Source organism: Arachis ipaensis, chromosome B1 (assembly GCF_059453495.1).
Source record: "Arachis ipaensis isolate K30076 ecotype BB chromosome B1, ASM5945349v1, whole genome shotgun sequence".
Classification (NCBI taxonomy): domain Eukaryota; kingdom Viridiplantae; phylum Streptophyta; class Magnoliopsida; order Fabales; family Fabaceae; genus Arachis; species Arachis ipaensis.
Window position 1 is genome coordinate 52,486,854 of NC_142436.1, and position 72,089 is coordinate 52,558,942.

The 72,089-nt window shown below is 34.6% G+C and overlaps 2 long non-coding RNA genes and 3 other non-coding genes across 5 annotated transcripts; 1 reads left to right on the top strand and 4 right to left on the bottom strand.

The window, feature by feature from the left end:
• Positions 1-10,179: 10,179 nt before the first annotated feature.
• LOC148576569 (small nucleolar RNA R71) lies at positions 10,180-10,287 on the bottom strand. Its single transcript, XR_015903963.1, has one exon. It is a non-coding gene; the product is annotated as a small nucleolar RNA R71 (small nucleolar RNA).
• A 4,330-nt stretch (positions 10,288-14,617) lies between these two features.
• LOC148576570 (small nucleolar RNA R71) lies at positions 14,618-14,725 on the bottom strand. Its single transcript, XR_015904114.1, has one exon. It is a non-coding gene; the product is annotated as a small nucleolar RNA R71 (small nucleolar RNA).
• A 13,123-nt stretch (positions 14,726-27,848) lies between these two features.
• On the bottom strand, positions 27,849-45,406 carry LOC110271076 (uncharacterized). The gene is made up of 3 exons (XR_002361152.2): positions 45,313-45,406; positions 45,160-45,219; positions 27,849-28,245 (listed from the first exon to the last, which is right to left on the bottom strand). It is a non-coding gene; the product is annotated as an uncharacterized LOC110271076 (long non-coding RNA).
• On the bottom strand, positions 37,091-37,198 carry LOC148576571 (small nucleolar RNA R71). The gene has a single exon (XR_015903344.1). It is a non-coding gene; the product is annotated as a small nucleolar RNA R71 (small nucleolar RNA).
• A 10,427-nt stretch (positions 45,407-55,833) lies between the features above and the next one.
• Positions 55,834-57,477, top strand: LOC148576572 (uncharacterized). The gene is made up of 2 exons (XR_015902723.1): positions 55,834-56,650; positions 56,984-57,477. It is a non-coding gene; the product is annotated as an uncharacterized LOC148576572 (long non-coding RNA).
• The last annotated feature ends 14,612 nt before the right edge of the window (positions 57,478-72,089 follow it).

Sequence of the window (72,089 nt, forward strand, 5' to 3'; positions counted from 1 at the left end):
GCTCACTTAACCAAATATGCATCCTACCTTGACCCTAACCCCATTACAACCTATGAAAAGACCTCATGATATATGTATGCATGCATGAAATATTTGTTGATTGTTAGAAGAAAAACAAATCTTATAAAGCATGATTAGGAGAGAATTGAGAGAATCAACCCTAAACACTTGAGTGAATAGAGTGCAAACACTACCGGTGAGGGTTTGATACTCAATTACATGTTTTCACCTATGATCATAATTTTCATGCAAGTTTATAAAAATATTTAATAACTCAATTCAATTGTGGATTAGACTTGCTAGTCCTTAGCCCTTGTGCATATATGTTTCTTGGGAATTGATTTATTTTGACCAAGCACTTGCATTCATTTAGATAGTTGCATATAGGTAGATTGCATTTAGTTAGTTTCCATTGAATAAATGCCATACCCTTACTTCATTCTTGGTTTAAGCATGAGGACATGCTTGGTTTAAGTGTGGGGAGGTTGACAAATCCCAATTTGACGGTTTGTTTTGTATTGATTTTTGGGGATTTTATCACCTTTTACCCATATTTATTCAAGAAATAGCATGGTTTTGTATATTCTCCTTTAATTGTGCTTGAATGTGAAAACATGCTTTTTAGGACTCAAAATAGCTAAATTTAATTCACCTTGATTCTATTAGATGCCTTGATATGTTTGTTAAGTGATTTAAGGTTTAGGAGGCAAAGATTGGATCAAGGGAATGAAGAAAGAAAGCATGAAAAGTTGGAGAACTCATGAAGAAATGGAAGAACCGGAAAGCTATCAAGCCGACCTCTTCGCACTTAATTGGCCATAACTTGAGCTACAGAGGTCCAAATGATGCGGTTCCAGTTGGGTTGGAAAGCTAACATCCGGGGCTTCGAAACGATATAAGATTTGCCATAGTTGCTATACGTATGGTGGCGCGCATGCGCAAAGTACGCGCACGTGCCGTTGCTGCCACCTAGTTCACTTAAAGCAAAACGTGGCCAACGAATTCTAAAGCCTTGTGGGCCCAATCCAACTCATTTCTGATGCTATTTAACCCAAGGAGTGAAGAGGGAAATATGTGTTAGTTACCAATTAGTTTAGTTTAGCTTTGTAATTAGTTTCTAGAGAGAGAAGCTCTCACTTCTCTCTAGAATTAGGATTAGGTTTAGTTCTTAGATCTAGATTTTAATTCATCTTCTTCTTCTCAATTCCTTGTTGTTACATTCATTCTTCTTCCATCCTTTTGTTGTAATTTCCTTTATGTTGTTCTTGCATTTTGTTGTAGATCTACTTTTGTTCCTCCCTTTCTCTTTCAATTCAATTCAAGGTAAATCATAATAATTGTGTTCATTTGATTTGTTGTTGTTTAATTCCTTGCAAATTGAGTAGTGTAGATTTACTTTTCTTGCAATCTTACTATGCTTTCCTTTTATGCCTTCCAAGTGTTTGATGAAATGATTGGTTGGATTTTAGAGTAGAGTTTTATATTCTTGGCTTGGAAAGGTAACTTAGGAACTCTTGAGTTACTAATGTCCAAGTAATTGATGATTGGGATTCATTGACTCTAGTTCTCACTAATTGAATTAGTGGAGAGTTAGGACTTATGGACTAGGATTGATATAGCTCATTTGACTTTCCTTTACTACTAGTTAGAGGATGATTTAATGAGATTAATCCTTGCCAATTCTCATATTGTGGTTAGTGATTAGGATAGAGATCTTTGACCACCAACCCTTGCCAAGACCTTTTTAGCCATTAGTTTACTTTCTTACCATTTATCTTTCATGCTTCATATCAAAACCCCAAATATAACTCACAACCGATAAAAAGACACTCCATTACAATTCCTAGGGAGAACGACCCGAGGTTTGAATACTTCGGTTTATAAATTTTAGGGGTTTGTACTAGTGACAAACAACTTTTTGTATGAAGGGATTAGTGATTGGTTTAGAAACTATACTTGCAACGAGAATTCATTTGTGAAATTCTAAACCGTCAAAAATCCATTCATCAGATAGCTAGGATTGTTTATAATTGTATAGGTAGTCATAAGTTAGGTGGGAAGTTTAAGTTAATCAAAGATTCAAATGTCAAACTCACTTGACCATATGCATCCTACCTTGACCCTAGCCCCATTACAACCTATGGGAAAGCCCTCATGATATTTGTATGCATGCATAAAGTAATTGTTGATTGTTAGATGAAAAACAAATCTTAGAAAGCATAATTTGGGGAGAGTTGAGTGAATTAACCCCCATACACTTGAGTGACTAGAGTGGATACACATCTTGAGAGGGTTCGATCGCTCAATTACATGTTCCCACCCATGATCATCTTTTCTTTAAAGTTTATAAAATCTTTCAATGATTCAATCCAATTGTGGTTTGCTTGATTGCCATTGCCTTTGCCCTTGTGCTTCCATATGTATTCTTGGAGATTGATTTATTTTGACTAAGCCATTGCGTTCATGTAAATAGGTTGCATATAGATAGATTGCATTTGGTTAGCTTGCATTGAATAAATGTTGATACCCCTTTGCTTCTTTCTTGATTTTAGCATGAGGACATGCTTAGTTTAAGTGTGGGGAGATTTGATAAACCCCAATTTCGTGGTTTATCTTGTGCTTATTTTAGAGGACTTTATCACCTTTTCCCACATTTATTTAATAAAATAGCATAGTTTTGTAATTCTCCCTTGAATTGTGCTTAAGTGTAAAAACATGCTTTTTAGGCCCTTAAATTGGTGATTTTAATTCACTTTAATTCCATTCGATGCCTTGATGTGTTTGTTGAGTGATTTTAGGTTTATAAGGCAAGTATTGGATGGAAGAAATGAGGAGAAAAGCATACAAAGTAGAGAATGCATGAGAAAACAAGAATTGGGAATACATCGATGGGCGCACACGCGTACAATGCGCGCACGTGCAGAAGTGGTTTCGCATAGAGACGCGCACGCGTACATGACGTGTACGCGCGGATGAAGAAACATCCAATCGACGCGCACGCACACATGGCGCGTACGTGCCGATACTCTCACGTGACCCACTTGATGGCAAAATACTGGGGCGATTTCTGAGCTGACCAGGCCCAAATCCAACTTGTTTCTGAGTATATTTCATGCAGAATTGAAGTCCAAGCAAAGAGGGAGCAATTATTTAGTCAACATGAGCCTTTAGTTAGTTTTCTAGAGAGAGAAGCTCCCTCTTCTCTCTAGAATTAGGTTAGGATTAGGTTAAATTGTCTTGAATCTTGAATCAATTACTTGATTTCATCTTGTTTCTTTTACAATTTCTCAATTCTACATCTTGATTTCCTTAGTTATAATGTTAATTTCTCATTTTGCTCTCTTGTATGCTGATGAACATTGTTAGATCTAATTTCCTTTTTATGCGATTTCATGTTTCTATGTTTCTTTTATGTTGATCTTGCTTGCTATTATTGATTTCTAGCTTATGATAGTTATGGGTCTCCTTAATTTTAGCATTTTGTGATATTTACTTTTATTGCACATTAGGTGTTTGATATAATGCTTCCTATAGTTTTTGAGTAGTTCTCTTGACCCTTGACCTAGGCTAAGGGGATTGAGTGATTTTGAGTCCTTGGGCTTCATTGAATTGTTAATTCTAGAACCCTTGGGGATCAATTTGATAACCATTGACTCTAGCCTACTACTAAGTTAATTGGTAGCCAGGTTGGGACTTATGGATTGATGTTGATCAAGCCATTTGACGTACTCCAAGCCTAGGAGTAGACATTACGTACTTAAGGCTTTAGTGAGTAGACTTAATGAGCTCGGTTCCTCATAATTATCAATATTTGAATTGTTGACAAGGATAGTGATCTCAATTACCTAAGTCTTAGCCAAGAGTCCTTTATCGTGCTTCCTTAAATTACTTGCTTGATTTACGCGTCTTGTCATTTAAATTCTTTCTCATTTAATTTCTTGCCCTCTTATCAATCAAACCCCCTTGCATTCTCATAGCCAATAATTGACCACTTCATTACAATCCTCGTGAGACGACCCGGAGTCTAAATACTTCGGCTAATTCTTATTTGGGGTTTGTTCTTTGTGACAACCAAAATTTTTGCATGTGAGGATTCTTTGTTGGTGTAGAACTATACTTGCAACGAGAATTCATTCAATTGAGGAAATTCTATACCAACAAAAGTTCACACATCATCGATCCCACGAGGATTGTGGTTTAAAGCAAGCTATGGTTATCTTACAGGTCTTAGTCAGGTAGATCAAAAGGTTGTTAGAAGAGTTGTCAAATTTGTATTAAAGGAGTATTGGAATAGAAATCAGTAAAATGGTTATAATTAAGGATAGAGTTGAGGATTGGAGTTGCTTTGCCTTTCTGAATGAACTCTAGTATTAGTGTCTTCTTTGCTTGTGAGTGATTTCTTCAATGGTAGGCTTTAAGTGATTGGCGCCTTTATTGAGAGGTCGTCAATACTCCTCCAGATCTGAACCACAGGGTTAGTGTGGATCCATCTTTGTTTGAGGGTGAAGCGCGTACAGTCCATTCTCCTTAATGATCCTACTCAAAATGCCACAGACAAGGTCGGATCTTCCGGATCAGAGAATGCTGCGTCATAGGGTTCTAGCCTCTACCACAGAGACCTTAATCTCCCCGAAATCGGCTGAACTGGTGTCTCGAGAAGTTCCTAACAAAGTCGTGGATTAGCCGTCTGAGAGATGTATGATTCAAGCTGGTGGTGCATGCTTTCCACTGAAGTATTCACAAGAACCCAAGTAGACGCGGGTGTTTGTCAGGCACGTTCATCTTAATGTGATGAACAGAGCTGATTGTTCAATCATCCTATCCACCACGATGAAGTACGAATATACATCTTAGATGTAATCAAACACAGATCAAAGAAGAAACAGTAATACTTTTTATTGATTCATAGGACTCAGCAGGGCTCCTCCCCTTAACCTAGGAGGTTTAGAAACTCATACTTGATGACATGTCACCATGTCATGTTTTTCTATGCTTTTTCATACAAGAAATTTATGATTTGTGCTTAAATATTGAATGCTTTTGTACTTAATTGGCATATTTCTTTGATCTTTTAATTTTATAAATCTTGTAGGAAATAAAGAGAAAAAGAAGCAAAGAAGCACAAAATAAGCTAAAAAGGAGAAAAAAAGAGTTTTAGGGCACACTTTGAAGTTAGAGCACACTTTGGAGGCTTAGGCCACACTTTTAAAAGCATGGCCCATGACCAAATTTAAGGAGATTTGCAATCAGCACTCAAAGCTCAGCTCTTGCCAAGAGCCTAGCTTTGCCGTACAAGAAAAATGCTTGGAGGCAAGAAATTTCACTAAGTTAAAATCTGGGCGTTCACAGCATGACCATGCCTCCTTCAAATGGCTATAACTTGAGCTACAGATGTCCGATTGATGTGCTTTCAGTTGCACTGAAAAGCTGACATTCAGATCTTTCCAACGACACATGGTAATCCAGATTTGGCACAAAATTGAGGCACAAGTGAAAGGCATCTTTAAGGACCAAAAACAAACAAAAATCAGCCAAAGTGAAATCACCAAGGCTCGAAGAGGGAACCTCACTCTAAAGCAAAGGAGCGCTACAAGCAAGGAGGAAGCAAGGCAAACTTCAAAGCTCACCTCTTGCCAAGAGCTTTGCCAAGAGCTTTATCGGACATGCTTCAAAGAAAATCAAGGAAGAAAAGCTTGCCAATGCACTCACCAAGGTTTGAACTCAAGACCAAAGGGGGAGGGGGCAGCGCTACCTCACAAGAAAAACAAGCCAAAATTGGCTTGTTTTCACTCCATGGGGTTCGAACTAAGTACCTCAAGGAAGCAAAGCTTTAGGCGCTACTCTTGTGTCATGAAAAATGGCCAGCAAGTGTTCCACACAAGGATCGAACCATGGACCTCAAGGGACAAGAAAATCTCATGCCAAGAGCTTAGAGCTCTTGCAAAGAGCTTTGTTTCCTTGTCACAATGAGGAAATGCGCAACACATTGGCAAGGCTGATGAGCGGATAATTTATACGCTTTTTGGCATTGTTTTTAGTATGTTTTTAGTAGGATCTAGTTACTTTTAGGGATGTTTTCATTAGTTTTTATGTTAAATTCATATTTCTGGACTTTACTATGAGTTTGTGTGTTTTTCTATGATTTTAGGTATTTTCTAACTGAAATTGAGGGACTTGAGCAGAAATCAGATTCAGAGGTTGAAGAAGGACTGCTGATACTGTTGGATTCTGACCTCCCTGCACTCAAAGTGGATTTTCTGGAGCTACAGAACTCGAAATGGCGCGCTTCCAATTGTGTTGGAAAGTAGACATCCAGGGCTTTCCAGAAATATATAATAGTCCATACTTTGGCCAAGAATAGACGACGCAAACTGGCATTCAACACCAGCTTTCTGCCCAAATCTGGCGTCCAGCGCCAGAAACGGAGCCAAAACCAGAGTTGAACGCCCAAACTGGCACAAAAGCTGGCGTTCAACTCCAAGAAGGACCTCTACACGTGCAACACTCAAGCTCAGCTCAAGCACACACCAAGTGGGCCCCGAAAGTGGATTTATGCATCAATTACTTACTCATGTAAACCCTAGTAGCTAGTTTATTATAAATAGGACATTTTACTAGTCTTTTTGACATCTTTGATCAGTTGTATGCTATCTTAGATCACGTTTGAGGGCTGGCCTCTCGGCCATGCCTGGACCTTTCACTTATGTATTTTCACGGTAGAGTTTCTACACTCCATAGATTAAGGTGTGGAGCTCTGCTGTTCCTCAAAGATTAATGCAAGTACTACTGTTTTCTATTCAATTCATCTTATTTCGCTTCTAAGATATTCATTCGCACCTCAACCTGAATGTGATGAACGTGACAATCATCATCATTCCCTATGAACGCGTGCCTAACAACCACCTCCGTTCTACATTAGATTGAATGAGTATCTCTTAGATCTCTTAATCAGAATCTTCGTGGCATAAGCTAGAATGATGGCGGCATTCAAGAGAATCCGGAAAGTCTAAACCTTGTCTGTGGTATTCCGAGTAGGATTCAATGATTGAATGACTGTGACGAGCTTCAAACTCGCGAGTGCTGGGCGTTAGTGACAAACGCAAAAGGAGGGTGAATCCTATTCCAGCATGATCGAGAACCGACAGATGATTAGCCGTGCTGTGACAGAGCATGTGAGCATATTTTTCACTGAGAGGAGGGGATGTAGCCACTGACAATGGTGATGCCCTTGCATAAAGCCAGCCATGGAAAGGAGTAAGACTGATTGGATGAAGATAGCAGGAAAGCAGAGGTTCAGAGGAACGAAAAGCATCTCCATTCGCTTATCTGAAATTCCTACCAATGATTTACATAAGTATTCCTATCTTTACTTTTATTAATTAATTTTGAAAACTCCATACTATTTTATATCTGCCTAACTGAGATTTGCAAGGTGACCATAGCTTGCTTCATACCAACAATCTCCATGGGATTCGACCCTTACTCACGTAAGGTATTACTTGGACGACCCAATGCACTTGCTGGTCTGTTACACGGAGTTGTGAACCGTGGTTTTGGCATCATGTTTTTGGCGCCATTACCAGGGAAAGAAAGAGCGATGAATTTTACATAATTAAAGTGTAATCACGATTCCGCGTACCAAGTTTTTGGCGCCGTTGCCGGGGATTGTTCGAGTTTTTGGCAAGCTTATGGTCCGGTAACATCAGTGCCAAGTTTGATCCGGCAACAGTACCAAGTTTTTGGCGCCATTGCCGGGGATTGTTCGAGTTTGGACAACTGACGGTTCATCTTGTTGCTCAGATTAGGTAACTTTATTTTCGTTTTCTTTTCAAAAAGTTTTCAAAAAAATCTTTCAAAAATTTTTCTTTTGTTTTCGAAAAAAAAAATTTACTAAAAATAATGTTTTCAAAAATAAATTATTCTATGGCTTCAAAATTTTTAAGAATGAATTCTAGTGTTTCATGAAGCATGTTGAAGCCTATCTGGCTGTAAAGCCATACCCAAACTGCTTTGGGATTGGCTAATCACCTCAGTGGAGTCATGCCCAATCCTTCTGGATAGGGTATGTCAGGCTTGTCATGTCTGAATTACACTCATATTTTTATTAAAGCTTGGCTGGCTATTAAGCCATGCCTGACCCTTTGATTGGAGCTTTAAGACTAACATGACAAGATTCCTGGAATTCATATTAAAGATTTTGAAATCCTTATCTTTGTTTTTCAAATAATTTTCGAAAAAAAAACCAAAAAAAAAAATTTAGAAAATCATAAAAATCAAAAATATTTTTGTGTTTCTTGTTTGAGTCTTGAGTCATATCATAAGTTTGGTGTCACTTGCATATTCATCTTGCATTTTTCGAAGATTCATGCATTCATAGTGTTCTTCATGATCTTCAAGTTGTTCTTGGTCAGTCTTCTTGTTTGATCTTGATGTTTTCTTGTTTTGTGTCTTTTCTTGTTTTACATGTGCATCTTTCATTTATTAGAGTCTAAACATGAAAGATTTCTAAGTTTGGTGTCTTGCATGTTTTCTTTGCATATAAAATTTTTCAAAAATATGTTCTTGATGTTCATCATGATATTCACGGTGTTCTTGGTGTTCATCTTGACATTCATAGCATTCTTGCATACATTCATTGTTTTGATTTAAAAATTTCATGCATTGCATTATTTTACTTGTTTTTCTCTCTCATCATAAAAATTCAAAAATAAAAAAAATATCTTTTCCTATTTCTCTCATCAAATTCGAAAATTTGGATTGACTTTTTCAAAATTTTTAAAATCAAGTTGTTTCTTATGAGTCAAATCAAATTTTCAATTTGAAAATCTTATCTTTTTCAAAATCTTTTTCAAAAATCAAATCTTTTTCAAAATTCTTAGTTATTTTCGAAAATTCCAAAAATATTTTTCAAAATTTTTTTTCTTATTTTTATATCAAATTTTCGAAAATAACATAATCAATTAATGTTTTGATTCAAAAATTTGAAGTTTGTTACTTGCTTGTTAAGAAAGATTCAAACTTTAAGTTCTAGAATCATATCTTGAGATTTCTTGTGAATCAAGTCATTAATTGTGATTTTAAAAATCAAATCTTTTTCAAAACTAATTTCAATCATATCTTTTCAAAAATATCTTCTTATCTTTTTCAAAAATTTGATTTCAAAATATCTTCTCTAACTTCCTAACTTCTTATCTTTTCAAAATTGATTTTCAAATTTGTTTCAACTAACTAACTAACTTTTTGTTTGTTTCTTAACTTTTTCAAAAACTACCCAACTAACTCTCTCTCTCTCATTTTCGAAAATGTCTTCCCCCTTTTCAAAATTTTTTTTAATTTATTAATTATTTTAATTTTTAAATCTTAATTTTCGAAGATTACTAACATTTTTCAAAAACTATTTTCAAAAATCACTAACTCTTTTTCAAAAAGTATTTTCGAAAATTATTTCTCTCTCATCTTATTCTATTTATTTATTCATCTACTAACATCTCATCTCACATCTCAACCCTCTTCACAGTTGTGTTTCTTCCGTTATATTACATTCTTTGTCTCCCCCTCTTCTTCTACTCACACAGGGATCCCTATACTGTGGTATAAAGGATCTCTATTATTATTATTATTTTTCTGTGCCTTCTTCTTTGTCATATGAGTAGGAGCAAGGATAAGAACATTCTTGTGGAAGCAGATCCAGAACCTGAAAGGACTCTGAAGAGAAAATTAAGAGAAGCTAAATTACAACAATCCAGAGATAACCTTTCAGAAATTTTCGAACAGGAAGAGGAGATGGCAGCCAAAAATAATAATAATGTAAGGAAGATGCTTGGTGACTTTACTGCACCTAATTCCAATTTACATGGAAGAAGCATTTCCATTCCTGCCATTGGAGCAAACAACTTTGAGCTGAAACCTCAATTAGTTTCTCTAATGCAACAGAACTGCAAGTTTCATGGACTTCCATCTGAAGATCCTTTTCAGTTCTTAACTGAATTCTTGCAGATATGTGATACTGTTAAGACTAATGGAGTAGATCCTGAAGTCTACAGGCTCATGCTTTTCCCTTTTGCTGTAAGAGACAGAGCCAGATTATGGTTGGATTCTCAACCCAAAGACAGCCTGAACTCTTGGGATAAGCTAGTCACAGCTTCCTTAGCCAAGTACTTTCCTCCTCAAAAGCTGAGCAAGCTTAGAGCTGATGTTCAAACCTTCAGACAGAAAGATGGTGAATCCCTCTATGAAGCTTGGGAAAGATACAAACAGCTGACCAAAAAGTGTCCCTCTGACATGCTTTCAGAATGGACCATCCTGGATATATTCTATGATGGTTTATCTGAGCTATCAAAGATGTCACTGGACACTTCTGTAGGTGGATCCATTCACCTAAAGAAAACGCCTGCAGAAGCTCAAGAACTCATTGACATGGTTGCTAATAACCAGTTCATGTACACTTCTGAGAGGAATCCTGTGAATAATGGGACGCCTATGAAGAAGGGAGTTCTTGAAGTTGATACTCTGAATGCCATATTGGCTCAGAATAAAATATTGACTCAGCAAGTCAATATGATTGATGAGCGGATAATTTATACGCTTTTTGGCATTGTTTTTAGTATGTTTTTAGTAGGATCTAGTTACTTTTAGGAATGTTTTCATTAGTTTTTATGTTAAATTCACATTTCTGAACTTTACTATGAGTTTGTGTGTTTTTCTGTGATTTCAGGTATTTTCTGGCTGAAATTGAGGGACTTGAGCAGAAATCAGATTCAGAGGTTGAAGAAGGACTGCTGATGCTGTTGGATTCTGACCTCCCTGCACTCAAAGTGGATTTTCTGGAGCTACATAACTCAAAATGGCACGCTTCCAACTGCGTTGGAAAGTAGACATCCAGGGCTTTCCAGAAATGTATAATAGTTCATAATTTGGCCAAGAATAGACGACGTAAACTGGTGTTCAACGCCAGCTTTCTACCCAAATCTGGCATCCAGCGCCAGAAAAGGATCCAAAACCAGAGTTGAACGCCCAAACTGGCACAGAAACTGGCGTTCAACTCCAGAAATGACCTCTACACGTGTAACACTCAAGCTCAGCCCAAACACACACCAAGTGGGCCCCGGAAGTGGATTTATGCATTAATTACTTACTCATGCAAACCCTAGTAGCTAGTTTATTATAAATAGGACCTTTTACTAGTCTTTTGGACCATCTTTGATCAGTTGTATGCTATCTTAGATCACGTTTGAGGGATGGCCATCTCGGCCATGCCTGGACCTTTCACTTATGTAATTTTAACGGTAGAGTTTCTACACTCCATAGATTAAGGTGTGGAGCTCTGCTGTTCCTCAAAGATTAATGCAAAGTACTACTGTTTTCTATTCAATTCATCTTATTTCGCTTCTAAGATATCCATTCGCACCCAAGAACGTGATGAAGGTGATGATTATGTGTGACGCTCATCACCATTCTCCCCTATGAACACGTGCCTGACAAACACTTCCGTTCTACATGAAATAAGCTAGAATGAATATCTCTTAGATCTCCTAACCAGAATCTTCATGGCGTAAGCTAGAATGATGGCGGCATTCAAGAGAATCCAAAAAGTCTAAACCTTGTCTGTGGTATTCCAAGTAGGATCCAATGATTGAATGACTATGATGAGCTTCAAACTCGCGAGTGCTGGGCGTTAGTGACAGACGCAAAAGGAGGGTGAATCCTATTCCAGCATGATCGAGAACCGACAGATGATTAGCCGTGCTGTGACAGAGAATGTGAGCATATTTTTCACTGAGAGGAGGGGATGTAGCCACTGACAACGGTGATGCCCTTGCATAAAGCCAGCCATGGAAAGGGGTAAGACTGATTGGATGAAGATAGCAGGAAAGCAGAGGTTCAGAGGAACAAAAGCATCTCTATTCGCTTATCTGAAATTCTCACCAGTGATTTACATAAGTATTTCTATCCCTATTTTATTAATTAATTTCGAAAACCTCATTACTATTTTATATCTGCCTGACTGAGATTTGCAAGGTGACCATAGCTTGCTTCATACCGACAATCTCTGTGGGATTCGACCCTTACTCACGTAAGGTATTACTTGGACGACCCAGTGCACTTGCTGGTTAGTTGTATCGAAGTTGTGAACCATGGTATTAGCACCATGTTCTTGGCGCCATTGCCAGGGAAAGAAAGATCCATGAATTTTACATAATCAAAGTGTAATCACGATTGCGCGTACTAAGTTGCTCACGTTGCCAGGGATTGTTTGAGCCTGGACATCACAATTTCGTGCACCAAGTTTTTAGCGCCGTTGCCGGGGATTGTTCGAGTTTGGACAACTGACGGTTCATCTTGTTGCTCAGATTAGGTAATTTTCTTTCTATTTTATCTTCAAAAATTTTTCAAAAATCTTTCAAAAATTTCTCCTTTGTTTTCGAAAAAAATAAAAAATGTTTTCAAAAATAAAATTTTATTCAAAATTTTTAAGAATGAATTCTAGTGTTTCATGAAGCATGTGAAGCCTGGCTGGCTGTAAAGCCATGTCTAAATTTATTTGGACTGAGGCTTGCAATTTGTTATCAAGAGCAATATACTCTGATGTTAAAATGCTGAAGCTTGGCTGGCCATTGGCCATGTCTAGTGTTTTGGACTGGAGCTTTCATTGAAAGCTTGGCTGGCTAGTGAGCCATGTCTAATTCCTGGACTGAAGCTTTAGACTAAGAATGCAAGATTCCTGGAATTCATGTTAAAAATTTTGGAATCCTTATTTTTCTTTTTCATATAATTTTTGAAAAAAAAATTTAGAAAATCATAAAAATCAAAAATATTTTTCTGTTTCTTGTTTGAGTCTTGAGTCATATCATAAGTTTGGTGTCACTTGCATATGCATCTTGCATTTTTCGAAAATCTCATGCATTCATGGTGTTCTTCATGATCTTTAAGTTGTTCTTGGTAAGTCTTCTTGTTTGATCTTGATGATTTTTTGTTTTGTGTCTTTTCATGTTTATCATATGCATTCTTGAATTTTTAGTGCGTAAGCATTAAAGAATTCTAAGTTTGGTGTCGTGCATGTTTTCTTTGCATTAAAAATTTTTCAAAAGTGTGTCTATGATGTTCATCTTGACATTCATAGTGTTCTTGGTGTTCATCTTGACATTCATAGCATTCTTGCATACATTCATTGTTTTGATCTAAAAATTTCATGCATTGCATTATTTTACTTGTTTTTCTCTCTCATCATAAAAATTCAAAAAAATCAAAAAAATATCTTTCTCTTTTTCTCTCATCAAATTCGAAAATTTGGATTGACTTTTTCAAAAATTTTAAAATCAAATTGTTTCTCATGAGTCAAATCAAATTTTCAATTTGAAAATCTTATCTTTTTCAAAAATCAAATCTTTTTCAAAATTCTTAGTTATTTTCAAAAATTCCAAAAATATTTTTCAAAAATCTTTTTCTTATTTTTATATCAAATTTTCGAAAATAACAATAACAATTAATATTTTTATTCAAAAATTTCAAGTTTGTTACTTGCTTGTTAAGAAAGATTCAAACTTTAAGTTCTAGAATCATATCTTGTGATTTCTTGTGAATCAAGTCATTAATTGTGATTTTAAAAATCAAATCTTTTTCAAAAACTAATTTCAAGCATATCTTTTCAAAATATCTTCTTATCTTATCTTTTTCAAAAATTTAATTTCAAAATATCTTTTCTAACTTCCTAACTTCTTATCTTTTCAAAATTTGTTTCAACTAACTAACTAACTTTTTGTTTGTTTCTTATCTTTTTCAAAACTACCTAACTAACTCTCTCTCTCTCATTTTCAAAAATCCCTTCCCCCTTTTTCAAAAATTTCTTTTTAATTAACTAATTATTTTATTTTTTATTTTAATTTTCGAAAATTACTAACCTTTTTCAAAAACTATTTTCAAAAATCACTAACTCTTTTTTCAAAAATAATTTTCGAAAATTCTCTTCTCTCTCATCTCCTTCTATTTGTTTATTCATCTACTAACATCTCTCCCTCACTCACAAAAAAAAAGAGAGAGGATCTCTATTATTATTATTATTTTTCTGTGCCCTCTTCTTTGTCATATGAGCAGGAGCAAGGACAAGAATATTCTTGTTGAAGCAGATCCAGAACCTGAAAGGACTCTGAAGAGAAAATTAAGAGAAGCTGAATTACAACAAACCAGCAAGCACCTGTCATAAATTATCAAACAGGAAAAGAAGATGGCAGCTGAAAATAATAATAATGTAAGGAAGATGCTTGGTGACTTTACTGCACCAAATTCCAATTTACATGGAAGAAGCATCTCCATTCCTGCCATTGGAGCAAACAACTTTGAGCTGAAACCTCAATTAGTTTCTCTAATGCAGCAGAACTGCAAGTTTCATGGACTTCCATCTAAAGATCCTTTTCAGTTCTTAACTGAATTCTTGCAGATATGTGATACTGTTAAGACTAATGGAGTAGATCCTGAAGTCTACAGGCTCATGCTTTTCCCATTTGCTATAAGAGACAGAGCTAGAATCTGGTTGGACTCTCAACCCAGAGACAGCATGAACTCTTGGGATAAGCTGGTCACGGCTTTCTTAGCCAAGTTCTTTCCTCCTCAAAAGCTGAGCAAGCTTAGAGTGGATGTTCAGACCTTCAAACAGAAAGAAGGTGAATCCCTCTATGAAGCTTGGGAAAAATACAAATAGTTGACCAAAAAGTGTCCTTCTGACATGCTTTCAGAATGGACCATCCTGGATATATTCTATGATGGTCTATCTGAGTTATCTAAGATGTCATTGGATACCTCTGCAGGTGGATCCATTCACCTAAACAAAATGCCTGTAGAAGCTCAAGAACTCATTGACATGGTTGCAAATAACCAGTTCATGTACACTTCTGAGAGGAATCCTGTGAGTAATGGGACACCTATGAAGAAAGGAGTTCTTGAAGTTGATACTCTGAATGCCATATTGGCTCAGAATAAAATATTGACTCAGCAAGTCAATATGATCTCTCAGAGTCTGCATGGAATGCAAGCTGCATCCAACAGTACTCAAGAGGCTTCTTATGCAGAAGAAGCTTATGATCCTGAGAACCCTGCAATAGCAGAGGTAAATTACTTAGGTGAACCTTATGGAAACACCTATAACTCATCATGGAGAAATCACCCCAATTTCTCATGGAAGGATCAAAAGCCTCAACAAGGCTTTAATAATGGTGGAAGAAACAGGTTTAACAATAATAAACCTTTTCCATCATCCACTCAGCAATAGACAGAGAACTCTGAACAAAATGCTTCTAATTTAGCAAATCTAGTCTCTGATCTATCTAAGGCCACTGTGAGTTTCATGAATGAAACCAGATCTTTCATTAGAAATTTGGAAGCACAAGTGGGCCAGCTGAGTAAAAGGATCACTGAAATCCCTCCAAGTACTCTCCCAAGTAATACAGAAGAGAATCCAAAAGGAGAGTGCAAGGCCATTGACATAAGCACCATGGCCGAACCCAAAGAGGGAGAGGAAGACGCAAATCCCAAGGAGGAAGACCTCCTGGGAAGTCCAGTGACCAATAAGGAGCTTCCCTTTGAGGAACCAAAGGACTCTGAGGCTTATCTAGAGACCATAGAGATTCCATTGAACCTCCTTATGCCCTTCATGAGCTCTGATGAGTATTCCTCTTCTGAAGAGAATGAGGATGTTACTGAAGAGCAAACTGCCAAGTTTCTTGGTGCAATCATGAAGCTAAATGCCAAATTATTTGGCATTGATACTTGGGAAGTTGAACCTCCCTTGTTCATTAATGAACTAAGTGATCTGGATCAACTGACATTGCCTCAGAAGAGACATGATCCTGGAAAGTTCATAATACCTTGTACCATAGGCACCATGATCTTTAAGGCCCTGTGTGACCTTGGTTCAGGAATAAACCTCATGCCCCTCTCTGTAATAGAGAAACTGGGAATCTATGGGGTGCAAGCTGCTAAAATCTCATTAGAGATGGCAGACAATTCAAGAAAATAGGCATATGGACAAGTAGAGGACGTGTTAGTAAAGGTTGGAGGCCTTTACATCCCTGCTGATTTCATAGTCCTGGATACTGGAAAGGAAGAGGATGAATCCATCATCCTAGGAAGACCTTTCCTGGCCACAGCAAGAACTGTGATTGATGTTGACAGAGGTGAACTAGTCCTTCAATGGAATGAGGACTTCCTTGTGTTTAAAACTCAAGGATCTCCCTCTGCAACCATGGAGAGGAAGCATGAAAAGCTTCTCTCAAAGCAGAGTCAACCAGAGCCCCCACAGTCAAACTCTAAGTTTGGTGTTGGGAGGCCACAACCAAACTCTAAGTTTGGTGTTGAACTCCCATACCCAAACTCTAAGTTTGGTGTTGGAGAGTTTCAACAATGCTCTGAACATCTGTAAGGCTCCATGAGAGCCCACTGTCAAGCTATTGACATTAAAGAAGCGCTTGTTGGGAGGCAACCCAATGTTTATTTATCTAATTTTTATTTTCATTGTTTTTCATGTCTTTATAGGTTCATGATCATGTGGAGTCACAAAATAAATAGAAAAATTGAAAATAGAATCAAAAACAGCAGAAGAAAAATCACACCCTGGAGGAGCATCTGTCTGACGTTCAGCGCCAGAACAGAGCATGGTTCTGGCACTGAACGCCAGAACAGGCATGGTTCTGGCGTTCAACGCCAGAAATGGCACACAAATGGGCGTTGAATGCCCAAAATGGCCACCAACCTGGCGCTGAACGCCCAGAGTTGTGTGCAAAGGCATTTTTACATGCCTAATGGGTGCAGGGATGTAAATCCTTGAACACCTCAGGATCTGTGGACCCCACAGGATCCACACCTACCTCCACTCACTTCTTCTCACTACTTTCTTTCACACAACCCCATAAACACTCTCCCCAAAAACCCTTCACCAATCACCTCAAAATCTCTTCCCCATCACCTCTTCACCACTCACATCCATCCACTCTTCCCCAAAAACCTACCTCATAAACTCCACCTACCTTCAAAAATTCAAAACCAATTTCCCACCCAAACCCACCCATATGGCCGCAACCTTTCCCCCCCTCCCTTCCCTATATAAAGCCCTCCATTCTTCATCAAATTCACACAACACACCCCTCTACACCCTTCTTGGCCGAAAACACTTCCCACTCTCCCTCTCCTCCATTTCTTCTTCTTCTTCATCTATTCTTTCTTTGATTGCTCGAGGGCGAGCAAAACTCTAAGTTTGGTGTGGTAAAAGTATAAGCTTTTTGTTTTTCTATTACCATTGATGGCACCTAAGACCGGAGAATCCTCTAGAAAGGGGAAAGGGAAGACAAGAGCTTCCACATCCGAGTCATGGGAGATGGAAAGGTTCATCTCCAAAGCCCATCAAGACCACTTCTATGATGTTGTGGCCAAAAAGAAGGTGATCCCTGAGGTCCCTTTCAAACTCAAAAGAAATGAGTATCCGGAGATCCGACATAAAATTCAAAGAAGAGGTTGGGAAGTTCTAACAAATCCCATCCAATAAGTCGGCATCCTAATGGTTCAAGAGTTCTATGCCAATGCATGGATCACCAAGAACCATGATCAAAGTAAGAACCCGGATCCAAAAAACTATGTTACAATGGTTCGGGGGAAATACTTAGATTTTCGTCCGGAAAATGTGAGGTTGGCATTCAACTTGCCAAACATGGAAGAGAACGCACGCCCCTACACAAGGAGAGTCAACTTTGATCAAAGGTTGGACCAAGTCCTTATGGACATATGTGTAGAAGGAGCTCAATGGAAGGTTGACTCCAAAGGCAAGCCGGTTCAACTAAGAAGATTGGACCTCAAGCCTGTAGCTAGAGGATGGTTGGAGTTCATTCAATGCTCAATCATTCCCACTAGCAACCGGTCTGAAGTTACTATAGACCAGGCCATCATGATCCATAGCATCATGATTGGAGAAGAGGTGGAAGTTCATGAGATTATACCTCAAGAACTCTACAAGGTGGCTGACAAGTCCTCCACTATGGCAAGGTTAGCCTTCCCTCACCTCATTTGCCATCTATGTTACTCAGCTGGAGCTTTCATAGAAGGAGACATTCCTATTAAGGAAGAGAAGCCCATCACTAAGAAAAAGATGGAGCAAGCAAGAGAGCCCATTCATGGAGCTCAAGAGGCGTATGAAGCTCATCACCATGAGATCCCGGAGATGCCTCAAATGCACTTTCCTCCACAAAACTATTGGGAGCAAATTAACACCTCCCTAGGAGAATTGAGTTCCAATATGGGACAACTAAGGGTGGAACATCAAGAGCACTCCATCATGCTCCATGAAATAAGAGAAGATCAAAAAGCAATGAGGGAGGAGCAACAAAGACAAGGAAGAGACATAGAAGAGCTCAAGGACATCATTGGTTCCTCAAGAAGGAAACGCCACCATCACTAAGGTGGATTCATTCCTTGTTCTTGCTTTCTCTGTTTTTCGTTTTCTATGTTATGTGCTTATCTATGTTTGTGTCTTCATTACATGATCATTAGTAGTTAGTAACTGTGTCTTAAAGTTATAAATGTCCAATGAATCCATCACCTCTCTTAAATGAAAAATGTTTTAATTCAAAAGAACAAGAAGTACATGAGTTTCGAATTTATCCTTGAACTTAGTTTAATTATATTGATGTGGTGACAATGCTTCTTGTTTTCTGAATGAATGCTTGAACAGTGCATATGTCTTTTGAAGTTGTTGTTCATGAATGTTAAATATGTTGGCTCTTGAAAGAATGATGACTAGGAGACATGTTATTTGATAATCTGAAAAATCATAAAAATGATTCTTGAAGCAAGAAAAAGCAGCAAAGAACAAAGCTTGCAGAAAAAAAAAGGGCGAAAAAAATAGAAAGAAAAAGAATAAGCAAGCAGAAAAAGCCAAAGCTCTTAAAACCAAGAGGCAAGGGCAAATAAAAAGGATCCCAAGGCTTTGAGCATCAGTGGATAGGAGGGCCTAAGGAATAAAATCCTGGTCTAAGCGGCTAAACCAAGCTGTCCCTAACCATGTGCTTGTGGCGTGTAGGTGTCAAGTGAAAACTTGAGACTGAGCAGTTAAAGTCAAGGTCCAAAGCAAAAAAAAGAGTGTGCTTAAGAACCCTGGACACCTCTAATTGGGACTTTAGCAAAGCTGAGTCACAATCTGAAAAGGTTCACCCAATTATGTGTCTGTGGCATTTATTTATCTGGTGGTAATACTGGAAAACAAAGTGCTTAGGGCCACGGCCAAGACTCATAAAGAAGCTGTGTTCTAGAATCATCATACTAAACTAGGAGAGTCAATAACACTATTCGAAATCTGAAGTTCCTATAGATGCCAATTATTCTGAATCTCAATGGATAGAGTGAGATGCCAAAACTATTCAAGAGGCAAAAAGCTATAAGTCCCGCTCATATGATTGAAGCTCTGTTTCATTGATAGTTTGGAATTTGTAGTATATTCTCTTCTTTTTATCCTATTTAATTTTCAGTTGCTTGGGGACAAGCAACAATTTAAGTTTGGTGTTGTGATGAACGGATAATTTATACGCTTTTTGGCATTGTTTTTAGTATGTTTTTAGTAGGATCTAGTTACTTTTAGGAATGTTTTCATTAGTTTTTATGTTAAATTCACATTTCTGGACTTTACTATGAGTTTGTGTGCTTTTCTGTGATTTCAGGTATTTTCTGGCTGAAATTGAGGGACTTGAGCAGAAATCAGATTCAGAGGTTGAAGAAGGACTGCTAATGCAGTTGGATTCTGACCTCCTTGCACTCAAAGTGGATTTTCTGGAGCTACAGAACTCAAAATGGCGCGTTCTAATTGCGTTGGAAGGTAGACATCCAGGGATTTCCAGCAATGTATAATAGTCCATACTTTGGCCAAGAATAGACGACGTAAACTGGCGTTCAACGCCAGCTTTCTACCCAAATCTGGCATCCAGCGCCAAAAAAGGATCCAAAACCAGAGTTGAACGCCCAAACTGGCACAGAAACTGGCGTTCAACTCCAGGAATGACCTCTACACGTGTAACACTCAAGCTCAGCCCAAACACACACCAAGTGGGCCCCGGAAGTGGATTTATGCATCAATTACTTACTCATGTAAACCCTAGTAGCTAGTTTATTATAAATAGGACCTTTTACTAGTCTTTTGGACCATCTTTGATCAGTTGTATGCTATCTTAGATCACGTTTGAGGGCTGGCCATCTCGGCCATGCCTGGACCTTTCACTTATGTAATTTTAACGGTAGATTTTCTACACTCCATAGATTAAGGTATGGAGCTCTGCTGTTCCTCAAAGATTAATACAAAGTACTACTGTTTTCTATTCAATTCATCTTATTTCGCTTCTAAGATATCCATTCGCACCCAAGAACGTGATGAAGGTGATGATTATGTGTGACGCACATCACCATTCTCCCCTATGAACACGTGCCTGACAAACACTTCTGTTCTACATGAAATAAGCTAGAATGAATATCTCTTAGATCTCCTAACCAGAATCTTCGTGGCGTAAGCTAGAATGATGGCGGCATTCAAGAGAATCCGGAAAGTCTAAACCTTGTCTGTGGTATTCCGAGTAGGATCCAATGATTGAATGACTGTGACGAGCTTCAAACTCGCGAGTGCTGGGCGTTAGTGACAGACGCAAAAGGAGGGTGAATCCTATTCCAGCATGATCGAGAACCGACAGATGATTAGCCGTGCTGTGACAGAGAATGTGAGCATATTTTTCACTGAGAGGAGGGGATGTAGCCACTGACAACGGTGATGCCCTTGCATAAAGCCAGCCATGGAAAGGGGTAAGACTGATTGGATGAAGATAGCAGGAAAGCAGAGGTTCAGAGGAACGAAAGCATTTCTATTCGCTTATCTGAAATTCTCACCAGTGATTTACATAAGTATTTCTATCCCTATTTTATTAATTAATTTCGAAAACCTCATTACTATTTTATATCTGCCTGACTGAGATTTGCAAGGTGACCATAGCTTGCTTCATACCGACAATCTCCGTGGGATTCGACCCTTACTCACGTAAGGTATTACTTGGACGACCCAGTGCACTTGCTGGTTAGTTGTATCGAAGTTGTGAACCATGGTTTTAGCACCATGTTCTTGGCGCCATTGCCAGGGAAAGAAAGATCCATGAATTTTACATAATCAAAGTGTAATCACGATTGCGCGTACCAAGTTGCTCACGTTGCCAGGGATTGTTTGAGCCTGGACATCACAATTTCGTGCACCAATGATCTCTCAGAGTCTGAATGGAATGCAAGCTGCATCCAACAGTACTCAAGAGGCTTCTTATGAAGAAGAAGCTTATGATCCTGAGAACCCTGCAATAGCAGAGTTAAATTACTTAGGTGAACCTTATGGAAACACCTATAACTCATCATGGAGAAATCATCCAAATTTCTCATGGAAGGATCAAAAGCCTCAACAAGGCTTTAATAATGGTGGAAGAAACAGGTTTAGCAATAATAAACCTTTTCCATCATCCACTCAGCAACAGACAGAGAACTCTGAACAAAACACTTCTAATTTGGCAAACTTAGTCTCTGATCTGTCTAAGGCCACTGTAAGTTTCATGAATGAAACAAGAACTTCCATTAGAAATCTGGAAGCACAAGTGGGCCAGCTGAATAAAAAGATCACTGAAATCCCTCCCAGTACTCTCCCAAGCAATACAGAAGAGAACCCAAAAGGAGAGTGCAAGGCCATTGACATAAGCACCATGGCCGAACCTACAAGGGGAGTAGAGGACGTGAATCCCAAGGAGGAAGACCTCCTGGGACGTCCAGTGATCAATAAGGAGCTTCCCTCTGAGGAACCAAAGAACTACGAGGCTCATCTAGAGACCATAGAGATTCCATTGAACCTCCTTATGCCCTTCATGAGCTCTGATGAGTATTCCTCGTCTGAAGAGAATGAGGATGTTACTGAAGAGCAAACGGCCAAGTTTCTTGGTGCAATCATGAAGCTGAATGCCAAACTATTTGGCATTGATACTTGGGAAGTTGAACCTCCCTTGTTCATCAATGAACTAAGTGATCTGGATCAACTGACATTTCCTCAGAAGAGACAGGATCTTAGAAAGTTCATAATACCCTGTACCATAGGCATCATGATCTTTAAGGCTCTGTGTGACCTTGGTTCAGGAATAAACCTCATGCCCCTCTCTGTAATAGAGAAACTGGGAATCTATGGGGTGCAAGCTGCTAAAATCTCATTAGAGATGGTAGACAGTTCAAGAAAATAGGCTTATAGACAAGTAGAGGACGTGTTAGTAAAGGTTGAAGGCCTTTACATCCCTGCTGATTTCATAGTCCTGGATACTGGGAAGGAAGAGGATGAATCCATCATCCTAGGAAGACCTTTCCTAGCCACAGCAAGAGCTGTGATTGATGTGGACAGAGGAGAATTGATCCTTCAATTGAGTGAGGACAACCTTGTGTTTACAACTCAAGGATCTCTCTCTGCAACCATGGAGAGGAAGCAGAAAAAGCTTCTCTCAAAGCAGAGTCAACTAGAGCCCCCACAGTCAAACTCTAAGTTTGGTGTTGGGAGGCTACAACCAAACTCTAAGTTTGGTGTTGAACTCCCATATCCAAACTCTAAGTTTGGTGTTGGAGAGTCTCAACAAAGCTCTGCACATCTGTGAGGCTCCATGAGAGCCCACTGTCAAGCTATTGACATTAAAGAAGCGCTTGTTGGGAGGCAACCCAATTTTTATTTATCTAACTATATTTTTCTTAGTTATATGTCTTTATAGGTTCATGATCATGTGGAGTCACAAAACAAACAAAAAAAAATCAAAAACGGAATCAAAAACAGCAGAAGAAAAATCACACCCTGGAGGAGCATCTGTCTGGCGTTCAAACGCCAGAACAGAGCATGGTTCTGGCGTTCAACGCCAGAAATGGCAGAAAATGGGCGTTGAACGCCCAAAATGGGCACCAACCTGGCGCTGAACGCCCAGAGTTGTGTGCAAGGGCATTTTACATGCCTAAATTGGTGCAGGGATGTAAATGCCTTGACACCTCAGGATCTGTGGACCCCACAGGATCCCCACCTACCTCATCATCTATCTTTCCATTCATGATCATCCCTTCTGTTTTCCATTTACCACTCACATCCATAAACCCACTACCTTCAAAATTCAACATCTCTCTCCCACCCAATCCCACCCATATGGCCGAATACACACACCCATCCATCTCCTCCATATCTTCTTCTTCTTCTTCTATTCTTTCTTCTTTTGCTCGAGGGCGAGCAACATTCTAAGTTTGGTGTGGTAAAAGCATAGCTTTTTTTGTTTTTTCCATAACCATTGATGGCACCTAAGGCCAGAGAAACCTCTAGAAAGAGGAAAGGGAAGACAAAAGCTTCCATCAGCTGTCTTAGCTCAGTAGTAGAACATTTGACTGCAAATCAAGAGATCCCTGAGATACCTCAAGGGATACATTTTCTTCCACACAATTATTGGAAGCAACTAAGGGTGGAACATCAAGAGCACTCCATCATCCTTCATGAAATCAGAGAAGATCTAAAAGCAATGAAGGAGGAGCAACAAAGACAAGGAAGAGACATAGAAGAGCTCAAGGACATCATTGGTTCCTCAAGAAGGAAACGCCACCATCACTAAGGTGGATTCATTCCTTGTTCTTATTTCTTCTGTTTTTCGTTTTCTATGTTATGTGCTTATCTATGTTTGTGTCTTCATTACATGATCATTATTAGTTAGTAACTATGTCTTAAAGTTATGAATGTCCTATGAATCCATCACCTTTCTTAAATGAAAAATATTTTAATTCAAAAGAACAAGAAGTACATGAGTTTCGAATTTATCCTTGAACTTAGCTTAATTATATTGATGTGGTGACAATGCTTCTTGTTTTCTGAATGTATGCTTGAACAGTGCATATGTCTTTTGAAGTTGCTGTTTAAGAATGTTAAATATGTTGGTTCTTGAAAGAATGATGACTAGGAGACATGTTATTTGATCATCTGAAAAATCATAAAAAATGATTCTTGAAGCAAGAAAAAGCAGCAAAGAACAAAGCTTGCAGAAAAAAAAAAATAGGCAAAAAAAATAATAAAAAGAAAAAGCAAGCAGAAAAAGTCAAAAGCTCTTAAAACCAAGAGGCAAGAGCAAAAAGCCAATAACCCTTAAAACCAAAAGGCAAGGGTAAATAAAAAGGATCCCAAGGTTTTGAGCATCAGTGGATAGGAGGGCCTAAAGGAATAAAATCCTGGTCTAAGCGGCTAAACCAAGCTGTCGCTAACCATGTGCTTGTGGCGTGTAGGTGTCAAGTGAAAACTTGAGACTGAGCGGTTAAAGTCAAGGTCCAAAGCAAAAAAAAAAAAAGAGTGTGCTTAAGAACCCTGGACACCTCTAATTGGGGACTTTAGCAAAGCTGAGTCACAATCTGAAAAGGTTCACCCAGTTATGTGTCTGTGGCATTTATGTATCCGGTGGTAATACTGGAAAACAAAGTGGTTAGGGCCACGGCCAAGACTCATAAAATAGCTGTGTTCAAGAATCATCATACTAAACTAGGAGAATCAATAACACTATCTGAACTCTGAGTTCCTATAGATGCCAATCATTCTGAACCTCAATGAATAAAGTGAGATGCCAAAACTATTCAAGAGGCAAAAAGCTATAAGTCCCGCTCATTTGATTGAAGCTATGTTTCATTGATAGTTTGGAATTTATAGTATATTCTCTTCTTTTTATCCTATTTGATTTTCAGTTGCTTGGGGACAAGCAACAATTTAAGTTTGGTGTTGTGATGAGCGGATAATTTATACGCTTTTTGGCATTGTTTTTAGTATGTTTTTAGTAGGATCTAGTTACTTTTAGGGATGTTTTCATTAGTTTATATGTTAAATTCATATTTCTGGACTTTACTATGAGTTTGTGTGTTTTTCTGTGATTTCAGGTATTTTCTGGCTGAAATTGAGGGACTTGAGCAGAAATCAGGTTCAGAGGTTGAAGAAGGACTGCTGATGCTGTTGGATTCTGACCTCCCTGCACTCAAAGTGGATTTTCTGGAGCTACAGAACTCGAAATGGCGCGCTTCCAATTGCGTTGGAAAGTAGACATCCAGGGCTTTCCATCAATATATAATAGTTCATACTTTGGCTAAGAATAGACGACGTAAACTAGCGTTCAACGCCAGCTTTCTGCCCAAATCTGGCGTCCAGCGCCAGAAAAGGAGCCAAAACCAGAGTTGAACGCCCAAACTGGCACAAAAGCTGGCGTTCAACTCCAAGAAGGACCTCTACATGTGCAACACTCAAGCTTAGCCCAAGCACACGCCAAGTGGGCCCCGGAAGTGGATTTATGCATCAATTACTTACTCATGTAAACCCTAGTAGCTAGTTTATTATAAATAGGACATTTTACTAGTCTTTTTGACATCTTTGATCAGTTGTATGCTATCTTAGATCACGTTTGAAGGCTGGCCTCTCGGCCATGCCTGGACCTTTCACTTATGTATTTTCACGGTAGAGTTTCTACACTCCATAGATTAAGGTGTGGAGCTCTGCTGTTCCTCAAAGATTAATGCAAGTACTACTGTTTTCTATTCAATTCATCTTATTTCGCTTCTAAGATATTCTTTCGCACCTCAACCTGAATGTGATGAACGTGACAATCATCATCATTCCCTATGAACGCGTGCCTGACAACCACCTCCGTTCTACATTAGATTGAATGAGTATCTCTTAGATCTCTTAATCAGAATCTTCGTGGCATAAGCTAGAATGATGGCGGCATTCAAGAGAATCCGGAAAGTCTAAACCTTGTCTGTGGTATTCCGAATAGGATTCAATGATTGAATGACTGTGACGAGCTTCAAACTCGCGAGTGCTGGGCGTTAGTGACAAACGCAAAAGGAGGGTGAATCCTATTCCAGCATGATCGAGAACCGACAGATGATTAGTCGTGCTGTGACAGAGCATGTGAGCATATTTTTCACTGAGAGGAGGGGATGTAGCCACTGACAACGGTGATGCCCTTGAATAAAGCCAGCCATGGAAAGGAGTAAGACTGATTGGATGAAGATAGCAGGAAAGCAGAGGTTCAGAGGAACGAAAAGCATCTCCATTCGCTTATCTGAAATTCCTACTAATGATTTACATAAGTATTCCTATCTTTACTTTTATTAATTAATTTTGAAAACTCCATACTATTTTATATCTGCCTAATTGAGATTTGCAAGGTGACCATAGCTTGCTTCATACCAACAATCTCCGTGGGATTCGACCCTTACTCACGTAAGGTATTACTTGGACGACCCAGTGCACTTGCTGGTCAGTTACACAGAGTTGTGAACCGTGGTTTTGGCATCATGTTTTTGGCGCCATTACCAGGGAAAGAAAGAGCGATGAATTTTACATAATTAAAGTGTAATCACGATTCCGCGTACCAAAGGCCAAGAGCACCAAAGCTCTTGCCAAGGGCTCTTTCCAAGAGCCGAGCTTTGCCCTGGGAGCAATCCCAATGGGCCAAAATTCACCAAAACTCTAATTTAATTCAATTCTTCACCATTTTGAAAAGCCCACATAATTCAAAGACACAGAGAAGCTAGATTAAGAATTTTATTTTGTAATTTATTTTTAATTTTATTTTTATTTTTATTTTGTAAAAAGCCTATATAAAGGCATCATTCTCAGTTCATTGAGAGGAGGCAAGCTCTACTAGAGAGCACTAGGGGGAATTGGGATTGAGAGCTGAGTTCTCTCCTCCTTGTTCTTACTTTTGCATTTCTTACTTTTTGTTTTGAATCTTGGGTGGAGAATTGAAGAAATTCTGTTTCAATCTCACCTTGAATTCTATCTTGTTCTCTTACTGCATAATTCAAATTTTCATTGGCTGTTGTTAATCTTCTTCTTCTGCAACTTTAGCTTTTCTGTTTTGGATCTTAAATTGAGGTTGAAGAGCTCCATTAATTCAAATTCTGAGAATCATCTTCCACTCTTCATCTCAATTGATCTAAGGATTGGGTTTTAATCTTCTCTGCTATTTTTAAACCTCATTTTCTTTTGCAATATATTTTCTGACTGAGCAAAGGAGAATTGAGATCCAGATTTGCTTCCTGAGTTCATTGCTCTTCTTGGATCCTCAAATTCTCTTTTAGATTTTACAATTGAGCTAAGCTTCTTTCTGTCTTGTTCTTCAAGCAATTTTTCATTTCTATTTGAATCTGTTTCAGTTACTTCAACTTTTACTTCTCTGCTTGATTGTACTTTACATTTTCTTGTTGAAGTTTTAATTCCCAGCACCCAATCCCTTTTACTTTTCATGCAATTTAATTATTCTGCAATTGTTCTAAGTGCTGCCTATTGCTTTCCTTTAAATTTCCTGCACCCAATCCTCTTTATATTTGATGCAATTTACATTTCTTGTCATTTAAGTTTCTGCAATTTACATTTCTTGCTCTTTAAATTTCAATGCAATTTACTTTCTACACTTTATAATTCCTGTAAATTTACTCTCTGTTGCTTCAATTTCACTTCAATTCACATCAATGTTAGCTTGACTAAACTAATCACCCACTAAAGTTGCTTGATCCATCAATCCCTGTGGGATCGACCTCACTCTAAGTGAGTTTTACTACTTGATGTGACCCGGTACACTTACCGGTGAGTTTTAGGTGTTGGAATTCGGTTCCAACCCATCAATACTGATGTAAAACACAATGTAAAACTCGAAAATAATTATGTTCTCTAGTATGTTGTTCGAATGATTATGTAAAATACACTTTAAATACTAAACAGATGACTAGTAAGGGTAAAACAGTCTATTTAGTGATAAAATCCACTTCTGGGGCCCACTTGGTAAGTGTTTGGCCTGAGCTTTGATGAGATCCACGTGCTATGAGGTCTCTTGGGCATGGAATGCCAGTTAGGGGGTCCTCTTTGGGCGTTTGGACGCTGGTCTCTGCTCTCTGGGCGCTGGACGCTTGGAAGGGGCAGGAAGCTGGCATTAGACGCCAGTTTTGGGCCTTCTAATCCGAAGTACAGTATGGACTATTATATATTGCTGGAAAGCTCTGGATGTCAGATTTTCATATCCGTTAAGAGTGCTCCATTTGGACTTCTATAGCTCCAGAAAAGCTCTTCCAAATGCAAGGAGGTCAAATCCGGACAACATCTGCAGTGCTTTCTCTGTCTCTGAATCAGACTTCTGCTCCAGCTCCTCAATTTCAGCCAGAAAATACCTGAAATTGTATAAAAATACAAAAAATCATAGTAAAATCCAAAAATGTGAATTTAACACTAAAACCTATAAAAACTTAATAAAACTAAACAAAAACTACTAAAAACTATATGAAAATGATGCGAAAAAGCGTATAAAATATCCGCTCATCACCTATTTCATTTTTTTATGGTTTAGTTATATTTATAAGCTTTAATTATATGTCGGAAGTTCTAGGATTGCCTTCGGCTTTCCTAGGATATTATATGTTACATATGTGGGCACTGTTACCATGCTGAGAACCTCCGGTTCTCACCCCGTGCGGATTTTTTTGTTTTCAGATGCAGGATGTGAAGCTCCTTGCTGAGGCATGCTGGAAGCTTCCAATTTAGCGAAGATCCTTATCTCTCGGGACTTTATTTTGGTTATATGTATTTATATAGATACTTATTATCTCCACTGTTTATATATACATACTGTATTAACTCCTCTTAGAGGTTATTTTGGAGAAACAGGTTCCGCAACTCTGTATTTTTTAGGTTTCTTTTGGGTTCTCATATATATATGTATGTATACTTATATGTTCAGGCCAATTACCTTTGCAAACCAAATCTTGAGCTTTGTTATCTGTATTTTATATGTATGTATATATATATATATATGTTAGCTTATCTTTTATCTTGCTTCGCTTACGTTATCACATTCGGAAGTGTTGCGCTTTTCAATTTAACGATTTTGCTTTACCCTTTTTTTCAAAGGCTCCTAGTTAAAAATATTTTTCACTATTATTATATATATAATTTTACTTTTAGAGGTTGTAATACCTCACCACCTCTGTCTTATGACTTAAGCATAAAGCTCTGTGTGATAGGGTGTTACACCTTTCCTAAATAAGTCTTTTGGGATAGCCAAATCTTCCCATCTTTTCTGTCTCAGTGAATTTGCATCCTTAAAATCTTGTTTGTAGATCCCAAGTCCTTCATATCGAACTCCCTAACCAATTGAGCCTTCAATTCTCGAATACAATCTTTGCTGGGACCTATCACTAACATATCATCCACATACAATAGAAAAATGATGAAATCATTATCTCTAAACCTTTTGATCTTGTAATTTTTATAATGATTTGATTGTAGTTTGTTGTACTCAAAGCTAACGATGAAGGAAATAAATCTCTTGTTCCAATACCTTGACGCCTACTTTAAACTGTATAGAGATTTGGTTAACCTACAAATCAAGTTTTCTTTTCCTAGTTCTCCACAGCCCTCTTCTAGTTTCCTATGAAGAAAAGCAGTCTTTACAATTAATTGTTCTAGATGTAAATCAAATGCAACACATATAGCTGGAACTATCCTGATTGTAGTAATTCTAACTATTGGAGAAAATATTTCGTCGAAGTCGACTCCTTCTTTTTGAGCAAATTCTTTGACCATTAATCTCACATGATAACATTCTATTTAGTTATTGCTGTCACACATGATTTTGAAGATCCATTTGTTACCAATGGCTTTCTATCCTTTCAGGAGTGGAATAATATCCCACATTTTATTTCTATATAATGCTTGCATTTCTTCTTGCATAGTTATCATCCACAAAAAAAGTCTGGACTTTTCAGAGCTTCTTGAAATGTTGATAGCTCTTCAACTTTAGACACAAAACAATGTGCCTTATAACAAGCCATTACATAGTCAGAATGCCAAGTTGGTCTTGTTTCCTGTGTTAACCTTTGAACTTCACTTGGTTTTTGTTCATCATGCTCTAGCTCTGCGTCAGAAGAATATTCCTTTTCTAACTAATCATCGATATGTGCTGTAATAGTCTCCACATTATTACTACTTCTTTCTCATTCTTTTTATAACTCATTATTAGCAAATATAACATCTCTACAGATAATAACCTTGTCGGAAGTAGGATCCTACAAATGATATCCCTTAACATTGTCAGCATATCCCAATAAGACACATTTTCTGGATTTAGGATTCAGCTTTGTTCTTTCTTGGGGATTGAACTTCACATATACAGGCAGCCAAAGATGTGGAGAGAAGAATAATCCAGTGACTTGCCTTGCCATATCTCCAATGGTTTTCAACCTAATTATTGTGGATGGCGATTGATTAGTCAAGTAGCTGGTTGTTTTTACTACTTCTGCTCAGAAACACTTGGGTTAATCTAGTAGTTTATAGCATAGCTCGAGTCCTTTCAAGAAGAGTTTTGTTCGTCTGTTCTGATACACCATTTTGCTGAGGAGTATATGCATTGTGAATTGCCTCTAAATGCCTTCCTTCTTGCAAAATGCGATAAATCACCATCTGTATATTCTCCTTAATTATCTATCCTTAGGCACTTGATTTTCCTTCTAGTTTCAAGCTCTATTTGTGCTTTAAATTTCTTGAATACTGGAAACACATCTGATTTCTTTTTTATGGGGAATACACATATCCTACAAGAGTAATTTATGAAGGATACAAAATACTTTGCTCCTCCTAGTTATATCATAGGTGATTTCCACACATTAGAGTGAATTAAGTCTAGTATGTGCATACTTTTGGTGATGGACCTTTCGAACTTTATCATATGCTATTTTCTTGCCACGTAGTGCTCACAGAAAAGTAAATTTACCGATTTGAGCATGGAAAGAACATTGCTATTTGCAAGAACTTGTAAACTATGTTCTGACATATGTGGCCTAGCTTGCGATTCCACATCATCAATTTGTGATTTGCATATGCAATCGCTGCCCCTGTGTCTTGGATTATATCTCCAAAGAGTAAATAGAGATTGGTTGTTATCCTTTTGGCTTTCATGATGAGACGAGCACTGCTTGACACCTTCATGATTCTATCTTTAATATTGATCTTGTACTCTTGAGCATCCAAGATTCCAATAGAAAATTGATTCATTCTTAGTCCTTTTACATGTTTGACAACTGAATTGTGCATATAGAACCATCAAACATTTTGATTTTAATAGTACCATTAATAACAATTCCAGATCATGATCATCTTCCTTGAGCATAGATCCTGATGAAACTGGTTCATTTGTGCTAAACCAATCCCAATGCAAAGTTATGTTATTACGTTATAGTACAATCCATCAATCAAACATAAGCCAATTGTCTACCACCTTCACAACCAATCACTACTTCAATGCACAAGATGTTTTCATTGTTAGATGTACTTGCAACACATCCTTATGAGGTTATTGCATCATAAGCTTTCTTTGTGGTCTTTCTATTGAACTAACAATGTTTCTTCAAATTCTTTTTCTTGCCACAGTTCCTCCAGGCCTTTGATCTATCATGACGCTGACTCCTACAAGATCCGTGTTTCATTGATCTATCTCTCACCACCGACAAAGCTTCTGCTTGCTTTGAACCCTCAGTTTGATCATCCTTGTTTTTATGTCTACTTTCTTTTTCAAGAATAGCGGCAGCGACATCATTAAATTGGAGTTGACTAGAAATATTGTTGTTGGTAATATTGATGATGAGTTGATCTTACGAATCTAGTAAGCTTTGAAGAAGCCCGGCACATTATTTTCTCCAATTTGACAGTCCATGGTTATTAGCTATGAAAATAACGTATTCATATTGTTGATATACTCCGTGACTAGTATGGATTTTGTAACGACCCAACTTTCAGCAGGTCATGACCAATGCCAATCGTTAGGTGTTACTATTTTGTCAACCTATAAGACTCTAGACCTTATATGTAATGTTATCATTATGAGCTTGTAACACTGTTTGCAATCGTAAGTTAGTCAAGATTGTATTAACATTATTACAGTAAGGTATAAAAGCAACAAATCATGCAGGCACTTAAGATAACAGCAAAATATAGTAGAAACACATATACTATACATGGATGGGCACTAGGGCGCAGTTTCATACGTAGGATTAGTTAGTACATTCGATCCCACTTATATGCATAGTACCCATAACTTAGAAAGTAGATACATAAATGGTTGACACTTAGGTTCTAGCTCACGTAAGAGCCCCTACTCTAGAACATGCCTACCAAAAGTAAAATCATATCCCTCGCAAAAGGCTATCTATAATAAGGGAAGACAATTGACTACTAAACTACTTCCTAAAAATATCTATAAGACTATTGCACATCGGGTTCATCATACGTAGCCATTGGGTTGCTGTCCTAACTCTCCATCTCCTACATCGGCTTTTTCTAACAAGCTAGAGACTAGGTCAATAACCAAGTGGTCCTCTCCGGCCTTGGTATCCTCTAACGGATCCTCTTTGGATGAAGTCGATATGAAGCCGTTGGGAACAGTTGTGGCCAAGACCTCTCCCAAGGGGCCAAATTGCTTGACCATCAGATCAAGTGGCTGATAATCGGGCATGAGCTTCATCGGTATCACTGGCTCAGACACCAGGTCAAACCAATGTAGATACTCGGGCTGAAAAATGACAGGAGACTCTGGTTCAGGGTCCACCTGGTACATTGGTTATGATGGAAAGGGGTAGTGGGTATCTCCAGGATGCAGCTCAGATAGTAAAAAATTGTAAGGGAAGCTAGGGTCAAACTCAAGACTAAGTAAAGGATGTGAGAATGGTCGATCAAAAAGGATGTACATGCACGTATGCAACTCTCCCTATATGATAGTGCTTCCCTACGAAGGATCATCATAGTAGCACAGTGCAAGGTACTCAAAGAATACTACTCCCAACTCCTTCTATAGAACAGGAGAAAGAAGAGGGGTAAGAACCTAAGATTCCCAGCAGGGTGTAAAGAAGTCGGGGGATTTGGGTACTTAACTCTAGGGAGTTCATTACTACACTACAAGTTACCCTGACGGATATGGATGAGCGGATAATTTATATGCTTTTTGGCATTATTTTTAGTATGTTTTTAGTAGAATCCGGTTACTTTTAGGGATGTTTTCATTAGTTTTTATGTTAAATTCACATTTATAGACTTTACTATGAGTTTGTGTATTTTTCTGTGATTTCAGGTATTTTCTGGCTGAAATTGAGGGACTTGAGCAAAAATTAGATTCAGAGGTTGAAGAAGGACTGCTGATGCTGTTGGATTCTGACCTCCCTGCACTCAAAGTGGATTTTCTGGAGCTACAGAACTCAAAATGGTGCGCTTCTAATTGCGTTGAAAAGTAGACATTCAGGGATTTTCAGCAATGTTTAATAGTCCATACTTTGGCCGAGTTTAGACAACGTAAAAGGGCGTTGAACGCCAGTTCTACGCTGCTGTCTGGAGTTAAACGCCAGAAACAAGTCACAAGCCAGAGTTGAACGCCAGAAATACGTTACAACCTGACGTTCAACTCCAGGAAGAGCCTCTGCACGTGTAACATTCAAGCTCAGCCCAAGCACACACCAAGTGGGCCCCGAAAGTGTATTTATGCATCAATTACTTACTTCTGTAAACCCTAGTAACTAGTTTAGTATAAATAGGACTTGTTACTATTGTATTTGACATCCTGGATTGTATTTTTGATCCTGTGATCACGTTTTGGGGGCTGGCCATTCGGCCATGCCTGGACCTTTCACTTATGTATTTTCAACGGTAGAGTTTCTACACTCCATAGATTAAGGTGTGGAGCTCTGCTGTTCCTCAAAGACTAATGCAAAGTACTACTATTTTTCTATTCAATTCAACTTATTCCGCTTCTAAGATATTCATTCGCACTTCAACCTGAATGTGATGAACGTGACAATCATCATCATTCCCTATGAACGCGTGCCTGACAACCACTTCCGTTCTACCTTCGATTGAATGAGTATCTCTTGGATCTCTTAATCAGAATCTTCGTGGTATAAGCTAGATTGATGGCGGCATTCATGAGAGTCCAGAAAGTCTAAACCTTGTCTGTGGTATTCCGAGTAGGACTCTGGGATTGAATGACTGTGACGAACTTCAAACTCGCGAGTGTTGGGCGTAGTGACAGACGCAAAAGGAGGGTGAATCCTATTCCAGTATGATCGAGAACCTCAGATGATTACTCGTGCTGTGATAGAGTATTTGGACCATTTTCACAAGAGGATGGGATGCAGCCATTGGCAACGGTGATGCCTCCAAACGATTAGCCATGCAGTGACAGCGCATCGGACCATTTTCCAGAGAGGATTAAAAATAGCCATTGACAACGATGATGTCCTTACATAAAGCCAGCCATGGAAAGGAGTAAGACTGATTGGATGAAGACAGCAGGAAAGCAGAGGTTCAGAGGAACGAATGCATCTCTATGCGCTTATCTGAAATTCTCACCAATGATTTACTTAAGTATTTCTATCCTTATTTTATTATATAATTTCGAAAACTCCATAACTATTTTATATCCGCCTGATTGAGATCTACAAGGTGACCATAGCTTGCTTCATACCAACAATCTCCGTGGGATCGACCTTTACTCACGTAAGGTTTATTACTTGGACGACCCAGTGCACTTGCTGGTTAGTTGTATCGAAGTTGTGAATGAAAAACGATTTATCAAGACGTTGCGTACAGAGTTTCTGGCGCCATTACCTGAGATCACAATTTCGTGCACCAAGTTTTTGGTGCCGTTGCCAGGGATTGTTCGAGTTTGGACAACTGACGGTTCATCTTGTTGCTCAAATTAGGTAATTTTCTTTTTGTTCTATTTTCAAAAATTTTTTAAAAATCTTTCAAAAATATATTTTTCTTCAGAATTTTTAAAGAATGAATTCTAGTGTTTCATGAAGCATGTTGAAGCCTGGCTGGCTGTAAAGCCATGTCTAATTCTTCTGGATAGGGAATGTCAGGCGTGTCATGTCTGAGTTACATACTAAAGCTTGGTTGGCTATTAAGCCATGCCTGACCCTTTGATTGGAGCTTTAGTTTAAAGAGCATAAGATTCCTGGAATTCATATTAAAAATTTTGGAATCCTTATTTTTCTTTTTCAAAATGATTTTCAAAAAAAAAAATTAAAAGAAAATACAAAAAAATTCATAAAATCATAAAAAAATAAAAAAAAATATTTTGTATTTCTTGTTTGAGTCTTGAGTCAGATTTAAAGTTTGGTGTCAATTGCATGTTCATCTTGCATTTTTCGAAAAATTCATGTATTCATGGTGTTCTTCATGATCTTCAAGTTGTTCTTGGTAAGTCTTCTTGTTTGATCTTGATGTTTTCTTGTTTTGCATCTTTTCTTGTTTTTCATGTGCATTTTTGCATTCATAGTGTCTAAACATGAAAGATTTCTAAATTTGGTGTCTTGCATGTTTTCTTTGCATATAAAAATTTTCAAAAATAAGTCTTGATATTCATCATGACATTCAAAGTGTTCTTGGTATTCATCTTGACATTCATAGTGTTCTTGCATGCATTTATTGTTTTGATCCAAAATTTTCATGCATTGAGTCTTTTTCATGTTTTTCCCTCTCATCAAAAAAAAATTTTCAAAAATCAAAAAAAATATCTCTCCCTTTTTCTCTCTTAAATTTCGAAAATTTGGATTGACTTTTTCAAAACTTTTTAAAATCTAGTTGTTTTCATGAGTCAAATCAAATTTTCAATTTGAAAATCTTATCTTTTTCAAAATCTTTTTCAAAAATCAAATCTTTTTCATTTTTCTTAGTTATTTTCGAAAATTTTAAAAATATTTTTCAAAAATCTTTTTCTTATCTTTATCTCCTAATTTTCGAAAATAACACCATCAATTAATGTTTTGATTCAAAAATTTCAAGTTTGTTACTTGCTTGTTAAGAAAGATTCAAACTTTGAGTTTTAGAATCATATCTTGTGATTTCTTGTGAATCAAGTCATTAATTGTGATTTTAAAAATCAAATCTTTTTCAAAACTAATTTCAATCATATCTTTTCAAAAATATCTCTTCATCTTATCTTTTTCAAAAGTTGATTTTAAAATATCCTTTCCAACTTCTTATCCTCTTATCTCTTCAAAATTGATTTTCAAATTTGTTTCAACTAACTAACTAACTTTTTGTTTGTTTCTTATCTTTTTCAAAACTACCTAACCAACTCTCTCTCTCTAATTTTCGAAAATATCCTCCCTCTTTTTCAAAATTTCTTTTTGATTAACTAATTATTTTAATTTTTAACTTTATTTTCGAAAAAATTACTAACCTTTTTCAAAAACTATTTTCGAAAATCACTAACTCTTTTTCAAAAATTATTTTCGAAAATTCTCTCTCTCTCTCTCTCTTATCTCCTTCTATTTATTTATTCATCTACTAACACTTCATCTCACCCAAATTCGAACCCCCTCTTCCATCTGTGTTCGAATTTTTTCTTCTTCTTTTCTTCTACTTACACACGGACCTCTATACTGTGGTAAAAAGGACCCCTATTATTATTATTTTTCTGTCCCTATTTTTCATATGAGCAGGAACAAGGACAAGAATATTCTTGTTGAAGCAGATCCAGAACCTGAAAGGACTCTGAAGAGAAAACTAAGAGAAGCTAAATTACAACAATTCAGAGATAACCTTACAGAAATTTTCGAACAGGAAGAGGAGATGGCAGCCGAAAATAATAATAATGCAAGGAGGATGCTTGGTGACTTTACTGCACCTAATTCCAATTTACATGGAAGAAGCATCTCCATCCCTGCCATTGGAGCAAACAATTTTGAGCTGAAACCTCAATTAGTTTCTCTGATGCAGCAGAACTGCAAGTTTCATGGACTTCCATCTGAAGATCCTTTTCAGTTCTTAACTGAATTCTTGCAGATCTGTGATACTGTTAAGACTAATGGAGTAGATCCTGAAGTCTACAGGCTCATGCTTTTCCCTTTTGCTGTGAGAGACAGAGCTAGAATATGGTTGGACTCTCAACCTAAGGATAGCCTGAACTCTTGGGATAAGCTGGTCAAGGCTTTCTTAGCCAAGTTCTTTCCTCCTCAAAAGCTGAGTAAGCTTAGAGTGGATGTTCAAACCTTCAGACAAAAAGAAGGTGAATCCCTCTATGAAGCTTGGAAGAGATACAAAGGACTGACCAAAAAGTGTCCTTCTGACATGCTTTCAGAATGGACCATCCTGGATATATTCTATGATGGTCTGTCTGAATTAGCTAAGATGTCATTGGATACTTCTGCAGGTGGATCCATTCACCTAAAAAAACGCCTGCAGAAGCTCAAGAACTCATTGACATGGTTGCTAATAACCAGTTCATGTACACTTCTGAGAGAAATCCTGTGAGTAATGGGACGCCTCAAAAGAAGGGAGTTCTTGAAATTGATACTCTGAATGCCATATTGGCTCAGAATAAAATATTGACTCAGCAAGTCAATATGATTTCTCAGAGTCTGAATGGAATGCAAGCTGCATCCAACAGTACTCAAGAGGCATCTTCTGAAGAAGAAGCTTATGATCCTGAGAACCCTGCAATAGCAGAGGTGAATTACATGGGTGAACCTTACGAAAACACCTATAATCCATCATGGAGAAATCATCCAAATTTCTCATGGAAGGATCAACAAAAGCCTCAACAAGGCTTTAATAATGGTGGAAGAAATAGGTTTAACAATAGTAAACCCTTTCCATCATCCACTCAGCAACAGACAGAGAACTCTGAACAAAATACCTTTAATTTAGCAAACTTAGTCTTTGATCTGTCCAAGGCCACTATAAGTTTCATGAATAAAACAAGGTCTTCCATTAGAAATTTGGAAGCACAAGTGGGCCAACTGAGTAAAAGGATCACTGAAATCCCTCCTAGTACTCTCCCAAGCAATACAGAAGAAAATTCAAAAGGAGAGTGCAAGGCCATTGACATAACCACCATGGCCGAACCTGTAAGGGAGGTTGAGGACGTGAATCCCAGTGAGGAAGACCTCCTGGGACGTCCAGTGATCAATAAGGAGTTTCCCTCTGAGGAACCAAAGGAATCTGAGACTCATCTAGAGACCATAGAGATTCCATTGAACCTCCTTATGCCATTCATGAGCTCTGATGAGCATTCCTCTTCTGAAGAGAATGAGGATGTTACTGAAGAGCAAGCTGCCAAATTTCTTGGTGCAATCATGAAGCTGAATGCCAAATTATTTGGTATTGAGACTTGGGAAGATGAACCTCCCTTGTTCACCAATGAACTAAGTGATCTGGATCAACTGACATTGCCTCAGAAGAAACAGGATCCTGGAAAGTTCGTAATACCTTGTACCATAGGCAACATGATCTTTGAAAAGGCTCTGTGTGACCTTGGGTCAGGGATAAACCTCTTGTCCCTCTCTGTAATAGAGAAACTGGGAATCTATGGGGTGCAAGCTGCTAAAATCTCATTAGACATGGCAGAAAATTCAAGAAAACAGGCTTATGGACAAGTAGAGGACGTGTTAGTAAAGGTTAAAGGCCTTTACATCCCTGCTGATTCCATAGTCCTTGATTCTGGGAAGGATGAGGATGAATCCATCATCCTTGGAAGACCTTTCCTAGCCACAGCAAGAGCTGTGATTGATGTTGACAGAGGTAAATTAGTCCTTCAATTGAATGAGGACTCCCTTGTGTTTACAACTCAAGGTTACCTTTCTGTAAATATGAAGAGGAAGCATAAAAAGCTTCTCTCAAAATAGAGTCAACCAGAGCCCCCACAGTCAAACTCTAAGTTTGGTGCTGGGAGGCCACAACCAAACTCTAAGTTTGGTGTTGAACTCCCATATTCAAACTCTAAGTTTGGTGTTGGGAAGTCTCAACAATGCTCTGAACATCTGTGAGGCTCCATGAGAGCCCACTGTCAAGCTATTGACATTAAAGAAGCGCTTGTTGGGAGGCAACCCAATTTTTATTTATCTAATCCTATTTTTCTTGTTCTTTCATATTTTATTAGGTTCATGATCATGTGGAGTCACAAAATAAATATAAAAATTGAAAACGGAATCAAAAATAGCAGAAGAAAAATCACACCCTGGAGGAAGACCTTACTGGCGTTTAAACGCCAGTAAGAAGCATCTGGCTGGCGTTCAACGCCAGAACAGAGCATGGTTCTGGCGCTGAACGCCCAAAATGGGCAGCATCTGGGCGTTTGAACGCCAGAATTGCACCCTAGAGAAGAGCTGGCGCTGAACGCCCAGAACAAGCATGGTTCTGGCGTTCAACGCCAGAAATGGGCAACAAATGGGCGTTCAACGCCCAGAACAAGCACCAATCTGGCGCTGAACGCCCAGAGTTGTGTGCAAGGGCATTTTGCATGCTTAATTTGGTGTAAGATTGTAAATCCTTGAACACCTCAGGATCTGTGGACCCCACAGGATCCCCACCTACCTCCACTCACTTCTTCTCACCCCCTCTTTCACACAATCCCATAAACACTCTTCCCAAAACTCTTCACCAATCACCTCAATCTCTCTTCCCTATCACCACTTCACCACTCACATCCATCCACTCTTCCCCATAAACCTACCTCATAAACACCACCTACCTTCAAAATTCAAAATCAATTTCCCACCCAAACCCACCCTATATGGCCGAAACCTTACCCCCCTCCCTTCCCTATATATAGCCCTCCATTCCTCCTCATTTTCACACAACACAACCCTCTCTTTCCCTTCTTGGCCGAAACACATCTCTCTCCCCCTCTCCTCCATTTCTTCTTCTTCTTCATCTCTACTTTCTTCTCTTGCTCAAGGGCGAGCAAGATTTTAAGTTTGGTGTGGTAAAAGCATAAGCTTTTTGTTTTTCCATTACCATTGATGGCACCTAATAAGACCGGAGAATCCTCTAGAAAAGGAAAAGGGAAGACAAAAGCTTCCACCTCCGAGTCATGGAAGATGAAAAGATTCATCTCCAAAGCTCATCAAGACCACTTCTATGATGTTGTGGCCAAGAAGAAGGTGATCTCCGAGGTCCCTTTCAAGCTCAAGAAGAATGAGTATCTGAAGATCCGACATGAAATCCAAAGAAGAGGTTGGAAAGTTCTAACAAACCCCATCCAACAAGTCGGCATCCTAATGGTTCAAGAGTTCTATGCCAATGCATGGATCACTAGGAACCATGATCAAAGTAAGAACCCAAACCCAAAGAATTATATTACAATGGTTCGGGGAAAATACTTAGATTTTAGTTCGAAAAATGTGAGGTTGGCGTTTAACTTGCCTATGATGCAAGGAGATGCACGCCCCTACACTAGAAGGGTCAACTTTAATCAAAAGTTGGACCAAGTCCTCATGGACATATGTGTGGAAGGAGCTCAGTGGAAGATTGACTCCAAAGGCAAGCCGGTTTAATTAAGAAGACTAGACCTCAAGCCTGTGGCTAGAGGATGGTTGGAGTTCATCCAACGCTCCATCATCCCCACTAGCAACCGATCTGAAGTTACTATGGATCGGGCCATCATGATTCATAGCATCATGATTGGAGAGGAAGTAGAAGTTCATGAAGTCATCTCCCTTGAATTCTACAAAATAGCCGAAAAGCCCTCTCCTGGGGCAAGGCTAGCTTTTCCTCATCTTATTTGCCATCTATGTTACTCAGCTGGAGCTTTCATAGAAGGAGACATTCCCATTGAGGAAGAGAAGCCCATCACTAAGAAAAGAATGGAGCAAGCAAGAGAGCCCATTCATGGATCTCAAGAGACGCATGAAGCTCATCACCATGAGATCCCGGAGATGCCTCAAATGTATTTTCCTCCACAAAACTACTGGGAGCAAATCAACACCTCCCTAGGAGAATTAAGTTCCAACATGGGACAATTAAGGGTGGAACATCAAGAGCACTCCATCATCCTTCATGAAATAAGAGAAGATCAAAAAGCAATGAGGGAGGAGCAACAAAGACAAGGAAGAGACATAGAAGAGCTCAAGGACATCATTGGTTCCTCAAGAAGGAAACGCCACCATCACTAAGGTGGACTCATTCCTTGTTCTTACTTTCACTGTTTTTCGTTTTCTATGTTAAGTGCTTATCCATGTTTGTGTCTTCATTACATGATCATTAGTATTTAGTAACTTTGTCTTAAAGTTATGAATGTCCTATGAATCCATCACCTCTCTTAAATGAAAAATGCTTTAATTCAAAAGAACAAGAAGTACATGAGTTTCGAATTTATCCTTGAACTTAGTTTAATTATATTGATGTGGTGACAATGCTTCTTGTTTTCTGAATGAATGCCTGAACAGTGCATATGTCTTTTGAAGTTGTTGTTTTAGAATGTTAAATATGTTGGCTCTTGAAAGAATGATGACAATGAGACATGTTATTTGATAATCTGAAAAATCATAAAAATGATTCTTGAAGCAAGAAAAAGCAGCAAAGAACAAAGCTTGCAGAAAAAAAATATATAGGCAAAAAAAATAAAAAGAAAAAGCAAGCAGAAAAAGCCAAAAGCTCTTAAAACCAAGAGGCAAGAGCAAAAAGCCAATAACCCTTAAAACCAAAAGGCAAGGGTAAATAAAAAGGATCTCAAGGCTTTGAGCATCAGTGGATAGGAGGGCCTAAAGGAACAAAATCCTGGCCTAAGCGGCTAAACCAAGCTGTCCCTAACCATGTGCTTGTGGCGTGAAGGTGTCAAGTGAAAACTTGAGACTAAGCGGTTAAAGTCAAGGTCCAAAGCAAAAGAAGAGTGTTCTTAAGAACCCTGGACACCTCTAATTGGGGACTTTAGCAAAGCTGAGTCACAATCTGAAAAGGTTCACCCAATTATGTGTCTGTGGGCATTTATGTATCCGGTGGTAATACTGGAAAACAAAGTGCTTAGGGCCACGGCCAAGACTCATAAATTAGCTGTATTCAAGAATCATCATACTGAACTAGGAGAATCAATAACACTATCTGAACTCTGAGTTCCTATAGATGCCAATCATTCTGAACTTCAATGGATAAAGTGAGATGCCAAAACTATTCAAGAGGCAAAAAGCTACAAGTCCCGCTCATTTAATTAGAGCTATGTTTCATTGATAGTTTAGAATTTATAGTATATTCTCTTCTTTTTATCCTATTTGATTTTCAGTTGCTTGGGGACAAGCAACAATTTAAGTTTGGTGTTGTGATGAGCGGATAATTTATATGCTTTTTGGCATTATTTTTAGTATGATTTTAGTAGAATCCGGTTACTTTTAGGAATGTTTTCATTAGTTTTTATGTTAAATTCACATTTCTGGACTTTACTATGAGTTTGTGTGTTTTTCTGTGATTTCAGGTATTTTCTGGCTGAAATTGAGGGACTTGAGCAAAAATCAGATTTAGAGGTTGAAGAAGGACTGCTGATGCTGTTGGATTCTGACCTCCCTGCACTCAAAGTGGATTTTCTGGAGCTACAAAACTCAAAATGGCGCGCTTTTAATTGCGTTAGAAAGTAGACATTCAGGACTTTCCAACAATGTATAATAGTCCATACTTTGGCCAAGTTTAGATGACGTAAAAGGGCGTTGAACGCCAGTTCTACACTGCTGTCTGGAGTTAAACGCCAGAAACAAGTCACAAGCCAGAGTTGAACGCCAGAAATACGTTACAACCTGGCGTTCAACTCCAGGAAGAGCCTCTGCACGTGTAACATTCAAGCTCAGCCCAAGCACACACCAAGTGGGCTCCGGAAGTGGATTTATGCATCAATTACTTACTTTTGTAAACCCTAGTAACTAGTTTAGTATAAATAGGACTTGTTACTATTGTATTTGACATCCTGGATTGTATTTTTGATCCTGTGATCACGTTTTGGGGGCTGGCCATTCGGCCATGCCTGGACCTTTCACTTATGTATTTTTAACGGTAGAGTTTCTACACTCCATAGATTAAGGTGTGGAGCTCTGCTGTTCCTCAAAGACTAATGCAAAGTACTACTGTTTTTCTATTCAATTCAACTTATTCCGCTTCTAAGATATTCATTCGCACTTCAACCTGAATGTGATGAACGTGACAATCATCATCATTCCCTATGAACGCGTGCCTGACAACCACTTCCGTTCTACCTTCGATTGAATGAGTATCTCTGGGATCTCTTAATCAGAATCTTCGTGGTATAAGCTAGATTGATGGCGGCATTCATGAGAGTCCGGAAAGTCTAAACCTTGTCTGTGGTATTTCGAGTAGGACTCTGGGATTGAATGACTGTGACGAACTTCAAACTCGTGAGTGCTGGGCGTAGTGACAGACGCAAAAGGAGGGTGAATCCTATTCCAGTATGATCGAGAACCTCAGATGATTAGCCGTGCTGTGACAGAGCATTTGGACCATTTTCACAAGAGGATGGGATGCAGCCATTGGCAAGGGTGATGCCTCCAGACGATTAGCCATGCAGTGACAGCGCATCGGACCATTTTTCAGAGAGGATTAAAAGTAGCCATTGACAACGGTGATGTCCTTACATAAAGCCAGCCATGGAAAGGAGTAAGACGGATTGGATGAAGACAGCAGGAAAGCAGAGGTTCAGAGGAACGAATGCATCTCTATGCGCTTATCTGAAATTCTCACCAATGATTTACATAAGTATTTCTATCCTTATTTTATTATATAATTTCGAAAACTCCATAACTATTTTATATCCGTCTGACTGAGATCTACAAGGTGACCATAGCTTGCTTCATACCAACAATCTCCGTGGGATCGACCCTTACTCACGTAAGGTTTATTACTTGGACGACCCAGTGCACTTGCTGGTTAGTTGTATCGAAGTTGTGAATGAAAAACGATTTATCAAGACGTGCGTACAGAGTTTCTGGCGCCGTTACCTGAGATCACAATTTCGTGCACCAGATATACTACATAGTCTTATCATAACATAAATACAAATACACAATCACAAATCACAGAAAAATGCAACAAGTAAGCATGATGCATGTCTAGCCTTACGCAAGCCATGAGCTCATGCATTAGTTGACTATCCGTAACTCAACATTACTCTAGGCTATGCCAGAATATAGTCTCTTAACTGTGTCAGTCATTCTATGTACCTCATGGTTGTAACCATGTCAGTCCTGATACAAGGCAATCGTCGCAAATCTTGACGCCACTGTAGACTCACATAAGAGACATATTTTTTCTGTGGGTGTTCCCACCTATTTTCGACACTGGCCAGGAGAAAAAATTCTTCAGGCGGTCTCTCTTAGAGCATCTTAGGGCTTTCTCATTTATCTTGGTACATTTCGGTACATCTAAATGATCCTTTTCTCTTTAGTCATTTAAATTATCAAAATGTCCTCTTCTCTCTATAGGACCTTTTACCTTTAGTCTTTATTCATAAAGCCTTTTACATTCTTTATTCTTTATTCTTAAAGTTTTTAAGATATTCTTTTTCTTATTTACAATTTTGCCTTTAGCAACTTTTAATATGACCTTTATGCCCTTCATGCCCTTCTTTCTTTATTGTTATCACATTAATTGTATACTTATTCTCAAATGACCATCTTGCCCTAATTAATTGTTTTACCCTATTCTGTTTCAAAATGATTATTTTATCCCTAACTTATTAACTACCAATTTTAATTTTATCTTTCTTTTAAATTACCAATTTTCCCTTAGTGCTCTTAACTTACTATTTCATTATGAGGCTCTTTTTATTAATAACATTTTTACCTTTCCTAGTCTAGTTTATCATTTTACCCTTACTTTCTTACTCTTATCTTATAATTTTGTTTTTTTACACTTTTACTCTTAGTCTTTATTATTTATGCTAGTTATACCGAAATATTTATATAATTATCTTATTGTCCGAATCTTTTATAATTATCCCTTTTTATTCCTAGACCTTCAGTGGCTTCATTTTTATCTCATCTTTCATTAACTATTCTTTTTAGCTCACTTTATCCTTTAGTTACCACTAGAAAAAAAGTGATGCATCATATGTTTTTCATAGAACATTAATTCATATATATGTCTCTTTTAGGCTTTTTTTAGGCATTATTATCCTAGTATCTTAATCTTTTAGTCTTTCAACTCCCTTGAATATTATTTCATGAGACTTTTACTTATTTTTCATCTTTCAAGACATACAATTTTACTCCCTTAGGCCATTTGGCTAAGTGTGTAATGGAAAAAGGGGGAGGAGTTCTTACCCTTTTCCTTTGAATTTTCGTGTTCCCTCCACTCTTTTAAAAGCTTCTAGTGTTGATTTGCTACACAAGAAATGGATATAATCAACTCTCTATGAGAGAGCATGATGGCCGAATGCATTGATGAAAAAAGAGGAGGGTATTCTCCTTACTCACCTTGTGAATTCTTGAAGAAAATTCAAGAAGGGGATAAGAGAGTTGATCCTAGTTCTTGCTTGCTTGACAAGTGGTGGAGTGCTCTTAATTGATTATGGAAGAAGGGATGGTATGAAGATAAAGTTGGTTTTCTTTCTTTTTCGTCTTTCTAAATCTCGACCTCACTCCCTTTTTCTCTCTAATTATTTTTCTTAATCGTACTTGGTCACTAAGTATGGTGAAAGGTGAAAGGTGAAAGTAAAATATTTACAAAGGAAGGAAAGTAAAACACGTTAAAAAGGTAAAGAGATAAGGTTGAATTTAATGATTTTGATTCTATCCTACTTATATGTCTATCCATTAACTACCTCACAAAGATAAAAATTTAATCACGAGGATAAAAGAGAGAGAAAATTTTGGCCAAGAGAGAAGAGTGGAGGTGAAAAATGTGAGTCATGGGCAATGAGATTTGGATAATTTCACATTCTCACTATACTCATAATTATCGTAGTTAATTTACCACATGGTAAGTTAATATGTGGTCGAAAATGCCTCAAGAAAGGAGGTGAATGTAGTTATAGAACTAGTGGCTAGCATTACTTCTTAATAGATAGTTACCAAAGTGGTAATTTCGTAGCCACTTGTTTTTACCGTATCTAGTAAAAACAAATATTTATACCAGTACGGACAATGTCGTACCGTATATTATCTCTGCTCCAAAATACTTGAGAGTTTGCTTTCAATTGCATCTAAACAATTTTCTTTCTTTAAAATTGTCTTAATTTTTTGTTTCCAAAGAGAGAAGTTACTTTCTTTAAATTTTTCGATCTTAAATTTTGCTACCATAGTACTAGCATCAATCTGCTCCTTCACAGTAGAAATATTATGAACCTAAAATTCTAATTCCAATATTGGGTATTAGAGTAACAAAACAAAATAATGCAACTAAAATTTAAAAGTAGAAAATAAATGAATTGAACACAGTAATCTATCTTTAAATAATTTTAGAAATATTATAACTAAATAAAAAAATTACAAACTCTCAATTACACGAAGAAAATTATACATATAACAAAAATAATAATACACTCACTAAACTTAGTAGACACACTTCATTCTCTCTTTGATCTTACTCACGCACATAAAAATACCCTACTCTCCTTTTATTTAATGCTTCGTGGCTTAGCTTTCTTCGACTAGAACACACTCTTATTTCTCACTTACACTTATGCCACATATATATATATATATATATATATATATATATATATATATATATATATATATATATTACGTTTATATTAAAATATAAAATATATATTAAAAATTATTTTAATATAATTATACTATAACGATTATAATAGCTATGGTGTTTTAAAAAGTTGCTAATTGAAGTAACACTTTTTTATTATTAAACTATGCTTTATATATATTCCAACAAGGCAGTGCATTATGATGGCATGCATTTCATGTTTTCATTATTTTATTCTATTTGTTAATGCATGCATGACATATTATTTTTATTTTATTGATCATGCATTTCATACTTATTATGATTTTATTATGTATGGAAAAAGTATCTTCCGTTCAAACTACTCTATGATGACACTTCGCACATCATGCAATTTTTTTTCTCTCTTTTTAAATAATAATTTTGCATCTTCATATAATTTGAAGGGAATATGAGATTTTAGTAGATTGAATTTTACCTTTATTTGTTATCTCGGAAGACAGTTTTATTGGGTAGGTGATTTTTTTTAGAATGTATAGCAAAAGGATAAACATTTTTGGAATTAATATTTCAAAAACATCTGCATTAATCAACGACGTGTAGCAAAAAATGACAAATTTAGTCACCAAAAAAATCAACGACATGTAGCAAGTAGAAGTGGCCACATGCACTTTATCTGCAAGGATTCAATCTGATCATATTTAGTTGGATAATATATGTATATACTTATATAAAAATATATTTTAAATGAATATTGAATTAAAAAAATTTTATTAAATACAAAAGATCTTTAGTTATTAAAAAAAATTATTAATTAATAATTTAATATTTTTTTACATAAAAATTATTTTTATTTTAAATTATCATTAAGTTATATAATAATATTGTATTTTTTTTTTTTTTTTTTGTAAACTACAGATAGAATCGGATACCTGCAAGTTAAAAATTGATAGGGTTAAAGTTAAAATATTCTCAATTCACAAATAAAATTAGAATTAACTCTAAATCATATTCTATTCTATTTATTTCCACCTCTAATAGCAAGTCACTTAAATGTCAAACTAAGTGATAGTTTTGGCTGCAAGCTAAACAACACAATAATATCAAATAGTTACATATAGATAAATTTTATTTTCTTTTTTATAAATGAAACAAGTGTAATAGTCCGTGCTATGCAGGTGATAAGATTAAAATTATAATTTTAAATTTTTTTATTAAGATTAATTTAAATTATAATAATTTGATTAATAAAAATATAATATGTTATGTATTGTTTGTTTTTTCTTAATTTAATATTAAATGCAGTGGCGGATCTAAAAATTTTATAAGTGGGGGCCAAATTAAATATAAAATAAATTAAAATATAACGTAATAAAAAATTAACAAAATATAATTTATAGTATATTAGTCAAAATTAATAATTATATTATATAAGAATTAACATTCAACTATACATACTTTAAGATTTTGGTATTTTTGAATTTGGTTTACGATATTTCATATAACTAAAATTGTTAATTTATTATTTGAAAATAAATTTTAAAACATTCTCTTTTTTAACCTATACAATCATATAATCTGCTAAAAATTCATCTTTCGTCTTATTTTAAAATATTATTTTAATAATTTTTACTGTTTAGAAAATCTATTCAATGGTTCCTGTTAAACAAAAGTTTTTTTTATAATTATTATTTTTTACATTAATCTAAACCTAAATTTTTTAATAACTTTTCAATTATTTATATATTTATATGTTTTATTATTTTTTAAATTTATTTGTTAATTACTACTAATATATTATAATACACAATATAATTTATACATATTAAGTTACTAACTTGTAAATTTCTTTTAGTATGTAATATATAAAAATATATTTAATTTATAATAATAATAATAATAATAATAATAATAATAATAATAGTGCTAATTTTTAAAAAAAAAATTGGGGGACCATGGCCACCTTAGGCCCCTTGGATTCGCCTGTGATTAAATGTATTAACTCTAAAATAGTTATTAATTAGTTTTAGTAATTTACTTTTTTTTAATAAATCAAACATATATACTTAATGTGACCATAAATAACCTAGTAATACTTAGACCCACCAACAAATTTTTATATGTTGTTTTACTGTCAAGTAAAAACATATCAAAATCAGCTCAAAAATAAATAATAAATTATTAGAGAATTCTAATGTACAAAATTCTCTAATAAACAATAAATAATTTAAACCCACTAAAAAATAACTCAACACTTTTCTTTGATACCTGCAAAACATATACCTGAAATAATACTATATCAATGTTAGTATACAGTTTTACAATCATCGACCGTATTTACTATACGTGACTCCTTCTTAAAAGTTATTCTACATACGTGTGCAGTCGAAAGATAAATTACTGGACTTTATTTTATTTTTCTAAATTACTATAATTATGCATTATTCATTAAATGCTACTTGTAATATAATTGTAATATTGTAATATAATTATAATAAAGATATTTTTCTAAAATAAATTTAGAAGAGAGAATAGTGCTTTCATTTTGGAGGAAAAATAAATTCATGAGGAATTGACGCTTCACTTTTATTAGTTGATAATGTATTAAATATTGATTTTATATAATTAGAATAAAGATATTTTCCTAAATTAGTATAATCATGCATTATTCGTTAAATGTTAATTGTAATATAATTATAATGAAGATATTTTTCTAAAATAAATTTAGAAGAGAAAATAGTGATTTCATTTTAGAGGAAAAATGAATTCATGAGGAATTGACACCTCACTTTTATTAGTTTGAGGAAAAATCCAGTTTTAGTATATTTCTCGTTATTATATATTTTTCTCTAATCATATATCCACTGTTTTCTTTCCTTCGTTTCAGCATTTTGAACCTGGGTTTAACTTATCATAATTCTCACTTCTCAGTCATTCTATTAGATGTAGTTGATAACTATTGAAATTCTTTGATTAACATAGGAGAAAAATATATTATTATATGATAGAATTAATATGAGTATATTTTGTTATTAAATACACAAAGTTAATGTAAAATAAAATTACACATAAAAAAAGCAAAGAAAATAAAATTAAAATAGCAAAAACGATAAAAAGAGTATTTTTACAATTTTGTTTTGTCATTTTTATGTATAGAAGATTAGAAAATAATAAACTTTTGACTAAATTAATTTTTTATTTGTTGTATTCAAATTAAATAAGTAATAAATTATATTATTTTAATTTATTCCTTAAATTTATATATCATAAAAATCAAATCAATATACATAATTTTAAATTGTGTGATACTTAAATATCTAATCAAATCAATTAGTTGATATAATTAATGCATCATAATAAATTGTATTTTAATGAGTTAAATAAAATAAATTAAGAAACACTCTCTTGACTCTATCATTAAATGTAAAAAAATCGATTTTTATATAATAGAATCGATAATATAATAGACAGCGAGAAAGAGAAAGATAAACATTTTAGATCCTAGGTTGTTTCATTTGGATGTTGTAATGTGGGTATCACATTATTTTACTTATTCTACTCTATGGACCTTTTTGCAACTTTATTTCAGTATCAATAGAATTTCACTACCTTTTAGTAATAAATTAAAATCCAAAATAAAACTGAAAAAAGTAAAGAATATAAAATTATTGATTAAAATTTTATTTTTTTTGTTATTATAATAGGTATTTTTATTTAATATACCAATACCGTATAAAATTAATCATAAAAAAAGTATAAAATATAAAGAAATAGATTGAATTAAGAGATAAAATTATATTTGTTATCTCATTTTTACTTTTAGCAGCACAATAGAATATCATGTATTCAATATAATTTAAGATGTAAATTATAATTAATTATACTTTTTATTTTAAAATATTTAAAATTAATCTTAATATAAATAAAAATAATTTAATATATTAAATAAATTAATAGAATAATATAAATTAACTATTTTTTTGATTAATTTTGTTGTTTTTTTCTAACCACCTTTAAAATTACGACTTTTTTTTTAATTTGACCATGAAATAAAATTAGAGTTGTTGGTCTACACCATTAAAAAAAATACTATGCAATTACATTTGTACATATATATAACATATTCCTAAATTTTTATATGCAAAATTTAAGATTCTGTATTTCTTTGTTTATGCCATAAATAAGTATTATTTACAATAATTCATATTGATTTAAAAGCTTAAAAACTTTTGTACGTATTAATTTTATATTTAATATTAAAACATGAAAATTTACTATGTTATTTTACTATTAATTTATATAGTATTACATTATAAAATATAAAAATTAAAATAATTATTATATAGCTTAGATAGATTGAACTAAATATAAAAATATAAAACAGAATTGTATTATTAAATTTTAGTAATTTTAATTAGTTAATAATATAAAATAAAATAGAAGTGACTATTTATAATTGAATAGTTTTGGTTGATTAGACTAAAAATATCAAAAAATACTCTAAATAAAAAACCAAATTAACTTTAATATTAAATTCATTAATATGATTTTAATTTTATATAATAGTTAGATAATAAATTAGTAAAAGTAAATGGAATGATGGCTTTAATTAGTATTTGATAAAATATTCATTTACAATAATTAAAAAAAGTAAAAGTATGATATTATTAAAAATAATACGTTTTTATGTTTAAAATACTTTTAAATAAAATATTTGTAAAATATAAAATTTAGAATAGCATAGCTTCATGAATATTAATCATTAATCAATTATGAACTAACATAAAACTATAATACCATTTATCAACGAAAAATAATCAATAATTAATATTAATAAATATAAAAATTATCCAAATACTTTGATTAAAAGTATGAGTGGTTAATTATTATTTATTATTAATAATATTTTGTTCATAACTAAAACTAAAAATATAATTATTCAGATTTAGATTTTAGAAGAATAAACGTATAAGTAACAAATAATCTATTTTATCATGCATATTATAAATTAATGAATTAAACTAACTGATATAATGAATTATAATTAATTAATTGGTATAAATTATAATAAATTATATGATATTTAAAAAGAAAATAAAATGAATAAGAAGAAAATAAAAAGAAATATAAGAGATAAAAGGCTACAATAAAATAAATTGAGTGTGAGAGTTTTATTTTTTTTTTTTTACAAATTTTATATCACATCCGTTTCTATAATAATAAATAAAAATACATCAACTTGATATCTAAGAGAAAATGATGAGATAAAATCATAACACAGTTCTAAAACAAAAGCTTAAATTAAACCATAATATCATTGCACAACACAAATTGAAAGTAATTTCACACTATATCGAAAATAATTTTACACTATAATATACATACAAATAGGTAAATGACTTAAACTTAATTACGGAATTTTTTTTATTTATGCATACATGATAACACAATGGTCTATAAATGCTTCATGATAACATATCATATATTGCTCTGAATGATGAGTACAGGAGTTGAAGAGTGTGTGGTGGTTTGTGTCCACGATAATTGCCTTCTTGCGATGACGCCTCACATGAAGAAAAAGAATTATTGTAAAAGTTACCTAATGAAATTCCTAATTGGTAAATGAATGATATTTTCTTCTAGTATATATAGTCTTTTATAGTGGTAAAATAAAAATGGAAGGAATAAAATTTTATATTTTTATATTCGGAATAGAATTTGATATTTATCGTAATAAGATTAAATAACTAATCAATTATAATTCATGTATTTAAATAAATAAAATAAATTAAATAAAAATATTTTTAAGAATTAATCAAATCAGTTAGTTGATACAAATAACTAGTATAATTAATTTTATTTGATTTATTGAATTCAAAAAAATAAATTAAAAAGTAATTGATTGAATTAATTAGTTGATATAATTGATTTATTATAATTGATTGGATTTAATAAATCAAAAAAATAAATAAGAAAACATATGAGACAATGATTTTTTAAACTAAATTAATTTGTATTTACTGCATTTAATCATTATAAGTAACAAATCATCTATGCTATTATGTACCTTATAAATTAATGAATTAAAATAATTGATATAATAAATTATAATTATTTGATTGATATGAATTATAATAAATTGTGTGATATTTAAATATCTAATCAAATCAATTAATTGATATAATTAATTTACTATAATAAATTGTATTCAATGAATTATAAAAAATAAATTAAGAAACACACTCAAAAGTAGTGACGAATCCAAAAATTTTAAATAGTGGGGTAAACATATAGTATATAAAAATAATAAAAAATATTTATAAATATATCAAAATATATAAAAATAAATAATATAAAAATATTAAATATTAAATAATTTTTATGTAATCATTATCAATATTAATATATTGATAAATAATAATATAGTTATTAATTTATCTTTCTGTAAATTAAATATAATAATAATAATAACTAAAATTAATCAAAATATAAATAGGTTATCTTCTAATCAATAATAAAAGTGAAATATATTTTTTTATGAATTATATACAATAAATGATATTTTAGAAAAAAAAAATATACACTAGATTTCTCATATCCTCATTATATATTTTATAGATTATTTAATTATTATTTAATTATTTAATAAAAGAAAGACAAAAAATTAATTTCAAATAATAATAATAATAGAATTAGCTACTTAGAAAGATAAAATTATAAAATGCGTTAATATTTTAATTGATTTTTATTTTAATTTATGTTTGAGAACTAATTATCAAAATAGATATCCAATACAAAATTCTTCAATTTAATGGTAAATATTAAAGTGGAATTGAAAAAAAAACAGAGATATAACCTTTAACTAAATAAATTTATTAATTAAATAATGTTACAATAATATTTTGTTTTTATTAAGTTAATTTAATATATAATTTTATCTTATATTTTTAGATACAAATTAGAGTCTAATTTTAATTAGTGATAGTATAAAATATTTTATATAATTATTTAATTATGTCTATTTTCTTGGATTATCATTTAGATGAATGCAATCAATATAAAAGATAGTTATTTTTTATGATATGATATTACGTCATTTGTGTAAAACTACTTTACACTAATAGTGTATCAAAATTATAAATTGTACCTTAAAAGGATCAACTTCGATGAAAAACAAAGAATACATTCTTATTCTATGAAGTAGTAAAAGAAAAATAATAAATATAAAATTATGAGTTGACTCTCAAATTTAGATTCATGTACCACAGAAAAACACTATATATAGATTTTAGTAAAACATAAATAAATATGTAAATTATTTATTATTAAGGTAATTTTTTATTATATACAGTAATTACACATCATACATTAATTTTGTTAAAATTATATAATTTTTCATAATATGATTAGAATCATTATCTTTTATCATAATAAGAAAAATCACAGACAATGAATAAGAATATTATATTTGATATACACAAATTGAAATAGAAATATATGTCTTGAAATTTAGAAATATAAATTCTATTATATCTTCCTAAACAAATCTAAACAACTCTACACTAATAACCCGTGCCATGTCGTGTTTCTCAAGACTTATATTTAAAAACATACATATAGAATTTTAATAATAATACACCGGTAATTAAAATAGTTTATATACAGATTTTTCAAGTTATTATTATTATTATTATTATTATTATTATTATTATTATTATTATTATTGCATAATAAATAAAAATTATAATTATATTAATATTTTTAAAATTAATATAATTAAAATGACTAAAAATATTTAAAATTAATGTGCGTTATTAATATCATAAAATTTGATCATTTTATGATTAGATTCAAATATTCTTATCATGATTACTGCAACCGGTACAATTATCATATCATTATCATATATTATTATTATTATTATTATTATTATTATTATTATTATTATTATTATTATTATTATTATTATTATTATTAAAATAATTAAAAGTATTTTCAATTGATAATTGATAAGTAGTTTAATAATGCATTAAATATTAGTTTGATATAATTATAAGAAAGATATGTTTCTAAATTAGTATAATTATGTATTATTCATTAAATATTAATTATAATATAATTATAATAAAGATATTTTTTATAAAATAATTTAGAACAGAGAATAGAAAAATTCATTTTGGAGGAAAAATGGAATCACAAAAGATCGACACCTCACCTTCATTAGTTGGGAGAAAATCCAATTTTAGTATATTAAGTAGATACTCGAAAATTTACTATCCCACTTAAAAGGTAGAAATATTTAGATAGAAATGTTGGTGATTTTTTTTCCTATTAAAGAAGCAACATTCACAAAATTTATATTTTTTAAATCTTCTACTGAACATTGAGAGATTTTTATTTTTTGGACATGTCAAAATAATGAAATGTTCTTCTCTACCAAACGCATCCATAGAAGTTTTATAATTCATAGTTTGTTCACATTCTATTTAATATGAATAAAATGCGAGTTAACAATATCTCACACATAATATATAGTAACTTAATTATACATAATAACATTGTTATTAACTTATTGGAGGAATTTGTTTGAATGCAAAATACCTGAACTCGGATAATTAGAATGAGAAACAACTTTTTATGCGTTTATTTACAAATGCATGTCCAAGATCATTTTAGTATAATATATTAAATATTAAATAGTTTATCAGTTTCGTTCATATTTTCTGGCCTAAATTATTTATATATTTTTTTTCTCAGTTGCTTATGGTATTCTCTAGTTCGACAGATTAAGAATTAATCTGTTACAGATTTAAGATTCATTTAAGGATTTGCCATTGGCCAATTGATTGTTCAAACTGAGTGAACTACTTGGACAACCTAAATTGGTTTGAATCATCTATATCTATGTTTTTCTTTTTTAATTTTTGGATTCAAGTCCAAATCATCTTATTCCTTATAATTGCCTATTTCCCTTCAATTATTTTTTTTCCAGAGTGGAGGGGCATTTCTTCATGTCAATAACATGCAAGAGATCAACGTGCAAGCCAATATGTTGTTTTGAAGCAGGCCTTACTTTAAGGGTCCGAAAAATGTCCAAGACTCTTTCAAGACAAAAAACATCATAAGAACAAAATACAAGGAGAATAACAATGTAGCCCAAATAAAGATAAAAGCTACTCTTGTCCGTCCAAAATAAAAATACCAAATTTGCACTGAGACCAAAATAAAACAAAAAGAAAGTGCATGAAGATCAAAGGCAATAGGGGATTTATGACCACCAAAGTTGATCTTATGAAAGCCTATATGATAGGCTTAATTGAAAGTCCATTGAAACAACCTTGCTTGAGTTTGGTATTCCCTAGCAACTTTGCAATATCATTATCCATTAACTCTTCCCATACACCTTATGTTGGCTGATGAGTTGATTATTTTCTTTGAAGCTTTAGTGATTCAAGCTGAAATCTGCGATGCATCGGGGCATCGGGTCAACCAAGACAAGAGCAACATTTATTTCTCTAGGAATGTTGTTGGGCAAATCAGACATGATATTGGGAGATATTTGGGTTCAAACACTCAAGCAGCTAGGATAAGTAAGCACCACTTCTCGCATAAGTTCAAGTTATGGCTCTTTCGATGGCAAGTAGAATTAAACTCGCTTAGTCGGTCAATGGCTCTATGGCACCCTATCCGATGCAGCATCTTCAAGTGCCAAGAAGTGTGTGCAGTGACCTCACTGGGTGGAGCAAGATCTTAGCCCCTAAGGATTGTGGTGGAATTTGCTGGTGAATCAAGAGGAAAGTATCGTAGGGAGTGACACACAAGAGTGGAGAATCGACTCTTTGGAAGGACATCACTAACTGGTCGCCGAAGATCCTTCAAAATGCGAGATTTCTGGTTAGTAATGGGGCTGAGATTAATTTGGAATGGGGAATTTTGCTTCTCCATCAATTACTATTGATGAGTTGGAAAGGTCTATAAAGTCCTATATCACTGAGGACGGATATTGCTGGAAGATTAGAGAACTCAACCACGTGCTCCTTAATAATATGATTGTAAAAATCAGTAAATCTCCTCCCTCAAAGCCCAATGATTGTACTGATGCGTTGTATTGGAGGCCAAATTCTAAAGGTGAGTTCTCTATTAAACATACTTATAATCACCTATTTGTGAATCATATGCACAAAGATTTGGTTTGGGAGAAGATTTGAAATTGGAAGGGCATTAAAAGAGCAAATAGTGAAGTGGAGAGGCTCTCAACTCATTTTTCATTCTTGATTTGAAAGATACTTTTATTATTACTACCTGGATGATTTGGAGGTATAGGAATGATTATGGCCATGGGTATACTATTTCTGCCTGGATAAAAGTGGACAAAATTAGAAAGCTTGTCCTTGATTAGATTAACATTAGCAATATCACCTGGGTGTGATTTAAGTTGATGAACTCTTATGGTGCCTGCAGGGGTAACCCAAGTCCCGCTATCGATTGAAGTGGAGATTAATGCTATCTTCAGAGGTCTTGAGATAGTGTAGGAGAAGGGAATCAGAATGCTTATTGTGGAAACAGACTCGAAGGGTACTATATAGACAGGGACGGACCCAAGCATCATGGTGGGGGGTAGGGGTGCACAGACCCGGCCCGGCTCGAAGGTCTGGCCCGGTCCTGAATACTTTAGGGGCTAATTTGGTGTGATTTCATCGGGTTTAGGGCCGGGTAAGGGTCTCAAAAATAGACTCAGTCATTATTTCGGGTCGGGTCCAGGTCATAGCTCGGGTTACCCGAAGTCGGCCCGGTAGTCCTGTCATCATACACAATTAATATTTTGTGTTATTAGTGATAGATCATGACTATTCTTATGTGGAATTTAAGTATTGTAAACCTTAATATTTTGTGTTATTAGTCATTATAAGACTATAAGTTAATGTTTTATGTTTAAAATGCATAATATTGTGTTATTTGTATTGATTTAAATATTTGGTATTATTAGACAATATTAGTATTGATTGTGGTTTTGCTTTAATATTGATTGTGGTTATGCTTTAATTTTAAAGAAGGGTTGGTTCTTGTTATATTTTTCTAAGTGAATTTTACCATGTTAAATAATGGTTGAAGTTTTGGAAATTTGGATATTTTTACATGCTAGCTTACAAGAAGGTATCAACGTAATGTAATGTTAACGGTCCGATTTTCACCCGATATAATTGTGGCCCGAAAGTGTATTAGTTTCATCGGATCTAGGGTCGGGTTCGGGTCTAATAAATAGACCCGATGTATATTTCGGGCCGGGTCTGGGTCACATCAAACCCGGTTTCACCCGGCCCATGTGTACCCCTAGTGGGGGGGCACTTGCCCCACTCTTATTTGATAATTTTAAACAAATATATATATATATATATATATATATGCCCCATTTTAAATTTTAAATGACCCACTACAAATAAACTAAGCCCAATTATTAAAAGCCCCAAACCCATTTTATCTTTCTATTATTTTGACTATTAATTAACCTAATTATATTTAGTCTTCTTCTATTCTCAAATTCCAGCCGTCACTCATTTATTCTCTTAAACCCTTTTCTTAGTTTCATATTTTCAATCTTCTTTTTCTATTCTTTATCTAGTGGTCATCTTCGTTTCAACAAAAGGTAAATTTTAAATTCTCTATTTTGTTTTATATAGCTCTCTATGACTCTATATATCTTTCAATTTCATTGTTTATCTTTTTTATATTTTCAATTGCAAATAATTATAATTTAGGTATTAATCTATTTTTTATTCTCTTCATGAATTTATATATTTTATTTTATTCTTAATTTAGTGATTCTTATTATTTATTTATTTATTTATCTTTTATTTTATTCTATTATATGTAATTATATTGCATATAAATTTTTAAAGTGAATTGATCAATTTACTAATTTAGAATATATATATATATATATATATATATATATATTAGAAATAATAATAAAAAAATATTTCAAAAGAAAGCTACCACTAGAATCTGAAGTCACTCCATTAGTTACATATATAGAAAGAGAGGCATTCAATCAAGTTGATAATGAAACAATTATTCAACATTTTTAAAATATGAAAACAAGAAGAGAAGTACCTTCAAGATTTGAAGCGAAGAAAATTAGTGGCTAATGTAATTTTTTATTTTTTATTTGAATAATTAATATGTATTTTTATATTTTTAAATTTAAATTAATATATCTTTTAATAGTAATGTGTATTATTTTTGCCCCCAATATAAATTTATTGGGTCCGTCACTGTATATAGATGATTATGAAGCCTCCTAACAAGCATCATTAGATGGATTTCTACGCTCCTTAACCGTAATTGGAGAGTGAAAATTAGACATGTCTATAAAGAAGCAAACAAGGTTGTCGATGGTCTTGCTACTCTCATATTGGATTCGAACCACCCAGCCCCATTTCATTTTCTTCTTGATTTTAGTTTATTGTCGTGGCATCTCTTTTCCTACAGTTTTCTAGTTTCTTTGTTCTTTGGCTTTATTTAGGATCTTAGGTAGAGGGCCTCTACTCTAAACAAAAAAAAATGCATTAAGGAAGAGCGAATTAATAAATATTGTTGTGAAATAAATAAATAAATAAATAAAATATAATATAAAATAAAAAAAAGTATAAAAAGAAGAGTGGAGTATTGATATTTACTAATATAACAAGTGTAATTACCCGTGCCATGCACGTGATAAGATTGAAATTATAATTTTAAATTATTTTTTTAAAATTAATTTGAATTATAATAATTTGATTAATAAAAAAGTAATATGTTATGCATTGTTTGATTTTTTTTAATCTAGTGTTAATTGGATTAACTCTAAAATAGTTATTAATTGATTTTAATAATCTACTTTCTTCAATAAATCAGACATATATACTGAATATGATCATAAATAATATAGTAATAGTCAAATCCACGAACAAATATATTCGCTATTATCACACTATAAAACAAATTAAATATAAAGGCTATTAGCACTTATAAATCTATAAAATTGCACTGTCTTTGATTCATGTAAGGGTGTATTTATCAAATAAACTTAAAATATGAACAAAAAATATTTATAAAATAGACTTAGTATCACTTGAAAGAATCATGGAAAATAATCAAATTACCTTATCATTCATGAGAATCATTTCTATGTAAGTCGTCTTATTCTTGTCAAATTTAGATGGGACTTTTCATAACCTTATAATTCTTGCCTTTATTTTTCAAACTTTTTCATTACATAATCTACCATAGGTAATATTGTTGATAGAATCGTAGTTAATAAATAATTGTAACAATTCACTATTAATTATTATATATATATATATATATATATATATATATATATATATATATACATGGTAATAATTAGCAAATATTTTTCATAGAGATACTTGCTACAATTCGGTTAAATTTATGCCATTATATTTTATTAATCTTTATGATTAATTCAATAGAGATACTTACTCAATATATATGTTATCGTCATTAATTATATGCCAATATTTTTAGGAAAGAGCTAAAAGAGGAGATATATAAATATATATAATATTATTGTTATATAGGAAGCATACATAAATTGTTACATTTTTTTATTATATTATACAACTTAAAATTATAGTATCATGTTATTATTAATTCTAGATACTTGCTATAATTATATCAAATTTAATTATGACTCTAAATAAATAAGATAGATAACATTCAATATTATTTTTTCCTTTTTTACATTCAATATTTACTGTGAATATAAAAAGTAAAATAATTAATGAAAAAATATGAGCAGAAAATAAAACATATTAATTAAAATTCAATTTGTTATCTAATTAATCTTGTGTACATACGATATAACTTTATAAAAATGTTATGAATCACAACCTTTTTTATTCTACAAAAAAAAACACTATATGTAGCTTTTAATAGTACAAAAATAATTATAAGAATTAATTATTGATATTAATATTAATCACAATTGATTATTGATACCCTAATTTTTTTAAAATATATTTTACCTTTTTAAAATATAATGCATGTATTGTGTAGACCTTATTATTATTATTATTATTATTATTAAATTAAATGGGTCACTATTAATATGTTTATTAACTATCTCCTAATAAAATTATTGCACTTGAATGAGAATTAGAACTATATCAATTAATACAATTAGAATGATTAAATATAAGTAGTGTAATAACGCAGTAAATATTAATTTGATATAATTATAATGAAAATATTTTCTTAAATTAATATAATTATGCATTATTCATGAGCTAATTGTAATATAATTAGAATAAATTTATTTGAGAAAAAAAAAGAGTTCACGTGTAATTTTTAAATATTATAATAATTTTTTTATTTATGTATACGTATATATTAATTTTGTTAAATAATTATATATATATATATATATATATATATATATTACGGTAATTTTTCTTAATATATATACATATACATAAATAATTATATACATATACATAAATAAAAAATATATGAATTATATTTTATTAAACTCCATGTTACCAGTTATTAAAAACATTTAAATCACATATATTAATTATTTTTTGTTATAATTATTTCGTTATATATATATGATTATTTTTTATTTAATAATTATGCAATAAATTTTTATTTTTTATATTTATATATTCCTCAATCCTAGCTCCATTGTTTTTTTAATAGTGATGTTTTAATTTTTTGTGTTCCTTTTTTCACGTATCTTTCCTTTTTTTTAAATAGTGATGTTTTAAGATTTTTTTTAAATATATTTTTTTAATAATTACATTACTAATCTAAAATATAAAATGAGAAAAAAAAGGTGATACATATATCCAAGAAAGAAAATAAACTTAAAAATTAGAAAAAAATATATTAAAAAATATAAAAATAATATATTAAAAAAGAATAGTCGTAATATATAAATTGAGTCAACAATTTAAATTTTTCTAAATCTAATTTAATCAAATACCAATATTAAAAATAAATTACTTAAATAATATTTAATCTATTCTACTCCTTAGACACGTATAGATTAGAGTCATTCTCGTAACGACAACCAACTGAAATAACATCGTAAGTTCGAACATTTAGAATTTGTGCAAATTCAGACAATTCCCTTGTTCTTTGAAAACCTTCTGTATCCCTCATAGAGTTGAATCGCAATTCCTTTTATGGAAAAAGAGTTACAGATGTGGTTTTGATGTGGTGGAGACCAAAATTCAGAAGTCACTATTTATATCTGAGTGTGACACCCATTAAACCCTAAAGCCAAATAAAATAGTATCTCTGGTTTTATTCTCATTTAATTCTAAATCAAAAGTAATGATGACTTATTTAATTCAGCATTTATGATAATAAATGAGATGACCATTATATAAGTCATTTAATGTAAAATAGGTTAATTTGTGATTATAATGAATATATGTATTGCCCATGAATAGATTAGGAAATAATAATTTCACAACAAAATAATCATTCAATTTGAATTACAGTTGATTGATTGATAGAAATTATAATAAATTGTATGATATTTAAATTGTAAGACCCAGAACTTTTGAAAAATCTTATTATGATCAAGTCTCAAATCATATAGTTATTTATAGCCTTAATTTTAGAAATTATTTTATTAAAGATAATTAAGGCAAGTTTTGATTTATTGAATTTGAGATAAGTTATGATTATTATCCAATTTTATAATTATTGGATTATTTTTCATATTTGAATTATAAAGTTGGTAGTTGTGAAATAATAAGGATTTCTATATAATTTGGATTAAATAATTAATATTTTAAATATTAATACTGCTACTTTGGAAAATAAAGAGTTTAATTATATTATTTCTAATTATTTTGATTTGGGCATTTTATGGAAAATAATTTGTAAAATTGATGAGCAAATAGTATTTTTCTATATACAAATAGTGTTGGATTTAAATTGGGTTTCAATTACTATAGTTTTTCCAATTTCATTTGAAATTACTAAACTAGCCCTAACCTTAATTGAATCCACATTTTCCCCTTTTTCCTAAAAGCCAACCCTAGCTACACACACCACACCACACCTACTATTAACAATAGTACTAGCTGCAGCCGCCACTCCCTATGAGAAACACAAGCACTCCTCCGTGAAAGAAAAGAAAGGAACGAAGAGAGGAGAGAACAGTGTGCGACAGGGGGAAGGAGAAGAGAATCGACGCGTCAGAGACGCAGGGTCTCGCCGTCGCCATCACGCTGTGCCGCCGCGTTCTGCACCGTTGTACACCGAAGGAAGAGAGAGAGAGAGATCGGGCAAAGAGAGGAGACCGAGGGCGAGGGAGCGTGCCGGGGAGAAGAAGAGGTATGGCTTGGTTGCCGTCCCTAGACGCCGTCGCATCATGGCGCAGGGGTGGCCGCCGTCGCTGCAGGGAAGCCGCACTGCCACCGTCGCATCCTCGCTGCCAGCTTTGCCGGATTTGGCCGTCGAACCTATCCTTGCCGCCGCCATTAGAGTCGCGAGCAGGAGCGGAAGAAGAAGATGCGAGCCAAGGCCGAGGCGGAGGAGGCGCCGTGCCTGGCGGCCGCCGTCCCGTCATCGCCGTCTACCTCCATCTCTGTTGATCTGCAACTCCACGGTGCTTAGCTGGGGCTTCTGCTACTGTCGCCGGAGTTCTGTGGCCATCGGGACCACCGCCGAAGCTTCTGGCCACTTCTGCCGCCAGAAAAACCCCGCTGCCGTTGCCGAAAAACTCTGCCGGTAAGGTCTTATTAATGGATCTTGTTTCTTTTGAACTTCGAGAATACCATAGTCACGGCTTGTTGCTGCAGTGGTCATCTAAGTCGCGTGGAGGGAGAAAGAGCCACTGGGTGTCACCGCACCTAGTCTCCGCTGCCTCTGTCGCCAGAAACAGCCACCGAGTTCTCTGTTTTGGTAAGAATTTCTGAGTCGAAAGGCCTTTTGTCGCTGCTCTGTAAACTTATGCTGAGGCATTGCGGTGTTGTCCATCATAGGGTTGTGGATTCGTGCTGGCATTCCGTGCTCGGAGTTGCAGCTGCCTCGTTTTGTCATCCCAGTAGGTATTTATGTTTCAGAAAGCCTCGCGTTAGTATTTTGTTGTGTTCGGTTAATGAATATGAGTTTTGATAACGTGGGGTCGAGTCCTGATTATTGTATGTTGCGATTAGTGTTGCTGTGGTTATTGCGAACGTGACTGGGAGCTAAGGTTTTGGTTGCCGTCAGTTCGGGTTGAGGCAAAAAGGACTCTGTGAGATGTTTGGGTTATGGAATTGCGTTTTGAGGTAGGGGCGCTTTCCAAAAACTATGTTTTAAGTATTGGAATTATTACATATGGATACTGTTGTGAGATATTGTGTATTTGGTGATTGTATCTGCCTTATGTGTTATTTGATTGACTCGAGTGATTATGGATGTTGGTTTGGTTGAATTGTTGTGCGGCTTTGTGAAATGTAATGTTTTGAAGTGATTCTTTAAAGATTTGAAATCTGAGTTTAATCCGTTGAGGATTGATTTGATTTGAGTCAATTATTTGATGATGTGGAAAGTCGAATGCATTTTTGAATTCAGCCCGGTTTACTTTAATTGACTTGATCTTGGACAAATGATTTGTTACTGAACCGTTTCTTTAAAGCTTTGGAAATGAGTTAACTCGGTTGATATTGAGTTGATTTTGAAATGGTTTTCTTGAGATATGCCACTGAGGCGACTGTTGGATTTAGCTTGCTTTGAATTGATTTTTGGTTTTGAGCTGTTAAAAAGGAATGAGAAACGGTTTAGTTGGGACCCGAACTGGGTGGCAAAAGTCCAAGTTTTAGGGGAGGTGCTGCCGAAATTTCTACAAAATCCTAGTCTTGTTTGAAAAGTTATTTAAAAAGGATTGGATTTGAGAAGTTGTATTATTTGATTTGTTAAGAGAATATTTATATTTTCAAGCTTAATTTATTTAGTGAGCTTTATACCTTGAGTTTGACTTATTTAGAAATGAACTATTTTTACCGTTTGAATCACTGAAGGAAAGAATGATGCTCTAATATTGATTTCAATATAAAAAGGAGCTTTTAGTGATTTCAAAGGAATCTAGACTTTTGATTGAGTGATTAAGTTTGAGGTATTTTGGAAGAGTTAGAAAAATGGGTTCCAAAAAGAAACCTGAAAGTGGTTTAATTCAAATGAACCGGTTCCTTTTCAAATGAGTTGATCTTTGGACCGGGTTGAAACTTGTGATTTTGTATGGTCGGTTTTATAATAAATTAAGTTTTATTTACTTGAACCGAGAATCCATGAGTTTAAGAGTTTCAATGAATTTTAAGGAATTGATATAGGTTGACCTTCCCTAAAGACTTGGGACTCTGCCGAGAAGCTTTTATTATAAAATTCCATTGTTGGACGGGTGGTTTTGAATACTTTGAAATAAATCCTTAACTTGTCATGGTTTTGGAAGTTTTGGAAAGAGAATGCCGAGAGTGGCTTTGTTTTAAACAGGGAACTCACTTTGAGTAAATTTGGCTTATGAGCCTGAGATGATTTGAGAAATGAGATCTTTAAAGCCAAGGCTGAAAAGAGTTGAAATTTGATTTCAAAGTGAAATGGCTTGAGAAAAGTGATTTGTGGCTTAAATGCCGGTTTTATGAATTTGATGATGTTGAATGGTGGAAGTGCTGTTTTGTTATGGGCCGGAATGGCTGTGTATGATTATGAATATTGGCTGGTTCTGGATTGAACTGTGAGCCAGAATGGCTGTGTATGATATTGATTTATGGCTGATTGCCGAATGAGTTATGGGCCGTATGACTGACTATGAATTATGAATTTAAGCCGAATGGCTGAGATGGATGTTGATCCATGGCTGGGACTGAATGAATATATGCTTGAGATACCTGGGTAGTAGCAAGGGTTGTGGTTTGTCCCACTTGCTCCAGGTCAGAGATTGTGACGCCTGGGTAGTAGCGGTAGTAGTGGTGATTCCACTCGCTCCAGGTTGAGCTTTTAAACACCCGCCTGGGTAGTAGCCGCAGTAGTGGTTATTCCACTGGCTCTGGGTTGAGCGGGTAGTAGCAATGGGGTTGTAGCTCAAACATACTTGCTCCGCGATGGGTGTTTCTGTCCATGGTTAGCTACCAGGACATGTCTGGTTGGCTATATAACCGACAGATGATATCATCAGCCACTAGGGACAGGCATGCATCATATGCATCTATGTGACATTATTTGGGTGTGCATATTGTACTTGGTTTGCCTATGTGATTAACTGCTAATTGTTCTACTTGTTGTAACTGTTTGTTTGTGCTTGAACTTCTTATCTGTGTTTGCAATTGGGACTCTGTTGGATTGTGGTGATTTGGTTGATGGTTGGATTGTTTGGGCCTAGGGCTGTGGTTGGATTGTTTGGGCCTAGGGCCGTGGTTGAAATGAGATAGACCGATGATTGGTTCTGGTTTTGTGTTTCTGGTTTGGAAAAGTATGAGATGCTAATTTGGTTCAGCATGGTTAAACCTTTTTGAAAGGCTTTTGAGTTTTTGAGAATTGAACAGTTCGTCTTTTAGAAAAGATTTCCGACTTTACTTTTATTGTAAATTGTTGTTTTTGAAAAGAGACATAAGACGGTTATTAATCACTAGTGTGATTATCTTCATGTATCCTTTTACAATAATTCCCAAAAATCCTCTACTGAGAACCCTTTCGAGGATGATGTTCTCACCCCCTACATTTTTCCCCTTTCAGGATATGGGTGCAGAAGTCACGAAGAGTTTATTTAAATTTTGAAATGCTCTATATTGCTTTAGTATATTTTTGTTCCCTCGCCTTTATCTTTATATCTCTGTAAGAGGGCTAAGGATTGTATTTGTTAATGCTTTTAATATGATATATATATATATATATATATATATATATATATATATATATATATATATATATATATATATATATATATATATGGATGTATCCCTTATGAGATTTTGTAAGTTGTATGGTATCTATGGATGTATGTTATCGAACGAAAGTATTTTTTTGGAGCGGCTTTGCGGTTTAAAGTTTTAAACAGGCTTATATTTTAGTACTAAATAGTATAAGTGTCGTCGTAATGTCCGAACTATCAGAGTCGCGCAGCCGGAAGTGTGAGCTTTGGTAGTTAGGGTGTTACATTATGGTATCAGAGCAGTCCTTCATGTAGAGCCTGAGGAATGGACCGGCTATGCTTCAGTTGCATACTCTGAGTGTTTTGTCATGTAATAGGTCTTGTCGAAAGACGAGAATTAGAGTTCTATACACATGACAGTCTATTGATTAATGCCATTAGTCTTGCGTTGCATAATTCCTGATATTAAGTTTGGCCGGCTTAATACTAGTGAATTATGTATATGAAGGCACTGATGGGTTATCATAGATGTTATACGAGTTTTGAGTAAAGCGAATCGCGGGTTTTGGGAACGTTGGAGACTATTTCTCGAGGCTATTCAGTTGTGTGTCTTAAATTTAGTTCGAGTCGACCTGTTCTTTCATAGCCTAACTTGAGGTTCTTGTTTGTTAATCCTTTAGAAATGTGGTTTGATTTTCCAACTCTATTCCTCTATTCATATGCATTCTTGCTTGATCTTAAGTGCATATGCTTGTTTGAAATCCTTGTTGTATCTATCTTTCTCTGTTTGAGTTCCTCTTGATTAATGTATCCTTTGATATGGCTTTAAACTTGTCCTAATGCACTGTGCATTTTACTCTGGATTCCGAGTCCACTCTTAGAGAAATTGTTGATTCAGTTTTTCTCTTATTTGATAGTGATTACAGCCAATTTTGAGATTTTTATGAAAATTACTGTTGAATAGATGTATACTTATCTATATGTAAAATTTTGAAGATTTCTTACACGGTTTAACAACTACTTATTTTAATACTTCGCATGTACTTTTACTGGTTTACGGAACTGCACTTACTTTAAAAATAAATTGACTTTCTAGTAATTCTACTATAGCTCCAGTGCACATCTTCATTTGATTATGTATTTGGGTATTTTTCAGAATTTCGGAAAGAAATGGATTTTTCGCTTTTATTCTGGTTGAGTTTCGTTTGATAAGCTTCACTTAACTTATTTTGAATTGAGTTTCGTTTAGCATACTACATGGTTTATGCCATTATTGTTCTTTTGAAAATGTTGGACTCATGACTTTCTTATGAGCAAACTTGTTCCTTCTTAAGCTTTTTACCTCTATGAATGTCATACGTGATTCTGTTTTTAAATATACATCTACCTTTTGGAAACACTACAATCAATCTCAACTTTCCTTTCTCTGGTGAATCTCATTTTTATGAGTCAGTTTGATTCATTTAAAAAATAGTGCATCGTTTATTCTCTCATTGTCTTTACAAGAGTTTTTTAGTCAAAAATTTATCCTTGAGAAATTACAAATGATTGAGTTGCCTTTTTCTATGATTTTGTATTCTTCTGGATCAATTTAAAACTTGTTTGATGTTTCATGTCTAGTGGATCTTGTTTGAACTACTTTAATTTAAGATCCTTTCTGGCAAGGCTTGACTCATTTTTAGTACATCTTAAACTTCTTGAATGTTCTTCTGAGATGGTGATTTCAAGAACACTTTTGGAGTCTTGTTTTGAACTTTTTAAAGGAATTTTGAATTCTCTTTGAAGAAATATTAAACGGAATTTATTTTCTGTTGCTTGATTGAGATTAAAACCATTGTCCAATTTTGACGAAATTAATTTAAAGTTGGCATGCGCCATTTTAAATGAGGTTTTGGAAAGCTCCCTTGTTTAGTGGAAATCAGTTCGTTTGTAACGCACCACTTAATTCCTTTACTAAATTGTAAGCAAATTTTTACTTCGGAGTTTCTTTTCTGAAAAGAGTTTAACTTCCTCCTTCGTCCTTGCTATAAATGTTACACACGCTTGTTTGAATACGAACTTTGAGAATTTTTGAACAAGCATTTGATTACTTTCGAGTTTTTATGAACTGCTTTTGGTTAGGTTGTGCACCTAACTGTCCTTCTAAAATATTTGAGGAAATATTTTAGCTCTTAGCCAAAGTTGTGTGCATTTATTTTTGGAACTCTACAAAATCTACTTCAACATGAAATTGAATTAGAGCAAGGCCACGTTTATGTTTTGTTACTCTCTTGAAGGATGTTTGTTGGTTACCTTCTCTTTCAGACTGCGAAGTGATTTTTGCAAGTTTTTGACTCTTTTATGAACAATGTATTCGAAAGTATTTTTAATCGTGCTCTTGAGATATGTGAACTTTGTCTTTGGTTTGAGAAATTCTTCTCTATGAACCTCATACTTCCTCGACTCAGCTTGGATTTGTTCAAACTAATGTGCTGGTCCTTCTTCTTATTGGTCCTATTGAATTTCTTGGAACCAAGGATTATCTTTGGAGTTGTCAATCGATTTATTTCTAGCAAACTTCATTGCCTGAGCATCCTTGTCTATCGGGAATTGGATAAATTCTTTCAAATCTATGAGTACTATCCTTGACATCTGATTTTCCTTTCTAAATCTTGTATGCTTTTGAGTAGACTCGAGAATTGTTTGATATCACGTGCGACTTGTAGACGTAGTAACGCGATGCGTTAGTTTTTTTTTAGACGTGATATGTGTATACGAAGGCTGAAGCGGTAGGTGTACAATGTTATGAGTTGTGGGTGTTTTGTTCTTTGTGAAAGGGTTTGCGGTTGTTAGGCCTATGATCGGGTATGAGGATTGTAAAGTGCTTAATGGGATTGGAAAGTTGAAGCCTTGAGGTGGTTATGAGATTAGTGCACAGATGTTAAGCATGTCGTTTTAACTCCATCCTGTTTTATATGCCTTGCTCTTTTACCACATGTTTGAATCATGTCATCTTTTGCATTGAGCCTATTTTGCAAAGTTGCTTTGCAATCACACTCCTACCTTTGTACCCTTATGCATACGACAATCAAAGTATTTGAAAACCGGATATATGTTTATATTTTGAGATATTTTTTGCTTCTTCCTTAAATGTGTCAAGGGTAAACTATTATGAAATTTCTTTCGTTTTGTTTCAATTTTCGAGGGCAAAAATTTTTATAAGGTGGGTAGAATGTAAGACCCAGAACTTTTGAAAAATCTTATTATGATCAAGTCTCAAATCATATAGTTATTTATTGCCTTAATTTCAGAAATTATTTTATTAAAGATAATTAAGGCAAGTTTTGATTTATTGAATTTGAGAAAAGTTATGATTATTATCCAGTTTTACAATTATTGGATTATTTTTCATATTTAAATTATAAAGTTGGTAGTTGTGAAATAATAAGGATTTCTATATAATTTGGATTAAATAATTAATATTTTAAATATTAATACTGCTACTTTGGAAAATAAAGGGTTTAATTATATTATTTCTAATTATTTTGATTTGGGCATTTTAAGGAAAATAATTTGTAAAATTGATGAGCAAATAGTATTTTTCTATATACAAATAGTGTTGGATTTAAATTGGGTTTCAATTACTATATTTTTCCCAATTTCATTTGAAATTACTAAACTAGCCCTAACCTTAATTGAATCCACATTTTCTCTTTTTTCCTAAAGCCAACCCTAGCTACACACACCACACCTACTATTAACAATAGTACTAGCTGCAGCCGCCACTCCCTATCAGAAACACAAGCACTCCTCCGTGAAAGAAAAGAAAGGAACGAAGAGAGGAGAGAACAGTGTACGACAGGGGGAAGGAGAAGAGAAGCGGCGCGTCGGAGCCGCAGGGTCTCGCCGTCGCCGTCGCGCTGTGCCGCCGCGTTCTGCACCGTTGTACACCGAAGGAAGAGAGAGAGAGATCGGGCAAAGAGAGGAGACCGAGGGCGAGGGAGCACGCCGGGGAGAAGAAGAGGTATGGCTTGGTTGCCGTCCCTAGATGTTGTCGCGTCATGGCGCAGGGGTGGCCGCCGTCGCTGCAAGGAAGCCGCACTGCCACCGTCGCATCCTCACCGCCAGCTTTGCCGGATCTGGCCGTCGAACCTGTCCTTGCCGCCGCCGTTAGAGTCGCGAGCAGGAGCGGAAGAAGAAGATGCGAGCCAATGCCGAGGCGGAGGAGGCGCCGTGCCTGGCGGCCGCCGTCCCGTCATCGCCGTCTACCTCTGTCTCTGTTGATCTGCAACTCCGCGGTGCTTAGCTGGGGCTTTTGCTACTGTCGCCGGAGTTCTGTGGCCATCGGGACCACCGCCGAAGCTTCTGGCCGCTTCTGCCGCCGGAAAAACCCCGCTGCCGTTGACGGAAAACTCTACCGGTATGGTCTTCTTAATGGATGTTGTTTCTTTTGAATTTCGAGAATACCATAGTCATGGCTTGTTGCTGCAGCGGTCATCTAAGTCGCGTGGAGGGAGAAAGAGCCATTGGGTGTCGCCGCACCTGGCCTTCGCTGCCTCTGTCGCCGGAAACAGCCACCGAGTTCTCTGTTTTGGTAAGAATTTCTGAGTCGAAAGGCCTTTTGTCGCTGCTCTGTAAACTTATGCTGAGGCATTGCGGTGTTGTCCATCATAGGATTGTGGATTCGTGCTGGCATTCCGTGCTCGGAGTTGCAGCTACCTCGTTTTGTCATCCCAGTAGGTATTTATGTTTCAGAAAGCCTCGCGTTAGTATTTTGTTGTGTTCGGTTAATGAATATGAGTTTTGATAACGTGGGGTCGAGTCCTAATTATTGTATGTTGCGATTAGTGTTGCTGTGGTTATTGCGAACGTGACTGGGAGCTAAGGTTTTGGTTGCCGTCAGTTCGGGTTGAGGTGAAAAGGACTCTGTGAGACGTTTGGGTTATGGAATTGCGTTTTGAGGTAGGGGCGCTTTCCAAAAACTATGTTTTAAGTATTGGAATTATTACATATGGATACTGTTGTGAGATATTGTGTATTTGGTGATTGTATCTGCCTTATGTGTTATTTGATTGACTCGAGTGATTATGGATGTTGGTTTGGTTGAATTGTTGTGTGGCTTTGTGAAATGTAATGTTTTGAAGTGATTCTTTAAAGATTTGAAATCTGAGTTTAATCCGTTGAGGATTGATTTGATTTGAGTCAATTATTTGATGATGTGAAAAGTCGAATGCATTTTTGAATTCAGCCCGGTTTACTTTAATTGACTTGATCTTGGACAAATGATTTGTTACTGAACCATTTCTTTAAAGCTTTGGAAATGAGTTAACTCGGTTGATATTGAGTTGATTTTGAAATGGTTTTCTTGAGATATGCCACTGAGGCGACTGTTGGATTTAGCTTGCTTTGAATTGATTTCTGGTTTTGAGCTATTAAAAAGGAATGAGAAACGGTTTAGTTGGGACCCGAACTGGGTGGCAAAAGTCCAAGTTTTAGGGGAGGTGCTGCCGAAATTTCTACAAAATCCTAGTCTTGTTTGAAAAGTTATTTAAAAAGGATTGGATTTGAGAAGTTGTATTATTTGATTTGTTAAGAGAATATTTATATTTTCAAGCTTAATTTATTTAGTGAGCTTTATACCTTGAGTTTGACTTATTTAGAAATGAACTATTTTTACCGTTTGAATCACTGAAGGAAAGAATGATGCTCTAATATTGATTT